Below are 72,089 nucleotides of genomic sequence, written 5' to 3'. Positions count from 1 at the left end.
CGTCGTTGCTACAGTTGCTATAGCAACGGCGCCTGCTTGCCTATCTGTTTTGTCGTCTGCTCCACTCATGCCCTGACGCCTAGCTGGCATAGCTGGCATAGCACCGCCATGGAAGGCGCGTCTGCTCCTGATCCACAAACGGCGCTGCAACAGTTCCAGGCGGCCACAAACTACTTTAACAGACACTTTAACAGGGAATGGTGTCAAGCTTCCGCCGTTTCACACTTTAGTCTCGACAAAGTGTCTTCCGATTTTTAAGTAATTAATTGGGGAAACTACATTAAGGTTCGTAGTGAGAATCAGGTCTAGTATGTTAGATGAAGAGGCACACACGCGCGTAGGTTTCAGTACAAGGTGGGTGAAGTGGAAGTCCAAACAAGTGTTTATAAACTACGTACTCTGAGAAGACTAGGACTTTGCCGTGTCGTTATGCCAAATGATATAAAGGAAAGTTGAAGTCACCAAAAAAAGAAAAGGGGGAGCGTTAGGGTATGTGACAACTAATTTGTTTAATGCGTCATGAAGGTCATCGCAAAATGACGTTGAAGCAGTTGGAGGGCGATAGCATGTGCAAAAAATGACATCTCTCTTGTCGAGTACAACGCGCACGCAAACAAGTTCTGGTGGTGTTTCTATGGAAATGGAGTTAGAATTGAGCGTTTCAGTAATTGTAAACAAGACCCCTCCACCGGTTCGCGCACCACGACCGCAGCGATAACATAAATACAGTTTCTCACAATCAAAAATTTCGCTAGTCTTTATCTTAAAAAAGAGCCATGTTTCGGTGAGACATACGATGTCAGCAGCACATGAATGAATCAGTGAGGACATTGCAGCACGTTTATTTAGTAGACTTCGAACATGATAAACTGATATGCTGTTATTCCATTGTGCATGTGCTAGTTAAGTCGATCTATTTCCTTCGGTAGCTTGACGCGACCGAACTGAAGAGCGTGCTGCACGTTGAATGTCGACTTCGCATACATTGTCAGTGGTAGAACAGTAAACTTAGCACTCCTTGTTCAAAAACAGCTTGTTTAGCCGTAATGAGTATGGTTGGCCCGATGCCTTTGCAAAACCTAGCGGCTTTTTCCTAGACTGGCGCATTGCTCGGCAAAAATCTTCGCCCACTGATACCCCGGTGGATTTCAGATTAGATTTTAGTGCCAGAATTTTATCCTTTAGTTTTGAACAAGAAACTTTATGATAATCAGGCGAATCTTATCAAGTGTACGAGCCAAGCCAGTCGGCTCTGCATACCATATTCTCGGGGACCTCAAACTTAAGATGACGACATAAAAGTTTACATACCAATCTTTCGGACTGCGCCCATGTTTCTGACGGTTTGTCGGAAATACCATAAAATGTTATCACGGCGGGGGCGATCTTCTAGATCACCGACACTCGTCAGGAGAGAGCCATTTTCATTTTTAACGGCATGAGCTACAATTGCATGTGTGTCAGCTGTCGACTGGTTAAGCTCAAGTGATTCAACAAGCGATTCAATTGTCGTTAATCTAGTGGTTAAATAGGACACTTGATTAGTTAATTGAGCTTGCTTTTCTTTTAATTCGGCGAGACCACTCATTACATCTGTGTGTCGTGAATCTGTTTTTTCTGAAAGGGCAGACATGGCTGCCAAACGTTCTTTGTACTACTTGTCAGTTTCGGGTCCCGGATTAAGTTCAACGTCATCACATAGAATGAGTAGCCTTGCAACAAACACACATTCACACAGTGAGGCAAAAAGTACACTTGGGCACGGGAAAAGCAGCAGACGGGCATTACTGGTACGTTTAGAGTAAAGAGACAGAGCTTCACAAACCTGCATGTAGAAGCAAAAATGGTTTAGGCGGCAACTGCATGGTTGCCGCTTTCCCGTGCCCACTGAAAGTCGCACGACGAAGGCAGCTGCTTAAGTAGAGCTCGACCCGCCGGGGTGGCTTAGTCAGCTAAGGCGTTGCGCTGCTGAGCACGAGATCGCGGGATCGAGTCCCGGCCACGGCAGCCGCATTTCGATGGAGGCGAAATCCAAAAACGCCCGTGTGCTTGCGTTGTAGTGCACGTTAAAGAACCCCAGGTGGTCAAAATTAATCCGGAGCCCTCCCCTACGGCGTGCCTCATAATCAGAACTGGTTTTGGCACGTAAAACCCCAGAAAGAAGAAGTAAAGCTCGAAGGGAGATGTCGCTCCTGGCGGTTGTGAATCCGTGTGCAAAGGTATGAAGATGGCGCCCTGGATTACTTGCTCGCAACATATATCTTCACTTGCGTCAGATAGCAGGACTGGCAGCGGTGTAGGTGAGTCAGGAAAGACCAGCAGTGGCGAAGCCGCACATGCGTAGGTCGACGGATACAGCCATGCTCCAAGAAGCGCGACGAACTGCGTGTAGAAGCAAAAACGGTTTAGGGGGGCGGCGACAGCATGGTTGCCGCTTTCCCATGCCCACAGGGCTTGAATATTGACTAGAAAACACAAGTAAAACGAGCCTATAAGCAGAAATTCCCCACGTGGATTATAACATGGAGTTCTGGGAGCGAGGAGTGCTCTTGAATGGAATTCTGGGTTATTACGTGCCAAAACCACGATTTTATTATAAGGCACGCCGTAGTGGGGGACTCCGGATTCAGTTTGACCACCAGCCAATCTTTAACCTGCTCCCAATGGAATAGGACACTGGCATTTTTGCATTTCGGCCCCATTAAAATGCGGCCGCCGCGGCCGGGATTTGATCCCGCGACATAAAGCTTAGCAGCGCAACACCATAGCCGCTAAGCTACCTCGGCGGGCAGGAGTCCTCTTAAAAAGACACCTGCCGTATCAACCGCTGATGAATCGATTTGCTTTAGCGTCTCAAATCTATATTACGGCCATCAAAGTAGCCTTAGCAGAAAGGACTTCGGATAACTTTCCGCCAAATGTGGTTTTGAACCTTCCCTAAATTCATAAACATCAGCACAAAAATTTTCTTTTTCGTTTTTTTTTTCGTTTAGCCCACATCATAGTGTATAGGTCCTCGTTATAGATCCTAGAAGTCGTGATCTCGCACGCGGAAGAGAAGGTGGCATGATGTGTCTTTCGGGAGAATTTGGAACGAAGTTACAAAATATCCAAGGTTGTCAGATAGTTCAGATGCCTAAATCTACGCGAGCTAAAACGTTCTTATAACTCGCATTCTTACTGTCTAATCTGCCGCCGCCTGAGCGAAACTATTATTACAACCATCTCTCGTCTTACCTCGCTTTAGATAAACCATATATTTATTAGGTCACACATGCACTTAAGAACGTACACCCACTGCATCCGTGACAGATGCTTTTTCGCTACCTTGCGCGCGCCACCTAAGCAGTAAAAATCACCGATGTGAACAAATCACGCTATTGAAAACACCGTGGGCAACGGTAGAACGACAAAGAAACAAGGGCCGAATTCGCGAAGCTTTTCGTGCCTAAGTGATGTATCCCAGTGACCGGCCGCTTTCGCAAACCGTATGTCCATCAGGATTGGCTGACAACGTGCTCTTACGAAGATCTCTTGCACATTAACGTAAATATGGGCCCAGAGTGCGTGTTCTGAAAACGTATCTTACTTTAGTGTTGTCCCCGAATGGTTGGAGACCCGGCATTCACCTTTTTACCGCGCCGATCGCTAACGCGACAGGCGGTAACCCCAACGCTGGCGAACGGCGTGACTCATGCGTCAATCACTTCGATGTGCTAGTGGGCGTTAGAAGGAGAAAACTATGCGTGTGGTGGTGGCTTAGCGGAAGATGTTTCAGAATTTTAACATGTACGGGGATTAGAAAGTCTGACACAATTATAATTCAACTCCTGCAGTTACTTTCTCGATTATGCGCTGTAGCAGTGGTACAATTAATCGCCGTTTAATTTTTCGTTGAAGCTCCGCCCCCTTCGGTCGCCGGGCTTAGCGGCGAAAGACCGGGCGCAACGATGACGTCTATACAGGAGTCACGTAAGCGCTCTATTTGAATCACGCACCTCGCCGATACCTAAGATGACGTCTCGATCGCCTTCGTCATCACGGCCCGTTAACCGACCCGTGGCGTCTCCCGCAGACGCTGCGGCTTGTTTTTCCTAAATTAAAGTTTCTAGCGGTGATTTTCGGCCTGTTAAACTATAATTTTCGTATTAAGGGGATTAAAAACTACAATAATTTGTTGAAATTTCTCGAAAAATGCTTCAGTTGCCCTTTATTCTAAGTTTGGGCATGGGCTGCTGTGCTTGGTGAGCGAGGTTCAATCCTCCCGTCGAACATGTAATTCCTTTATTTTCGATGTGTGAGTTATTCGGAGCAGAAGAAGAAAGCAGCAACCACAGACAACAAAGTACGGGAGGGTTCCCAACGAAAGCGCCACCTTAAAAAAAGATAGAGAGAAAGACAAGAAAAAAAAAAGAAATCGCGTTTTCCCATGGTGTTTTCAGCGACTCTACTGCAAGTGCACACGCCTCGTACCCCTGACACTGAAGTGAAGCCGGTGCGAATACGACACCCACCAGCATATCTGCATGCCTGAGAGAGATGATTTATTGCGGGAGAAGCAGGAAAAATATTGCCAGTACCTGGGCACAAATCTCTAGTTTTGCCTTTTTTTTCCCGCGCCGAGCAGCCGGCCTGTCCGCTTGAAGTTTTCTTTCATTTTTCCTGTTCGTATTGTCCGATCCCCGCGTACTCTGATCAAGTTCTTTTTTCTCCATAATATGTTCGTTCTTTTCGTCATCATCTTCCTCTTCCTAGCCAGCTTTCATTATCCGGCCCCCTCTCCCCACTGAGCACACACGTGCAGAAGTCTACTGCTTCGGATTTTCTTTCTTTCGTTGCTTTTTTTTTGTGTGTGTCTGTGTTTGTGTGTGTTTTGTTCCTACAACGAGCGTTTTTCCTCTGTCCACCCCTGTAGGTGTAATTCCTGCGCGGATACTACTCGCGAAACGATAATTAATTCACCTTGAATCTGTCAGTGTCGGCTCATTCGAAGAAGGAAAGAGCGCGCGTGAGGCGCTCCTGAGAGCATGCCGTGGAACAACACGGACGCGTAACCGACAGCACGGCCAGACTACGTACCTCCTTCACGAGTTCTTGGTTTCTAGTCTCAAGACCAGAAGGGGGAAAAAAGTGATCCTGCAAACTTTCGGCGTAATGTACTTAAAATACATGGAGCCTCGATAAAATTGCGCACAGGCAATACACCCGTCAGGAGTCGAAAGCTGCGCCAATTATAGCCGACAACGCGGGAAATTTCTGCCTAGTGCAGCCCAGTTGTGTTCTGTAAGCTGAATTATGTCGAACGGTTGTTAATTTCGGAGGCAGTGCTGCACTTTATGCTAGTGTGTGCGTCGAAAAACATGCCACAGTAATGAATAAGATAGTGCACTAAAACTCACAAACATGTAGAGTTCAAGTGAAAGGGCTGAAAAAGAGCTCGAGAACGCGCGCACAAGTTCACAGTCCCTGACCAGTGAACCAACGCAACTATACATAACTACGTGACATACCACGTAACTACATTTTGCTCCTACTCCTGAATGGCATCTTTTTCCATTGTTTACTATTTTCCTGTTGTTAAATTTCTTGGGTAGTTTATTGGGCTAAACAATTTCGGAAACGGAAAATGCTTGTAATGCTCAGTTTTCAGCATAGTGATTTATGATTCATTACTTTGCATGGTGCTTACGCGGAAGCTGGAAAAATCTGTTTTACATGTTGTCAATACGTAAAATCTTGACATGGCTGAAGGAAAATCGCCCTGGTATAGTAATTCTCTGACAAATCTATACGGCTAGCTATGCGAGTGAAATTTGAACCTATTCAATTTCAGAGAACCATTATTCGCACCTTCTTGTGCAACTTCTCTCGGAAAACTTTATAGATCACGCAATTTACTCCTTTTTTCAATATACACGCACTGAGAACTGCAAATGATGCGCCAAGCCATCTGTGACTCCTTGCAACACCACCATTTCAATCGCGATTGCGATGGGGCCCAATCGCTTAACAACGGCGCTTATTAGAATGACGCAGATAATGCTAAACATCATAACACTTTTTGTGTATTGCTATGTTTCAAATGTTCCAATGCCAGCGCGGCGTGACTTCTCTACATGCGTCGAGTTAAGGTGAGCAGTCGCTGTACGTGGTATGTGGACAAGTGCACAGCTATGCATGGTGCTGGTCATGCGTTTTCTTTTTGCGCACGTAGTGCTGTCCCGTGTTCTCATTTTTGTTGTAGATGTATTTATTTCTTCTACATTAATCTGTTTAATTTCTGTCGAACACAGACAAAGGGAGCAGCCGAGGAGCTTTCTACATCAATGTCTCTACAGCTACCGATTTAGAAAAGGGCCGGAATAAATTCTACAGGACAACTCATATAGAGAATGAAGTCACATTAAATAATTCAGAATTCTCGGAAGCTCCCCGCAGTTATTTTCCAAAACTTAGAGAGCTCAGTTATTAATTTATGATCAAAAAGACAGCTGCAAAATCTTTTGCTGCCCACGTAGGCTGTATTCCGCACGTGGAAACGTCGTTAGGTTTATGGGCTGCTTTATATTTAAGACGTTTACTTACGGGGATAGATACTTTGTCTTTCTCGAGAAACACTACTTTGGCGCTCTTTGTTGCGCCCAGTGCCTCGGGTGTTAATTACCAAAATCTTGGATAATTTGTTGGAGATTTGTTTAAGGCAGAACTGGCGATACCACCTATTTGTTTACTTTCTCATATATACTGTTGTTCATCCCTTTCTAATTCGCGTGGGTATTTTGCGACGAAAGCTCAGATATCTTTTCTGACATGTCCGATTGCCTTTGGCAAACCTGGGGGAGTCGAGATTGGGAGTGAGGAAGTGCTCAGCAGTTAGCAGCAGCGACAAAGACGACAAGCTGTAGCCGATCGAAGGCAAACCGGCCTCAGCCGATGACCGACGGGGAAGTTCGCCGATCGTCGTCAGACCGCAGCGTAGCGTCGAGGTTTCCGCCGCCAGGGTCCTCAGTGGCAGGCACGTTTTCGGCGTGATATCGAGGTCCGTGAGGCACCTTGAGGTGTGAAATCAACGTAAGCGCGAGGACACGAAAATCCTCCAACAGAAGTTTTATCACTCTTTCTCTCAGCTATTATTATCATCGCCCTGTATTTGTACTTGTAAAGCAAGAGGCAACAGAGACACCTGCTTCTTAGAGAATTCGAAATGAAGACGTGTCCCAGGCTCATCATCCTTGCCTTTTGCGCTTTGCTCATTCCTATGCGGGTGTCATCGACCTACGATGACGTCGTGCTCGTAGAGGGATCTAGCCCGAACGTCACCGTGCCCATGGTATCGACGCAGCAAAGCCCGCCTCAAAACCTGGCTGCGAAACTACGCCACCTCGCTGGAAACCTCGCGCTAAACGTGCCTCCATGGATCAAACAGCGGCTGCTCCAGGCCGAAGTCTCGACCGAGTGTTCCCTGGGTCTGCTCAAGATGCTTCGTGGTCTCTCCAACTTGGAACCTTGGGCCCTGCGCAGTAAGTCAGTGGCAGCGACGCTGATTTCAGCGCAGTGCTGTTGCAGCCTTGGTAAACTGTGCGTTCGCAACGCTCTTAACAGCCAAATGACGGAGCAGCACAAATGAATGTCTCAGTTCGCGATTATGTTCACGAGGTGTCTGCTGACGCTGCAATGTGTTTGACCACTGCGGCTTGATAGAGAATCGTAGTCCCATAATTTGGGTGTTATATTGTAGGATTGTAACGATGAAATCTTGTGATTGTCATCACATCTTGCAAATCCGTATGATGACGGAAACTCTAAACTCTTCTTTGTCGTTGCAGTTGCTAACCTTGGGCTTGGTGTATGAATGGCCTTTAATCGATCAAATTAATGCGGCAAGAATGAAGCCGCCAGAAGCAAAAATAAACGGGGCATCCGTAATGTTTAACATGTGTACCAGTCGCAAGCTTTACTTGTACATTGATACAGTACTAAGACTTGGTCATATGACTATGCTGACTGCAAGGCGTAGGGCAATTTGTTAGTGCTATGTTTCTCCCCCTCTCAAAAAAGACAAAAAAAAATGAATTCAACATCATACGAACCGATTACATGCGAAGCGTTTCATTCCATACACAATTCTATGCGTACATAATAGGCTTTCACTTGGTTTCAATTGCACTGATTCCTTTAATTTAGTCTGTGTGATTACCTGTATTTTGTCATGCTTTAAATGAGTAGCGTTGTGCGTTTTTACTTTATTTCCAATTTAGCTTTCTTCACCAAGTCTCACGCGTTGCGCCAGTAGCTCGTCGTCACCCCAGATGACGCCGCACTTGGTAGCGCTCCGTTTTTCTCTTTTGGTGGATGCGACTCACTCGCTCCACGCTCATCTTGGCGGCATTAGCGCAACCTCACTCGCGTGGCGCGTCGCTTTAGCTTTTGTAAGGGCTGACCCAACACCACCTAGATAGCACAGGCCTACGCACTCCGATCTATGACGTCATGCTACCTGGCCCGAAATTTCTATTGCCAAGGCTAGTGTGACGAAAGCGGTGACGTCAAAATCACTGTTGCTTACGGGGGAGCATCCCCATTAGATTCTATGGCAGTCGGGCGACGTAGCACGACGTCATGATAGGAGTGCGTAGCCCTTGTGCTATGTAGATGGTGTTGGCTGACCACGCACATGGCACGTCTTGCGCCAGTGAACACGCGACATGCGGCAAATTCGAGCCCCGTATATGCACAAGAACGCTCGCATCCGAAAGAAAACGCCGTGGGCGAGATGTCATGTGCGCGGAGGGTCAACACCACAGAACACTACAGATACGCTGAAGAAAGAAAACTCACATTTATCTGCATAGCTACTATGCATCTCAATCTACTGCTACCGCTCTTCTAGTCCCTGGTGTTCGATGTAAGCGGAACGCGTATGGGCACTATTTGTGATTTGGCATACACGATAGCTGCGGTCCTACTTCAATTACTTGCACAGCGAAGGTCATTGGGGGCGCGCTTCTTCATTGGAAAAGCTGGCGCCACCGTCGGCGTGACGTGGTATGAGGGATCACGTGGACACAGCGGCCGCGTCGTGTTGCTTCGGAAGCGCCGAAGCGTGCTGAAAACGAATGTTTAGCCCTACCTGCGTTACGATTCTGACTAAGTGGGGATGTTTCCCCGCTTCAGGTGTCTACTTGAGAACACTTGAAAGCACTATAATAAGTAGAGGCTGCCTTTGAAGGCATCCGGCATGGTAGGCTTATTGCTCGGTACTACATTGCCGGACGCGTACGCAACGGAGCCCGGTGTCAGCCTTCACACGTCCCCGCAGGCCAAGAGGCTGCGTGTAGCTCGGATTGCGAGAACCGGCAAGTAACCATCGGCTACAACTCGAATGTGTAGCAAGCACTTCTGCGAGGACGATTTCTGCTACAGCGTTGGGGTTGCGGTGTTCGGTGAGTAGCAGAAAGCGCGCACTGAGAAGCTCGACCGCGCGTGCTGCCCAGTTAATGTCATGAAGATTTGGTCTATGAACTTGTTGGTGCTGGATACTGGTAAGTTCACCAGAATGGAAAGGGAACGGTAAAAAGCACATCAATAAAGGCATGGCATATGCTCATGTTTGTGTTAACACCGAACAACGAATGTACTGGATTAACAAAAAGAAGAAGCGGGAAATTCCTCGGTGAGAAGACCAATAAACATACAGGGCGACGCAACTTGAGAAATAACGATATTGAAACGTCCAAAAATTTTGGGGAAAAAATGAGCCGTCGCGATGGCACATCACGAGTCACTGGATAGCGTCGAAGTCCCTAGTTATAACGAAATTATTTTTGAAAAGCTCCGATATCGTCCACGCAACAATGGTGGCTGGTGTACTGTCAAATGCTCATATGTTGCGGCCTAAATCTCACGGCACGGTGCGAAAACGCGCTCGCAGCGAAAGCGAAACATTGTGCGCGGATATGCATGCAGACGCGCAGTCGGTCGCTGCGAACCCGTGTGATTGCTGCATTGAGGCTTCATTCTTTTATGCTCCATTTGGTTATTATACAGACAGCACACTAAGAACATTTTTGACATAGGCTGCTCTCAGCGACAGCGAACCCGTGTGATTGCTGCATTGAGGCTTCAGTCTCTTATGCTCCATTTGGTTATTATACAGACAGACCACTAAGAACACTTTTGACATAGTCTGCTCTCAGCGACGGCGAACCTTTCACGCCAGAATCTGTTCGGGTGACTCCATCCCGACGACCACGCTATGGGCGTTCACGGTACGTACTCGGTAAAGAAATGGCATCTGTAAACTATTCTGCGCTTTCTGTTTGCCCAAGATTATTATTTTGACAGTAAGAAACTTCCCTCATTTGGAGAGTCCTTATATAAATGGCCAAAATGACTCCCACGTGTTTTTTTTTTTTATTGAGAGCCGATAGCCAAACTTATGAGGGAGCGCGCCGCGTTATCCGTCATGCTACGCAAGCGAGGCGTTTCCGACAGATGGCGACTCCGTATGTCCTCGCCCCCAATAGCGCATCAGGGCGTTCGCACAACGCTCCGCCTACTTGAACGTCAACGCGGCGCGCTGTTCAAATTCGATTTTGGATGTTCTAGTAGAAGCTACTATATACTTCAGATTTTGGCGCCTACGACGCGCCAAACGTGAGCCAAACGCTGTTGTCTCCAGCCAGGAGGTGCTGCTCCAGCGAGCCGCAATGCGCCCCGCGGTACCTGTGGTATCTACGCTACGTAGCAGACCACCGCTACATGCAAATGTAGTGCGTATGTGCCGCGTTTGCTTTGTGCACTGCAGTGCTTCAGTGCGCGCTCGCACTCATACGCTCCAGTCTGGCCGTGCTACTTGGTGCGGGCCAGCTTTGTCCTGCACCTGCCGGACCGACGGATAGTAGCCACATCCAACTTGCGAATTTAGAAGCGCTATCAATAGCTCAATACGAAGCCAAGTCTGCCATAGCGTCTAACCAGGAGCAGTCAGCAGTGAGCGCACGTTGGCAAGCGTGCATGTGGTTTGCCCTTAAGTTTCGCGTGGGTCCAGCCTAGTTGAGTGTTCAAAATTAGTCCAAATGAGCGAGACCCGACGGCTATGACACCGATAAGCAGGGAGGTCAATGTTTAATTGGGGCGGCTGCGGGTGGCCGCAGCTGAGCGTGAGAAGACGATAGGCTGCTTCTTCCGGAAGTACGTAATTAATATCAAAATTCGACAGCAGATTTTCGCTTACTTCAGCCTGTTTGTTAAACTGTGTCCGTAAATATACACAGTAAGAGTAGGAAGCAGTGCACTGATCCAAACACGTCATCATGCTGTCATCGTTATACCATCGTCAACATTTAGGGATTGGCCTCTCATTGCTGACATGCCGCCGTCGTCAATGACTACTACCGATGTTAAATAAACGTGACTTCAGAAATAAGGTGTTTGGTTACATTGCTTGAATGCTAATCGCGTTACCGTCCGCCGTTATCGTGAGATGAGTTCTGCCATAATTTTCTAGACAATACAAGTTTTTCATATAATGGTTTTCAGCGTATGACGAGCATGGCGCTTTTGCACAGGTGTTGCCAAGGGAGGCGGCCATACTTTGGCTCTAATAACATGAGTCCTATATAGACTCATCCTATAAACTCATCCTATAAAGATGAGTCTAAGAAGACAAACTACCAAATATCTGGTTATAAATATTTTTTTGCCTTTGGCAGCAGTTTAACTGGCAAATGTGGAGGCATTTGCATGTGAAATTCCATGAGGAGTATCTTAAATTAGCTGCTAAAAAGGGCATACAAAAGACTGTGACAGCCTCCAAACTTGTTATATAAGCAACTGCTTCCAAAACTAGTAAACGTTAGTAAACAAATTTTTGTCAGTTAATCTTCTGAAACTCACGATATCAGCGCCAGAGTGTGTCCTCATCGCCTAGGTACTTTTAAAAAATATATTTCTCGCTTTTTGTTAAAAATTTTCTAGTATAAAAACGTTATGGAGGCAGTTAAATCTTCTTACGTGCAATGAATGCGAAATCATACTGGGCGGGTCGACTACGTATGATCGACGTCAATGTCACATGACATTGTCATACGATGTCTTCACTTGATTGGGACCTTGCAACTTAAGGTTCTTGGTCTCGTGACTATGCGTGATCACTTGGTCATGTGCTCAAATTTGGCTAAGTCAGTTGTGGGGGTGAGCAACCCAAATATAGGGGCTGGGCCAAGTTAATTTTGTGAGTGGGCCAGGTCGGCCCTGAACGAGGTTCAACTCAATTTTCGAATTGAGTAAAATCATTTTTTTTGGGTGTGGGGCAACGGCGTCCGTCCGACGCCGTGGCTGTTTACCGTAGGATTTCGCAATGGGGGCCGCAGTAGGTAGAGCACCGGGAACGTGACGTCATCACTTGGCCACGTGGGTTTTCTTGCGATCGGATGTTAACATGGGATGCTCACCGGATTTTCTACTTCATGGGGCATATAAGGCTTTCACCCTAACACCCTTTACACACACACGATCGTCCGCAAAGCATCCCGATCATTGTATGCTGTGGAATCGTTTGTTCCCCTTCATCGTTAGTTCGTTTCTCTGCAAAGCAGTCACCCGCAGGAAGATGTTCCTGGCAAGCATGGCCTTGAAGCACCGTTATTTAATGGTGTTAAAGAAATGAATAAACCATGTAGCAATGCGGTCGTTTTCTTTTTTTATACTGTGACAGCAGTTATATGAGCGTTCCAAATCGGGTGTGGCTGCCTTGTGCGTCCATCCGTTTATTCCATTACCCTCACAACGACCTCAGTGGTAGTCAGGCCGCTTCACCCCTTCTACCTTCAGCGTCGTCCTAGTGCGAACAAAAATAGGAAAACAAAAACTTTTCCTACAGCCGTAACCACTGATTCGAACACATGTCATTGCAGCGAAGTCCAATTGGGAGTCAGGCGCGCTAACCACAGCGCTGTCACACAAAAGCGACGGCTTTATTAGCGCAAGGTTTTGTGCTGCACACAGACTCTGAGTACGTTGGCGTGTGTGCATGTATTTTGGGGCCCAGGACAAGCAGAAGAGGACCACATGCACAGACAATGAGGTGCACATATCACAAAGACGGTAATATAGCGCTATATTGGCGTGCAATGTTTCCTTGTGATGCTCGTGAAAGCAACGTCGGCGGCTTAATGGTGCACACGACAGTGATCGTGATCAGCCTCAAACACGGCACATATTCACAGTGGAGGATGCGCCCAGAACCATGAGGTTGGTGGAAAAAAGCGCCGAATGCGTAGAGGCGTCACTGCAAACAACGGGGTCACAACGATAACGCCGCATAGTTTGTTACGTAGTAGCTGACAGAATTCACAGCCGCCAAGTGCCCGATAGAGCGGTTGTGCAAATGTCCGCTGGTTTCTTGTTTATTTCTCCGTTTTGGGTGAGCGCGATTATTTGAAAAAAAAGTAGGCAAGCAAGAACAAGATGGCGGTGGCGGTGGCAGCAACGACAACAGCAACAACAACAACGACAACTACAATGGAACAATACAATAAGTACAATTACAATGGAACTACTAACTTCATTGTGAAAGAATGCTGCTGTCGCAGCAAATATGATCAGAGCCGAAGAAATTGCGGAAATTTTCTGTCTATTTCCTTTTATTTTTTTTATTTTGTCTTGGTAGATAATGTTTCTACCTGCGTCATTATTACATCAGGTTTTACAAAGATCTTAGTGAACGTTGTGACAAATCATTACAGTCTTTTTATCAGTAACTGAAGGGACCTTTTCTTTTATAAGAATGCGTTTTGCCTGTCGCTGCGATGAAAAGGAGTAGCGGGGCAGGGTGCGCAAGGAACCAACCACCTTCCTTGCGTACCCTGGCCCAGGTCCTTGGCCCAGGTCATGGCCCAGGTCCTTGCAATGTTCGCACTGCGGCCACTATACGGTGAATGAACTTGTAAAGTTCATTGGTAACGCGTGCTCTTATCTACTTAGTGATTTTATTTTTCTATTTTTATTGAAGCTCTCTACCCGCATACTGTTGCAAACAAGCTCTCATTCGATTCGTGCTCAAATAGCAGCCGTGTTCTCTTAAGCCCTGCATAATCACATCGCCGTATACGATGTTGCGCCCTAGCTATAGACTTCTCCTTTAAAACTTTGCTAGTCTGTCTATCTTATGCAACTAGATTGTCGAAAAACAGGATGTGCAGTGATGCAGCGTCATTGAGTTCCAACAAAATTAGGAAACCAGGCAATAACCTAAAAATGAAACGTAAGCCCGACAAGAAAAGGTATCCACTTACAAAACCCAGTAAAGGTTGATCTAGAAAAATGCATTCATGAAAAAAAACTAATATTTAGGTGCAAATAAAACCAGAAAAAATAAGCTGAATTTTAGAAAAATAACCGCCGATGACGCCGACCTACTAATACGTTTATAGCACTACGTTACAGAAACAGCCCCAGAGTAGTTTGTTTAACGTTTTTGCTATGGCGTAGCAGTTTTTCATCGCAGCTTGAATTCACTACGTAGATGCTCTCAGCATGTTGTTGAATTGCTATGCGCCATGAAGCCGTGAACTATGGCGATGCAAACATTGCAGGGGCGGTATTCTGTAAGAGTCTACTTAGTGAACTGTCCATTTCGGCTGTCGCTGATTAGCTGCTGCTTGACGTGCAGGAAGGTGCCAGCCAGTCTTCTTCCTGCACGTCAAGCAGCAGCCAATCAGCGACAACCGAAATGGACAGTACACTAAGTTGACTCTTACAGAATACCGCCCCTGGTCTCGGCTTGTTTAACGCAGTGATCGATTCATCGGGCAAGATGCCTGGAAATCTGTTCATTGGCTCGGTGTCGGAGCTGGGATCCTTCGACGAGTGCATCGACACTGTGGTGAGGGATGAGTCGGGAAACGAGCAAATCAGAGCCCAGTACTGCAGCCTCTACTTTCGTCCTGAAAGCGACATCTCAGTCATCCAGCTGTTCAAGCCGGCCTTGCTAATGACGCATCCAAAGGTATGGTGTGCGCGGTCATTCAGCATCGTCTTACTGGTCAGTGTCACAGAGTTGGGACAACAACAGAATAAAGCATACTCGCTTGCAGAACTGTGAATTTCTATGTGTTCTCGAACAATTGGAAGTACTTGTGTTTATATATGCAGCTGTATGCATGCTTATCTTCTCTGGGCTCATGGGGGCGTATTCTGTAACGCTTCGGTTTACGAAGAATTCGATTTGCGAGCAGCGACTGGTCGCCGCCTGGGTGACGCTGTCACCTCGGAGCGCGCACGGATATTATGATGACTTCACGCACATGTCAATAATGCGAAAACCGTATCCATCGTCTGCTACTATAGTGAACTAGAATACTGATTCTAGTTCACTATATCTGCTACGAAGCGAAGTGGCACGCGATACTTCGGTGTGATTCGAAGGCGCCGTGTGCCTCGTGCAGAGCCTGTACGTGCCGTGTGCACGGGCGATAGGGTGTTCAGAGCAAGAATCCTTTCTAGTTTCCTATATTTCTCTTGGTTTGTGATGTTCACATCCAGAAATAAACCTGCACACCGATTGGCCTTGGTCCTTCCTCTCGTTCGCATTACGCCCGCGGACGGCCCAAATGTGCCGCCATCACCAAAGTGAATTCTTCAGAAACCGAATCATTGCAGAATATAACTCGTGGACTCATGTACAGAACGTCGTGTTCGTTCTCACTGCACTTTAACTGCAAAGCTGTTTAAAGCCAGCCGCAATTCGTGCTGTGTATCAAGGAACTACCAAGAAAGAAAGTAAACTTTGTTGCCGAGGCGGGATTCGAAGCCGCGTACCCCTGGTCCCAAGGTGAGCGTCGTAACCACTATAGGCTATAGAGCCACGCTTGCGCAGAGCATGCATTTATGCGAACCATATGATTGCGTTCGAGCGTCGTCGTCTTCGTCCACAGCTGGCGCTTTCGTACGCTCGTTCTCTGCGAGGTGAAGAGGTCTTGCGCGCAATGAGAGCGAGAGAGAGAGAGAGAAGCATTCCCGGAGCGGGTCTCCTGGAACGCGGTGTCGGCATTGGAACGCGCTGTCGGTGTTGCAAGCTGCGCTATGCAACGCGCATTGACGGCCGTAGGTCCGAGACGCGCTAAAAGAAATTGTTATCATCATCATGAGTAATAAGATGAAAAGTTCGCGTGCACTTCCGGAAAATGCAGGGCTACGATCGCCCAGCTTCGCTGTTTCAAGCGTTGCGCGGCCGAGTGCAAGGTTAAGAGTTGTTGTATGTTCGTGACACATTGTATGAGAAATATTGTGCTAACATTTTTCTTTGCCAAGCCACGAGGAGTAGCAGGTGTCACCTAAAAGCACCAACCTTTCCTATTACATAACAAAACCTCTCCTTTACATAAAAAAATCAACCGCAGAATAAGATATTTTCTAGGGGCCGCCCCCTCCATTCATTTGGGAGCTCGGCGACTTCTAGCGAAGTGCCATATACAGACTGCCAGCTGCAAAACATCCTCCGCTCCGCAATGACTATGCAACAAGTTGCCAGAGCAAGCTTAGGCTTTTTGTAGCTTGCATTGGTTTTTTTTTCTATTTAACACTGATAGCGCAGAATACAACTTCGTGTTCCGCATATAAGAATATTAAGAGCGGAAAAGAACATTGGCACACCCGTGCAAATTCTTGTTGGTCTACATGAAGAAGAGTCTCAAGTAAAATAGAGCCGATAAAGGCTCTCAAAGATTTGCAGATGCAATGTCAGGTCAAATGAAAATTCCTAAGTACATGATTTACGATTTTACCGTGCATTTAATAAATGATTCACTATTTGTACATTGACTCTGCTCCCTATCTTGCAATTTCCCCTCCATATACCGTCACACCTGTAGTGATTCTCCGCCCGTACAGCCGTCCACGCTCTTGTCTAGAGCGCTCGAGTGCGTGGTTGCAGAATACAAAACAAAATCACCAGTGCTTCCATCGCCGAGAAAATGGGGGTAAGCGAAGCTTGTGGAGTCTGCAAATGACCTTCGTCAGGGTAACGCAAAGTTCACGACCTGTCACGTTAATAAAACATACACGTTTAATAAATGTATACATCGCGGGAAGGAAACGTACAAGGCAACGGAAGGAAAAGCTGCACGAAAGCGAAACAAAACTAGAAGGAAAGGGGAGGACAAGTAACACGAAAGAGAACGAAAAGTAGTAGGAAAGGGAAGGGAAAGTAGTAGGTTAGGTGCACACACGACAAGCTTCGCTTACCCCCCTTTTCTCGACACGGGAATGGCTGGTGATTTTTTGTCTCTATTAGATGCGAAACAGCTTATGGCGGGGGCTGTGTCCGTCCCTCCCGCGGCGTCCCACTCCCGCATGCGCGTCCCCTCCTCCTCTCTCTCCTCTCCTACGCTCCCCCTTTCTCTCCTCTAGGAATCCTCTACTGTACGGAGCGGCGCCCGTGTGCCACACCCCCACAGCACATGCGCGTCCCCTCCCCGACTCTCTCCTCTCCTACGCTCCCCCCTTTCTCTCATCTAGGAATCCGGAGCGGTGCGCACGACAGGTGGTGCGACAGCTGCATACTCCGCTGGGGGCGCCACGGTAGTTCCGCGGTATGAAAATGACGGAGCACGCGCACCTCATTCTCGTGTGCAGCGTCGCGATGAACGCTCGGGCCGCTGCCGCGAAACCATCTCCCGCTCAAGCTAACCATCTCCCCGCGGCTTCTCATCCACACATGGTTCCCTTTAGCGGGAGATGGAGTAATTTTTTCTTTCTGTCTTTCTTTCTTGTCCCTGGTATGTGCCATTGAGCTTGGACCCTTTCTGCACTATCGCCAGGATCGGCCCACTTTAAAGCGTGACGCCACCACCATCACCACCGCCGAAACTTGTGAGCCTATAAAGCTTCGCTTAAAGAGAGTAATAAGTCTGCAGGTGCTACGTTTATGGCAGCTGTGTGACCCAATCGCCCGTGAGGCTGCAGCCGGTCTCCAGCATTGTCTCTCAAACTGGCCAGCAACGCACAAATATTGATTTCTTTTCATCGCAGCTAAACGATTCATCGTTCCAGACAGAAGTGTGGGCGACTGTACGTTTATGAACGTAACGGTCGAAATTGGACGGCTTGAAACTTACCCACCCGCCAATATTTCCGAGGCTTTTTTGAACAATGGTATAATTACGGGCTTCATGATTTGATCAGACAGAATTTAACAGGATCACTAGTGTCTGCTCTGTTCCTGCCCAGTTTGTTCAAGGTATGTCGTTTTACGTGCCTTTACCAATTGACAAGTTGCAAAAATTTCATGCGCATGCGCGAAAAATGTATTTTCCAACCCAAAAGTGCTTAACGGGACGTTCCACCATGTCTGAAGAACCGAAATGAGTTGTCATGGGACGAACGCATTTTTTTTTACCTCGAGACAGCATATATTAAGCGACTTACGAGCGGTGAAGAGTAGAATGCCCCCCCCCCCCTCCCGATGCCTCGCAACGTTGGACGCCTCACGCGTGACAGAAGACGTCGCGCTTCCTACCCGCTTTCATCCCATTCGCTCGGGCGACATTGAGCCGCGATCGTCTGCTCCCCCCACACGCTTTCACCCGCACATACAGCGTAGGACGCACGGCGACGCGACGATGACTACAGAAATGCACCTGGAGTTTCCCTATGATTGCTCTCGCAATAAAAGCGATTCGTGCACTAGTGCAGTTCTTGAAGTACAGACAACTGATTCTTTAACAGCACCGCGCGAGCGTCCACTGGCCAACCGGCCAGCGCCTTCTAATGGCGCGAAGCGACGAGATGGGCAAGAGTGGCGCATGCGCACCAAGTTCCCTCCAAGTGCAAGTTCCGTCTGCTAGGCTCTTCCTACCAGCACGACATAGCCCTTCGCACGATTAATTGGGCGCAAGCTTCCCGGCTTATTGGAGGTAGCAGGAGCGTGTGCACCTGACTTGCGTCCCCTTTCTTTCTTTTCTTTTCCTTTTTTTCAGCGTACGGGTACTGCTGTAGTGAGCATGCACAGGGATATAATTAACAAAACGGGCAGAGCTGCAATGAAACTATAACACAGGGGCAAGAAATAGTAGCGCAAGAGGGTATTATCAACTATTTCGCCTTTTTCTGCGCGCTTTGTCTATGGTGTTGGGCTGCTGAGCACGAGGCCGCGGGATCGAATCCCGGCCACGGCGGCCGCATTTCGATGGGGGCGAAATGCGAAAACACCCGTGTACTTAGATTTAGGTGAACCCAAGGTGGTCTAAATTTCCGGAGTCCCCCACTACGGCGTGCCTCATAATCAGAACTGGTTTTGGCACGTAAAACCCCATAATTTTTTGCGCGCTTCGTTCTTTATCTTACTCAGCATGTTGACTACAGCGGCATACGTTATAAAATAGACGCGTCCGGATCATCCGGGTTCACGCGCACTTGCTGTCTCCGATAAGCAGGGAAGCCTCCACCGAGTTAATCGCGACATGGGTGGGGTCATGCCTGTGAGAAGAGCCTAGCAGACGAAACTTGAGCTTCGAGTGAACTTTGTGCGCATGCGTTACTCTTGCTGACCTCGTGGCTTCGCGCTATTGGAAGGCACTCACCGGTCAGCTAGTCGACTCTAGCGCGATACTGTTGAAGAATGGGTCGACTGTACACTGGTTTGAGAGACCGCTTATAGTGTCCCCGTGCATCCTTCCGCGTACACTCAGTGATCACTCTCTTCCTCGTTTACTGTTTCTTTTCCCCTTTCCCTTACCCAGAGTGCAGGGTAGCAAAGTGGACGGTCGTATGGTTGACCACTTTGCCTTCCCTTTCCTTGCTTTCGCTCTCTCTGACCGTTTTTCTTTGCACACCTTCAAGATATTTTTATTAACTACTGGGCAAGGAAACAAAATTATGTAACGTATTTTGAAATGCGTCGTATGTTCCAATCCAAAAGTGTAATGTAAGCTGCAGCGTGTCTGAAGCATATTTTATACAAGAACATATTGAGCATAGGGCAGACGTAACATTAGCCAGTCTGTTTCTTTCCGGAAAAAAGAATATCGCTACGGTAGATGTTGTTGTTCTGCCTCTTTAGGTCGAATACTGAAAAAGACGGGCATTAGTTTAAAAACAAAATAACTTTTTTATTACTAATTAGTCAAATAATAAAACTGAGTAATGAACATTTGAATATACAGTTCGGGGCACTGGTTGGAATTAGAGAAGCTGGGCAACAATAAAGTTATATTAAACGGCAGAAGTCCCCAAGTCTATAGTACCAGTTTCCATACATATCAGTCCAGTCTTCCACACATACACACACACAAAAAAGGGGGGAAATGCCGCGGCGTTCCATTTGGTTTTGTACCACAGTTTGTGACGCAAGCTTTAGATAAACTATTAACTGGAACATCAATGCATTTTGTCGCACATTTTGAGCACGGATATCTAGTCTCGTAATATCTACTAACCAGATACTATTTTACGAGCGCCCAGCTTCAATTCCGTAATTCCAACGTACATCTAGTGTGGATACACAACCGCTTGGTTAGCGTACGTTGTTGTTTAGTGTTTTCAGGATTGCTATTCGCCGTAACTGTGCGGCTCGTCATGTAAACCACCTTTACAGAGTTAACTGCGCTATGTATCGAAGGCGATTTTTATGAGGCCGTTCGAGAAAAAAAGACGTGCCCAAACATTATATATTTGTAGGGGCCTCGAGGAACTTCAAAAAGTAAAGTGGCTTCTTGATGTTTGTCTCTTTAGAGAATGAGTTGTCAACTGCGCAGTCGGAATTGGATAGTTTTCTTGTTTCTTTTCTCTCTTTTTTGTTTTTGTTTTATGAACGTTACAAAGGAGCTATGAAGTTCTATTAGAAAATCTATGGCACTATTTCTCTAGAGTTGACCAAAGGTTCTTTGCATGGTTGTAATTTAAAAAAAAAGCGTGGTAACGGACTTAGAAAAGGGCAGTAGAGATAAGACCAAGACAAGTGCTGTTTTCCTTGCGATAATCACTGGCACTCGTTTGTTGACATTTATCGACACCGGTCGACATTGAACACCAAATGAATGACGTGTTGAGATGTCTATTAAGCTCAGTGGGGATATTCTTGCAATTTATTTGTGTAAGACGCAGTACTCTTACAAGGGCTCAAGATCGTGATTCATCTCCATAAATTGTAATCAGTTATGATTTTGGACAACAGCACTCCAGGAGGCTGCTCCCTCAAGAACGCTTATTGTGACGAATACAGGATAGAAACTGTTTTAATGCGTTTTGTCACAAATTCTACTATTTGCAATGCTCCCCAGTTGTGTCTAGTTCTGAACCGCATACACTATGCGCTGCCATTCTTTTTTCACCTACTTTCAGCTTTATGGCCACATGTATCTAGATGATATTTATCAGTTAAAAAATGGCGCAGCTGCAGTTGGAAAGTTCCAACATGCCATGTGCTTGGACAGCGAAAAAATTAAATTTTACTTGTTTCTTCATTATCGTTAGAGATACGCGAAAAATATTGAATGTTATTCGACATGCGTTACTCTTCATTACTTGGTATTATTAGCAAGTCGTTCTTCCACCTTGCAATGCGCCGCTAAGCCCGTTAAGGGCAGGATGGCTGTGTATCCCACACTGGCAGTATGCAGGGCACTACTGCAAAAACCAGCAACACAGGATAGGAAGCAGCCCGATGCACCGTTCTCAGTGGTCATCGTTGTTGTTTGGGGAGACGACGGTACCAAGGTTAGCGCTGCGGTATAACTGAGGGGATGATTTATTGCAGGCTGAAAACTTGGTGAAGTTCCTGAAAGACCCACGTGTTCCGGGTTTTCGTATGGCTCTCTGTATCATCTCTGACTGCAGCCAAGAGGACCTGGAAGCCGTCGGTACTGCACGTAAGTGTATCAAAGCGGGTTTTCCTAAATTTCAGCTCAGAACTGTGCTGGCCGTATCTGTGCGCGGACCTCGCCAGTGCCAAGGAAAACTAGGAAGCGGCAAGCCGCAAGTGGCGATTCTTGGCGTTAAGCGCAAATACATTGCTCCCAGTAAGCTTCTCAAGCTTGCGCAAACTTACAAACCATAATTTTGGGTCCCATTCCTTCCTATCTCATTTTTCTCTCTCTCTAAAATAAACTGGCGAAATTCGACTGATTTCACAAATCTAGAGCCTTTGTTTCTTGTATTCTAACCTACAACTCGGAACTTCCGACCGACTTGCCAGCTGTGATGCAGATGTCAGGTCGTCTTTGACTTGGAGTAGCATTCACAAATGCGTACTCTTTTCTCATTGCAATAGCCGACAGACCAAAGTGTAACGCTTGTTGACGCAGAGAGACGATTGCATACCTACACTGACAATGTTTTCGCTACAGTGCTCAAAGAGCAGCATTCTCCACCCCGCTTGACGTACTCGGCGTACTACTCGAAATAGATTTATTTGTACGCTTCGCATTTAGTTTAATATTATTTAATTAAGCGCTTCACTAAAGCTTCACTTCCTATAGATTCGAACATGTGCTTTGCATCTGCACAATTAGGTTTGCTGCCTATCTATCCGTAATATTTTTTTCCTTTTTTTTCCTTTTGAAACATCACGTCTGCGCGATAGACCGAACGTTGCTACGCGCCTCCCCATACATGCGTAGCCTCCCTCTCTCCTACCTTTGTATATATTTTTCTGCGCCATCATTTCAACGCTTTTCTCTTCCTCCAGCACATGATGCCAACAGGACCTTTACTGTGATTCACCTCCCTGCATTTATATATGACGAGCGCTCGCATAACGAGTCGTCCGACATGAACAGCCGTGATTCTCAAATGATCGAACGATAGTCAAACGATAGTGAACTCAGCAAAAGACAAAGGGCATGGAACGCCGACCGAAGTTCACTAGCCAGCCCAGCATTCATTTCACATGTCTTTCTAATAGGGTTTCCGATTAGTTTAAGTCAGATGTTTTAACGAGGCAAAATGTATAGCTCATATCTCAAATGTGTTTTCTTTCGCAATGTACTGCCAGTCGTTTAAACCTTGACAGTGAAAAGAGCCGCTTTTCGACATTTTTCTAGCCGGAGAGTGAACCCTGTGGTTTACTTTTGTTGACGCTTATTGCTTTGCATTTGAACTGCAAAAATAAACTGAGCAACTTTTCGTGTTTTTTTGAGATGCAATGACGGTACACGTCAATAAATATAGAAGTTATCAACAAGATCCAATTCTTCGCTTGTCGTTGTACAGAGTCCCTCACATCAAGTACCTATGGCGTTGTCTTTAGCTGAGCACAAGTTCACGGATTCCATTCCCGACTGCACTTCGAAGGAGGCGCCTGAATGCAAGAACGCTCGTGTAGCGTGCATTGGGTCCACGTCAAAGAAACCCAGGTGGTCAAAATTGATCCAGATTCCTTCACTATGGCGTCCCTCATAACCCACTGGCAGTTGGGACGTTAAACCTAAATATATATTTATTATTTAGAGATTAGAAAATTACCAAGCCAATTATGAGATTTAGTATGCAAGCTTCCGACGTGACAAGTTTCCTGCCGAACGCATTTTCTTTCTTTTTTTTATCTGTCTGTTGGTTCACGCGATCTTCGCGACTATTGTCCTATGTCACTTCAAGTAAAAGGTTCTTCCTCCGGAAAATTGAAATCATAAAAATGAAGAAAAGAAAGATTATATTACGGCATTTATTGTCCGAAATTAACACACGGGCTATCCGAGACGCAGCAATTGGGGCTGATGATTATTTTCACAGTTTTTAGTATTATTCTGCTTCCATCGGCATGTGGCTGGTGCGTCCGATAATTGAAAATTGCTATGTATATCAAACCATGCAATACATGCGACATGGACATGCCACGTCAATTAGTGAGTTCCAAACGTAGGATATACTTCTTAGCGCACGCCCAGGCACACACACACACACAGACACACACACACACACACACACTCACTCACCGGGTCCCGGCCACGGCGGCCGCATTTTGATGCAGGCGCAATGCAAAAACGCCCGTGTGCGTGCGTTGTATTGCACGTTAAAGAACCCCAGGTGGACAAAATTAATCAGGAGCCCTCCACTATGGCGTGCCTCATAATCAGAACAGGTTTTGGCAAGTAAAACCCCAGAAAGAAGAAGACACTCACACACGCACGCACACACACACACAACACACACACACAACACACACTGCAAACACAGTTGTGTAAAAGGTGCGCGCCCCGTTTACACAGCTCAAACGAAAGAGCCCTTAAAAACTGCGAACTTTATGTCTTTGCATTGTGCCCCTTTTTGTGCAGTTGTAGGCGACGTGGCACCAGTATACGTGAGGTACTGCACGACAGGTGTTGCGCCGGAGATCACCACGACCAACATAGCAGTCATGTGAGTGCTGTCTTTGTTTTTCACTATGCCTCAACTGCTCCTATACGAGAACCCACACACGCGAACACTCAACCTGAACAGAGCTCCTTTGACGCAACGCTGTAACGACACTATATAATAAACTGTTCACTATTTTACTCAAACATGGATGTACCTGCAGCCTGTTTACTTTAGAGGACTTCCGAGTGAACTTCGGGTGAAAAATTGTTGCATTTCACGTTTTTTGTATAGGTGAAACACTTTAAATTTGGATCATTTCGAACTTCATCATTGGGCATTACTTTGGTATAAGTTGGTTATTTTAACTTTGGCGTTTGCGCCAGACTGTCTAAACGTATGGCACAACTCGTCTCAAGGTGACGAGACGGGGACAGAACGGACAGCGTGCCACAATAAAGGAGGGCCGAAATCTGTAGGATTCCTATGACATCGTACGTCTCCGTAATTTGTTGCAAATAATGCTGCAGTTGTGATCATTGAGTGATGTTTCTATTTCTGTATGCCGCCTTATCTATTTCGGTTCTTGTAAGTGCAGTCAAGCGCCTTTACAACAAAGCGCTTGGGACATGTGAAATCCTTATTTATACATGGCCACTTCGTTGGAAAGACCGAGCACCGTCCCACTCCCCAAAGCAGGCTGAGCACGTTTAGCAAGAAGAAACGGTTATGTATAATCAATTTAACCAGATAGGTCGGCCGTTCTTTTATGTATACTTCCTTGAATGCAATATGTTACTGCAGTCGACCTTCTGGCATGAAGGTTCGCGACATGCTCCACGGCGAAGCCCGGGAGCGACGCCCAGGGTCGAATGCGGTTCGTATGCAGGTTCTTCATCACAGCTGCCTTCGTCGGCCTTCACATAATTAGAGTCCCTGATAGTTTCAACGATGTCATCTGTTGTCATTTGCGATCAAGCCATCACGTCATCAACCGTGACGTATTCGCCAGCCTACACACCCACTATACTGTGTTGAAACAAGCCGCGTACGAGTTGAGCGATTCCTGGAGCTACGCAACAAGACTTGAACATTCGCTGTGGCGTGCATTCGCTCTCCACTTGCGAAGGCTAAACACGTGCGTTGATAAGCGAGAAATAAGCTTTTGGGAACACCCTAATTCCTTCATTGTACCGGAAAATTCGTTGTAGTAGGCTTCACGATATATAAGAAATATAGGAATTTGAAAGCCACATAAGGAACCCTTCGTTATACAGGCCATTTCGTTGTAGAGGCGTTCGACTGTATACAAAATTTAGGATGCGAATCCAATACTTTACCATCGGAGTGTTTGATTCATGAATTTGAAGCATTGACACTTCGAATGATCAGTTCCCTATCGAATTATTAATTCAAGCATTTGAATATTTTCTTGTTTGAATGATCAGTTATAGCGAAATTTATGGTGCCAGTACTATTGCATGGTGCTTGCCTGTAAAAAGGCCTCTGCACTGATGGCAGAAGACCTGATGGTCATTTCAAGTGCCCTCTGATAGATCAGCATTTACTGTTTCAGCAAACTGTGATCGATGTAAACAATTATCTGTTGCACGCGGTGTCATTCCTGTGCAATAACTTCTAGAAATCGCTTAGTTACTACACATTACTCTCAGGACACTTCATTTCTGGTTGAGCTACCGATGCATTGTCTTGAAATACATACGAGGTTCTGTCCCCTCGTTGCAGCTCGACCGATTCGCCACTAAGGTGATGGTAGTAGTTTAAGCCCCTTTCCAGAATAACATATGCTGGCACTTGCAATCTTAAAGGGTGACTACCTTGTCCTTTATATTTGAATATAGCCGAAGGATGCACCACCCTTCTATTATTGTTACTGTCATGACTACAGATTACCCAGTTGAGAGCAGTGGCACATGAAAATTGCACTTGGCGCACTCAGAGATAAAAATTGGCTTTCCATACCTTTTTTGTGCGCGTTTCTCAACTCTGAAATATAAAAGATAAAAATACTCATTATTTCATGAAATGTTTGACACCTGTGTTTTTCAGGCATTTTTTTGTGTTCAAAATTTTTACTAAATCAAAAAATTTCTAGCCTAATATTTTTATTTGAACGAAATATTGCCTTTTGCGTAAACACTACATCTCTCAAATTTTTCGGTATGATATCTTATTTTCTATGATACTGCATATCCTACAGTTACACTCACGTTAAGCGCGAAACATTTCGGTTTCCGAAACGTGTTTAAAACTTGTGTCATTCATCTTGCCGCATGCATGCGTATAATGTAAAGCTTCCGTTGTCTGCCGCTCTGCATGGCCTTAAGCTTCCATGGCCAGCGCTTTTTGACAAACTGTGTACGCGGCCTTTCGCAGTGCTATCCTGAGCGGCATTCTTGTGCTAATGGTGGTTGGTACATTGACGGATGTCTACGCATCGGAGCAGACCAAGAAGACAGGTGAGTGCAAATGAAGCGTCAGAAAGCGCCAAATTGTATTATACATCTTAGCGAGTGCGTTTCCAAATTATTATAAATTTAACGTAGCCTAAGAGCGGTCCAAAAGAAGGGAGATCTGTAATACGCTACCGCGTAGTAAAATATTTCTCCTCTGTTTTCCTTGTCCTGGCCATCTTTCTCGAGAATACATGGGAAAGAAGTATGTGAGAGTGAAGCAAAAGTGCAGCCAAGATTAATGTGTTGACTACCGCAGTGGTAAAGGCATAGTAGGGGCGACTAGCGCGAAACTAAAGCCTTTCATCGGACAAACTTCAAAACTCCGTTTTATAATGAAGTCACACGCCTTACTCATGGTGTTATTTTGAGTGTACAGTTTTTTTTTCTTTTCGTTGCACTAAACTTAATGAGTATAAATAACACATAAAGATTCATGGATTGTTTAAAAAAATCCGCATGCTCTAACTTTATGAATACGCATATGCAGGAATCAGGGATAAACGAAGCATTCTTGAGTGTTTAGTGAAATGTTTTCACTTCTCTTTCTTCACTTATATGTAGCTCAACGCCTCTCGATGAATGAATGCTCTGGCCCATTTTGTTCCCTTTGCTTCTTTCTCCGCACGCAGCTGCTATTGAAGTCGACTTCTTCGTTTCTCTGTATTCTGTTTCAGTTCTCTGCTAGTCTATTCGGGCACCTATCCAGTGGCCCATACCCATTTTAAATCATTGGTCAAGAATGCTCACATACCCAGTGCCACGTGCAGTGTCGTGGATACCCACTGGCCCAGGTATAACCTATTCGAGCGAATACCCAGCAGCAAATACCCACTGGCCCACTAGTTGTTTAACTGGTAAGACAGCCCCGCTGAATCGGGGCGAGAAACAAAAGATGCCTCGCTTTAAAACACGCACCTCGTATACGTTTTTTAGGCGTTAGCCCACCTACCCGCCCTGTGTAATGCGATCACACATGACGCATTTATTAATTAACTTATGGGGTTTTACGTGCCAAAACCGTGATCTGTATATGAGGCACGCCGTAGTGGGGGACTCCGGAATAATTTGGACCACCTGGGGTTCTTTAACGTGCACCCAAATCTATGTACACGGCTGGTTTCGCATTTCGCCCCCCTCGAAATGCGACCGCCGTGGCCGGGATTCAATCCCGCGACCTCGTGTTTAGCAGCCAAACACCATAACCACTAAGCAATCACGGCGGGTCACACGATGCATATTTTCTTGATTATACAGTAGGTTAGTGTTAAAAATTCTTCCCCATTGGGTGCGTTTATTTTTTTTCTTCATAAAGAGGCTATGGCTTAGAATTGCTATGGCATTATAATGCAGAGCAAGAGATTGCGGGCTCAAATTCATTAAAGTATTCGTTCTTACGTCCCAGAGCCACGATCTGATTATGAGGCACGTCATCGTAGGGTAGTCCGGATTTACTTTTACCATCAGGGGTGAACGCGCACCTAAACCAACTGCACGAGCATTTTTGGATTTCACCCTCTTCAAAATGCGGCCTCCATGGCCGGGATCGATCCCACGACCTCGCGCTCAGCACAGCGACGCCATAGGCAATGGACTATTACAACGGGTGACCGCGGGTTCAATTTGTTGGCGTGTTAACAGCACTCCTAAGTGACTGGTATGCAAAAATACTCATGTCCTTAGATTTCGGTTACGTTAAAGAATACCTACTGGTAGAATTATAATGAAGAAATGAAGAGAATGACATCCTGGCGATCATCATCACGAGGAGAAGACACGAGATCGGCGTTCGGACACCACCATCTTGTTCTTCCTGCCTACTGTTCCGAGCTACTGCCTGTTTGTTGGACTCGCCCAATAAACCTCTTTACATTTGGTGGAGGTGCTGGGTACGCACATCGCCGGCACCCTGGAACTCCGATCCCGCACGTTGCACTCGACCATGCCAGCTGACGCTACCCAACCGCCGCCACCTCTCCCGACCGCTGTTTGCCCGGCCCGGTTCGCCAGCGAGACCCCCCGGTATTTTCGGATACGGAAGACCAGGACGTTGAGGACTGGCTGTCGTCCTACGAAAAAGTTAGTGGACCCAACAAGTGGGATGACGCTGCTAAGTTGAGTACCGCGAACTTTTACTTGGCTGGCGTGGCGAAGCTGTGGTATACGAACCACGAATCTGAATTTGAGAACTGGTCCGCTTTCAGGGAGGCAATATCTGCCGTTTTCGGTCGCCCTGCCGTGCGGAAGTCACGCGCCCAACAACGGCTGCGCACACGGGCACAGGAACGCAATGACCTTTTACCGCCTATATTGAGGACATAATCGATCTCTGCAGGCGCGTCGATGCCTCAATGAGCGAAAGGGCCAAAATACAGCATATTATGAAAGGTGTCGACGACGATGTCTTTCAAATGCTTCTTGCGAAGTCTCCTGGCACTGTGTCTGAGGTGGTAACCCTGTGCCAGAGCTATGACGAACTGAGAAGGCAGCGAGCTCTCACCCGACGTTCACCTCAGACGTACAACCAACCACTCGCTGCACTGGACGTCGTGCCTGACCAGTCATACCTTCTCGCACAAATGAAAGACTTTGTGTGTGAGGAGGTGGCCCGTCAGTTGTCTCTCCTGCCGTTTGCTCAGCGTCAGCAGCTCCCACAGCAGCAGCAACTGCAGCTACCAATCCCGTTGGCTCCCGTGCTTCGACACGCCATTCAAGAACAGATTTCCGAGGCCACGCCGGTGCCCATTCAGCAGCATCCTGTCGCCGCGCCTCTTAGTTACGCTGAGGTAGTAAAGCGGCGGCAGCTACAACAGCGCTCACCGTTCCATGGTGTGTCGTATGCTGCAGCCCGATTCAGCCGTCCGTGACATGGGCTGCTCCCATCGCTGCAAATCCCTGGCAAACGCGCGACAACCGGCCGATCTATTTTGCATGCGGCGGCCCTGGTCATATCGCCCGACACTGCCGTCGTCGCACCCCAGGATACTCAGACGCCCGTTCACCGAACTACATGGATCGTCCCCGGTCTCGTTATGAAAGTCCGGATTCCCAAACAAGCACGTCTTCACGTGACTATCCGCAACCCACGTCTCGTCGCTCACCTTCACCCCGTCGCCGCTCCTTGTCGCCCATGCGTCGTCGACCAGCCCCTGAAAATGAGAGAAACTAGAGCCCGCAGTTCAAGAGGCAAGAACTGCGCTGTCGAAATGCTCAAGTCCTCGAACTTTGCCGTCGAATATTGTCGAAGTTTTTGTTGAAGGCACCCATGCGTATGCTCTTGTCGATACCGGTGCTGCCGTTTCTGTTATAGATGCCCAACTTTGCCGCAAGCTGCGAAAAGTGACTACGCCTCTTGAGATGATGCCCTTACATACAGTGAATGGAGACCCTGTTCGACCTATAGCCGCCTGCACTGCTCGACTTATTATTGCTAAAGACCACTATATTGTTGAGTTTATCGTCCTTTCATCCTGCTCGCACGACATCGTACTTGGCTGGGACTTTCTATCGTGTAATCACGCCGTTATTGATTGTGCCCGATCTGAACTTGAGCTCTTCCCCTTGTGTGACCCGCCCTACAATCATATTCATCAAGCCGCCCACAAACTAGTCGTAACAGAGGACACAGAAATTCCGCCGTCATCTCTTACGAAAGAAACTGCGAAGCCACTGGCAACGCTTGTGGGACGCAGAAACAAATAACAAGCTTCATGTGATTAAGCCACAAATAGGTTTCTGGCCCTCCATAACGAAAACGCGACGAATTGATGTCTTGTTCTGCCGACTGCGTATAGGGCACACATTTGGTACCCATAATTACCTACTCACTGGCAACGAACCTCCACTATGTGGAAGATGTGGTGAAATTCTCACTGTCCTCCACGTACTCGTCGAGTGTAAGAAAGCAGAAACCGAACGGAAAAAGCACTTTGCACAAGCCTTTCGTTACCATATCCCACTACATCCAACATTGTTTCTGGGCTCAGAACCATTCTTTAATGTGAAAACAGTTCTCAACTACCTAAATGATGTAGTGCTACATGTTATTAGCCCAGCAATTTCGTAGCGCACCCTCTCACGAGAGGGTGCTCCTGCGATAGTTGTTTTTGTAGAGCACACACCTCAGTACCCTTGCGTTTAAGGGCCTCGTGAGGCGGTAGTGCTAGTTCCGCACTCGTAAATTTGATTATGATGGCGCTAAACTTATCTTTTATAGTCACAGCACACCTCACTGTCATGTTCATTATTTTAATACCTATGTATTTTACGCACTTTTACAGCGACTGATTTTTAGGCCCTTTTACAGCCATGTAACATCTACCTATTGGAATCCATCTGCCCATTGCATTGACATAACATCGTCACATCACCACTTGCATGGCGCTCTTTGGCCATATCTGGCCCTTGCGCCACTAAACACAACACATCATCATCATCAATTCCGCCGTCATCAGCTGTTTTGCTCCCAGTGTTCTGCAACAGCATATGTGACGAAGCTGCATTCTTTGAACCATCACGCCTCCTTCTAAGTCGGAAGCCACTTCTTCTGCCTTATTCGACCCTGTCTATTTCGAATAGAACAAGCGCTCTCTGCCTCACAAATCCTCTTCCGTATCCCATCCAACTGCTTAAAGATGAATCCCTTGGATGCGTGCAACCCATTGATATCGGACAGATTTTTTTCCGTGCAGCAAGATTCCGCTCGACGCGACCTCCACGCCGTCAGTGCTCTTAACGCTTCTGATGCACCAGTGCCGACCTATTCAATTCGTCGATCGCAGACGGACTGTTGCCATTTGAACGCTCTGCTCTTCTCCAGCTGCTCTACCAGTTCCGCGAGTCTTTCGATGTTGCCCAACGTGCACTTGGCCGAACTTCTACCATTGTTCACTACATCGACACCGGCTCCAACTTGCCAGTGCGACAACGTCCGTACCGTGTCTCTACCGCGGAACGCCAAGTTATTACCGACCAGGTTGACGATATGCTTAAACGCGACGTTATTCGCCCTTCACAAAGTCCGTGGGCATCCCCTGTGGTTCTTGTTAAAAAAAGATGGCTCGATTCGCTTCTGCGTGGATTACCGGCGCCTAAACAAGGTCACTCGGAAAGACGTGTACCATTTACCCAGAATTGACAATGCCCTTGGTTGCTTACAAGGTGCCGAGTTTTTTTTCATCGTTAGGTTTGCGTTCCGGGTATTGGCAGGTGCCTTTAGCAGAGGCCGACCGTTGAAAGACAGCCTTCGTCACGCCTGACGGTCTATATGAATTTAATGTCATGCCCCTCGGCCTCTGCAATGCGCCTGCCACCTTCGAGCGCATGATGGACTCGGTTCTGCGGGGTTTGAAGTGGCACATATGTCTCTGCTACCTCGACGACATTGTTGTCTTTGCGCCAGATTTCGCAACCCATCTCGAACGCCTCAACCATGTCCTGACTTGTCTGAAGAACGCTCAGCTCCAACTCAATCTGAAGAAGTGGCGTTTTGCTGCGCGAAAACTTACAATTCTCAGTCACGTCGTATCAAAAGACGGTGTACTTCCGGACCCGGCTAAACTACGTGCCATCACCGACTTTCCCAAACCAACGACTATAAAGCAGTTAAGAAGCTTCGTAGGGTTATGCTCCTACTTTCGCCGGTTTGTGCGCAACTTTGCCTCTATAATTGCGCCTTTGACCCAACTTTTAAGCAACGCCACCAGTCTCTCGTCGTGGTCTTCTGAGTGTGACCAAGCCTTCTCCACCCTCCGCCGTCTCCTGACGTCACCACCTATACTGCACCACTACGATCCTAAGGCCGCAACTGAGGTTCACACAGACGCCAGCGGTGTCGACCTGGGTGCTGTTCTCGCACAACGAAAGCCTGGGTTCACAGAGTATGTTGTCGCATACGCCAGCAGAACGCTCACCAAGGCTGAGTCAAACTACAGCGTCACCGAGAAAGAATGCTTGGCAATAGTCTGGGCACTTGTGAAGTTCCGCCCATACTTATATGGCCGCACGTTTGATGTAGTTACGGACCATCATGTATTATGTTGGTTGTCTTCGCTGAAGGATCCGTCAGGTCGCCTTGCCCGCTGGGCTCTTCGACTTCAAGAGTTTGATATCCCTGTTATATATCGTTCCGGACGCAAGCATGCCGATGCTGATGCACTGTCGCGGTCACCACTATCCACCGAAACTGCGTCCATATCCACTATAGACCACCCACTGTCAGCTCTTGACGTCGCCACCGTGTCCTCTGCACAGCGCCACGATCCATGGATCGCTTCGCTTCTTGACGCTTTATCCGAGGCACCCACCCTTTCGCCCACTCGAACACTGCTACGCCAAGCTTCGCACTTCAGCATTCGTGATGGCCTCTTGTACCGGCGGAACTACTCGCCAGATGGTAGGAAGTGGCTCCTAGTGATCCCCCGAACGCAGCGCTCTACAATCTGCGCGTCCTTTCACTCCAACCCGCAGTGTGCTCACGGCGGTGTCTTCAAGACGTATGAACGTTTACGCAAAAGATACTACTGGCACGGAATGTTTGGCTTTGTCCGCAAGTTCATTCGCGGCTGCCACGAGTGTCAGCGACGAAAAAAACCACCGCATCCTGCCGCAGGTTCATTACAGCCCCTTCCGTGCCCAGACGGCCCATTCGACCGCGTTGGAATTGACCTATATGGACCTTTACCTTTGACCACAGCGGGAAACCGATGGCCTATCGTTGCTGTCGACCACCTTACACGATACGCCGAAACCGCTGCTCTTCCCACGGCGACAGCACAGGACGTCGCCTCCTTCATCCTCAATCGTTTTGTGCTGCGACACGGTCCTCCTCGTGAACTCCTCAGTGACCGTGGCCGCGTATTTCTCTCCGATGTGATTCAAGCACTTCTCCACCAGTGCAATATTGTACATCGGGCGTGTACTGCCTACCACCCTCAAACGAACGGTCTGACTGAGCTGTTTAATCGGACACTTGGCGACATGCTTGCGACACATGTCGCATCTGATCAAACAAACTGGGACCTGGTTCTTCCATTTGCGACATACGCGTATAACACCGCTACGCAAGTCACAACCGGATTTTCCCCTTTCTTCCTCCTGTACGGTCGCCAGCCGTCGCACACAATCGACACGTTGCTGCCATACGCACCAGATACCTCAGAGTGCACGCCCGTGTCGGAAGCCGCCCGTTACGCTGAAGATTGCGGACAACTAGCCAAGCGCTTTACTACGGCCGACCAACAACGCCAGAAAAACGCCCGCGATGACGACCGCCCTCCTGTCGCACCATTCGCTCCTGGAGCACTTGTCTGGCTTCATGTACTGCCCTGCGCTCCTGGCTTGTCATCCAAACTGCTTTCCAATTATCATGGTCCCTCCCGCGTCGTCGAGCGTACCTCCCCCCTAAACTACGTCATTGAACCTCTGACGCCGCCCGGCGACCGTCGTCGACGTGGACGTGATGTTGTTCACGTAGACCGCCTCAAGCCGTACTTCTACCCTCTTGTCCCCACCTGTTAGATCGCCAGGATGGCTCCACCTTTCTCGACGGGGGCAATTATAATGAAGAAATGAAGAGAATGACATCCCGGTGATCATCATCACGAGGAGAAGGCACGAGATCGGCGTTCGGACACCACCATCTTGTTCTCCCTGCCTACTGTTCCGAGCTACCGCCTGTCTGTTGGACTCGCCCAATAAACCTATTTACAGAATTAATACTGAGCTTTCGGCGTCTCTTGTGGCCACATCGTTGCTTTAGGTCGTTAAAAACAGTCATTCAATCAAAACAAGGTAGTCAGAACTTACCAAAGCATACAGGACGCCGCTTCTCAACCGACCTGTGTCGCATTCATAGTTAGAAAGGGAGCTCCCCTCCTCCTTTCTCCTCAAACACACACGCCCAACCTGTACCTAAACCTCAATAGAAAATAAGTAATACCCGTTCATTAAATGAAACCCGGTCTATGCAACTCAAAAAGAATGTTTTCCAGCAAAACTGGCACAGTCGCTACGCGTTATGGCCTGGAAGTTTCACAATAAATGTTTCGGTGATGGCACGATTTCCTCATGGCCACAACTGAACCGGCGTAGCGTCGTTACACCTTATTCCTTTGGGAGCGAAGGAAGCTACTTAGATATGGAGGATGCGCAGCCCACGCTGCATCTTAAATACGTGCGATTTCCCATTGTCTCCCCACGGAAAGGCAAGTTACTCACCTCGGCGCTTGAGCTCTATCCGTATCCAAAATTAGTTATGCACTTCATCTCACCGTTGTTGAATTGAGTAAACTGAGAGAGATGACAGTGTGGCATTCCTGGAAAGTGGGAGTGAGGTTCTTGTGGCATGAAGTTTATAGATGTTAAAGTGTGACTCACCAGAACAGGAATTGGCCTCCCTGGTGCACTACTCGGCCACTACCTCCCTTATGACTCCGAAAATTAACCCATGGCCCTCAGTCCCCTGTGGCTGTGGAGTACCTGACCAAAGCGGCAGTCAGACCTGCTACACGGCAGAGGGTGCTAAGAATCTCTGGGTCCGGACAGGCCGCCAATGGAAACTGAACCTGGCAACGTTCCACACGCGCACCCACTCCAGTGAGGCTAGCTTAGCAGGACTATTTCAAGAAATATCAGGCATTGCCTGGAATATTATTGGCCTTAGTGAGATTAGAAGAACTGGTGAGGCTTACACAGTGCTGACTAACGGCCACGTCCTCTGCTACAGAGGTCTTACAGATAACAGAGAATCCGGAGTAGGATTTCTAGTCCATAACGACATAGCGGGCAACATTGATGAATTCTGCAGCATTAATGAGAGGGTAGCAGTCGTCGTAATAAAGCTGAATAGGAGGTACAAAGTGAAGGTAGTACAAGCCTACGCCCCAACCTCTAGTCACGATGATGAGGAAATAGAACACTTTTATGAAGATGTTGAATTAGCAATGAGAATGGTGCAAACTCAGTATACTGTAGTCATGGGCGACTTCAATGCAAAGGTGGGGGAACAGCAGGTTGGTGAGCAAGCAAGTGGCCACTACGGCATCGATTCTAGGAATGCAAGAGGAGATATGTTAGTAGAATTTGCGGAAAGGAATAGGCTCCGAATAATGAATACTTTCTTCAGGAAGCGCAGCAACAGGAAGTGGACCTGGAAAAGCCCTAATGGAGAAACAAGGACTGGAATCGATTTCATACTCTCTGCCGATCCAAGCCTAGTGCAGGATGTAGAAGTGTTAGGTAAAGTAAAGTGCCGTGACCATAGGTTAGTGAAGTCTAGGATTTCTCTCAATTTGAAGAAAGAAAGATTGAAATTAGTCCAGAGGAAACCGGCCAACCTAGAGGAAGTAAGGGTAAAAGCAGACCAATTTAGGCTGGTGCTCGCAAACGAATATGCAGCTTTAGAAAACGAAGATAAAGACAACATAGAGGTCATGAATGAAACCGTAACTAGGTTGATCTTAGAAGCAGCAATTGAAGTAGGAGGTAACCAGTAGGTAACACCAAGGCAACCAGTAGGTAAGCTCTCCCAAGAAACAAAGGTCCTAATAAAGAAACGACTAAACATGAAAATGTCCAACTCAAGAGATCAGATAGAATTCGCTGAACTGTCAAAACTGATCAACAAGAAGAAAGTAAGAGATATTAGAAATTATAACGAGGGAAAGATTGAGGAAGCCGTAAAATATGGACGCAGCATTAAATCAGTAACAAGAAAGCTTGGCATAGGACAAGGCAAGATGTATGCACTGAAAGATAAGCATGGTAATATCATCAGCAATTTCGATGACATAGTAAAAGCAGCGTAAGAATTCTACACTGACCTGTACAGTGCCCAAAACAGCCAAGCTACTTTCATTCGAATTAGTGATGAACCGGATACAGAGGCTCCTTCTACAGGGTGTTTCATTTTAGCTGCACCAAACTTTTAAAAGTAGCCTGTGGCAGATAGCACAATTATAATCCTTGATCTAAACTACGCGATGAGGCGGCCATTACTTCCACGAGAAATCAAAACGCCTAATTGAGTAATTAGCATAATTACGCTAATTAACTTTTTAATTACTCATTTTACGGCACATCTTTCAATCTACGAATTATAGCCGCTGAGTTCGCAAGGCGTATCCACTTGGAACGAATTCTCAGGACTGAACCAGTTTCGAGATAATAATTTTCAAAGTGTCCGACGAAATGCATGGGCGTTCCAGTTAACATTGTGCTTCAATGCATAAAACAGCGTTTTCCTCAAAAGTTAACTGGAACGCCCATACATTTCGTCGCACACGTTAAAAATTAATATCTCGAAACTGGTTCAGTCCTGAGAATTCATTCCAAGTGGATACGTCTTGCGAACTCAGCGGCTATAATTCGTAGATTGAAAGATGTGCCGTAAAATCATTAATTAAAAAGTTAACTAGCGTAATTATACTAATTACTCAATTAGGCGTTTTGATTTCTCGTGGAAGTAATGGCCGCCTCATCGAGTAGTTTAGATCAAGGATTTTAATTGTGCTATCTGCCACAGGCAATTTTAAAAAATTTGGTGCAGCTAAAATGAAACACCCGGTATAACTAGCGATGAAGTTAGAAGGGCCTTAAAAGACATGACCAGGAGAAAAGCTGCTGGAGAAGATGGAATAACAGTAGATGTAATCAAAGATGGAGGAGATATCATGCTTGAAAAGCTTGCGGCCCTTTATACGCAATGCCTCACAACTTCAAGTGTACCAGAGAGCTGGAAGAACGCCAACATTATACTAATCCATAAGAAGAGAGAAGTTAAAGAATTGAAGAATTATAGACCCATTAGCTTGCTTTCAGTATTGTGTAAAATATTCACCAAGATCATTTCCAATAGAACCAGCGCAACACTTGACTTCACCCAACCAAGAGAACAGGCTGGCTTCAGGAAGGGATATTCTACGATGGATCATATCCATGTCATCAGTCAGGTAATCGAGAAATCTGCGGAGTACAATCAACGTCTGTATACGGCCTTCATAGATTATGAAAAGGCATTTGATTCAGTAGAGATACCAGCAGTCATAGAGGCATTACGTAATCAAGGAGTACAGGAGGCATACATGAATATCTTAGAAAATATCTACATGGATTCCACAGCTACCTTGGTTCTCCACAAGAAAAGTAGAAAGTTACCTATCAAGAAAGGGGTCAGGCAAGGAGACACAATCTCTCCAATGCTGTTCACTGCATGCTTAGAAGAAGTATTCAAGCTCTTAGACTGGGAAGGCTTAGGAGGGAGGATCAACTGCGAATATCTCAGCAACCTTCGGTTTGCAGATGACATTGTCCTATTCAGCAACAATGCAGACGAATTACAGCAAATTATTGAGGACCTTAATCAAGAAAGTGTAAGAATTGGGTTGAAGATGAATATGCAGAAGACAAAGATAATGTTCAATAGCCTTGCAAGAGAACAAGAATTCAGGATCGTTAGTCAGCCTCTAGACTCAGTAAAGGAATTCGTTTATCTAGGTCAATTACTCACAGGGGACCCTGATCACGAGAAAGAAATTGACAGAAGAATAAAATTGTGTTGGAGTGCATACGGCAGGCATTGCCAAATCCTGACTGGGAGATTACCACTGTCGTTGAAGAGAAAAGTGTACAATCATTGCATTCTGCCGGTGCTAACATATGGGGCAGAAACTTGGAGGTTAACAAAGAAGCTCGAGAACAAGTTAAGGAACGCACAAAGAGCGATGGAACGAAAATTCTTAGGACTAATGTTAAGAGACAGGAAGAGAGCGGTGTGGATTCCTATATAAAAAAAGTAGCGACACTCTCCTCCTCCACCTTCCCTCCTCCTCGTTTCTCCCCTCTTTCGCGCTCCTTTTTCGACCGTTGCGCCGCCTACACCGCTTGAAACACGTGCACTTGTTTATCTTTCGCCGCTGATCAGATTCGACGATCGCCGACTGTGTTCGCCGCTATCGTTATGCTCCTCGCCAGTCGGTACACGCTTCTCGGGCGAAAATAGCGATGAAGCGTGATCGTAAACAAACGCAGCCAGCGCCCGGGGGCTCGACGGTCCACGTGAAGCCATTAGGCCAATACCGACGCGGCGTCGGCCTCTGACAGGGTGTGCGAGGAGGCGGCGGCATTCTTCAAAGCGTGGCGCTACTTTTTATATATAGGGGCTTTAGTGTGCATCAGAGAACAAACGGGGATAGCCGATATTCTAGTTGACATTAAGCGGAAGAAATGGAGCGGGGAAGGCCATGTAATGCGTAGGATGGATAACCGGTGGACCATTAGGGTTACAGAATGGATACCAAGAGAAGGGAAGCGCAGTCGAGGTCGGCAGAAAACCAGATGGGGTGATGAAGTTAGGAAATGTGCAGGTGCAAATTGGAATACGCTAGCGCAAGACAGGGGTAATTGGAGATCACAGGGAGAGGCCTTCGTCCTGCAGTGGACAAAAAATGTAGGCTGATGATGATGATGAAAGTGTAACTGCCTGAGAGTGGTAGAGTGAGTGCAGCAAAACGATTGCTTATGTATCAGACAAGGCCATCAAGTCAAAACTGACCGTATAGAGAGTAAGACAATAAGCTAGCTTTAGCCTTCTACCTTTGAGTTGTCTGTGAGCGAAAATGACGAACGAACATTAGGGGCATAGTTCAGATCGAATCAGTTTGCTATTTTCTTTGTTATCCTTTTTTGTGTCTATTTTTCTCTTTCAAATTCTGGTGCGACTTTATACAGCGAAGCTGCATATGGCTACGTTCTGACCAAAAGTGCATGCGTAGAGAGGGTGTGTAGAAAAACGTCGCGTCAACAAAATTGAATCCACAGTAGCCTTTGTATTTAGGTTCCTTAACGTAAGTGTCAAAACCAGTGATGCATGACCATTACGTCATAGACTACCCACCAATCCACCAATTAAGATGCATCAAGAAGGATTAAGGTGGATTGGGGTGGATAAAGTCTGTTAAGGTCGATTAAGGTGAATTAAGGTGTATTGAAAAGGATTAGGATCATTAAGGTGGATTATAGTCAATTAAGGTGGATAAAGTCGACAAAGATGGATGAAGGAGGATTAAGGAGGACTAGGGTAGATTACGGTGGATCAAGGTCGATTAAGGTGTATTAAGAAGGTTTGGGGTTGATTAAGGTCGATTAAGGTGGATTAGGGTGGATGAAGGAGGATTACGGTGTCTTTGTCTGGATGCTTTAATGGCATATATATATATATATATATATATATATAGTCATACCCTTATATAATTTCGTCATGTTAGATGCACACATAACAGCTTCGCTGGTCGTCTTTCTTCACAGAGTCGAAGCGCACCACGCTTTTTATTTATTTTAAACCAGAGTAGAGTAGCCAAGGGGATAGTCGCCTCAGCTCAACACCCTCGCAGCAACCAATTTGCAACAGTATCAACAGGGCCCATTTATTGTAGCCATTCCTTTCGCTCGATTCTGTGCCACTCTTATCATGAACCGTCGCCGACCTGCTGATTGCGCTGGGAATAGCGCCACACTGACCACTAACCAAGCGCGGCAAGACATGAGATTGGCATAGAATCGTTACATTATCCCAGTCCAGAACAACGTGGTGGAATACAAACCAGGTGGATTACGACTCTGGCGGCATATTGCGCAAGTAAATGTCTTCGATTTCATGCTGATTCAGCCACACCAGCCAGCAATATAACGATGTACGGCGTTCATGCTATGCTTTGTGTTCCCGCACACAAGCTTCAGATAAAAAGTGTAACGTAATCTTTCCAGGGGTGATGACGTATGCGTCACACTGCCTCGCTAGTCGCGGGTGACTTGAATTCCGGCAGAGGAAGGCGGACCTTCTAGCTGCGATTCTCTCAGCGGCTCAGTCATTTCTTGACGCACAGTGAACACTGCGAGGTTTTTGAAAGGCTATTTTAACAGTCTACATCGATTAATTTTTTTTTCGTTTAGTGTCCCTTTATGAGCATAGCATGGAAGTGACATGACAGTGTTCTCTACAACGGCGTTCCTGACGCGTTTTTTTTTTCTTGCTTGCCACTCGTACGACAGTGGCTGCGCGCGTGCTGCGGAGCTTCTCGGTGCCTGCAAACCTGAGGATGCTGACGACGGCGACCAAGAAAACGTCGGACTCGTACAGTCACCGCTTCATGCACGGAATGCGTGCTGTGAGCATCTTCCACGTCGTTTTCGGCCACGCCACCTGTGAATACTCGTTTGCCAGCGGTAAGTAATCAGTATGTACCGCTTATCGCGCAACTTTCGACATGACTGCTTCCCCTGTGCAGAGTAGGAGAAGCCTACACTAGCTCCTGCTGAACCACTCTCTGGCTCATTTGTATGAAAAATTTCCTGTCTCGAAAAGTGATGCGATTGTTCTTTTGTTCGTGAAAGAGAAAGAAGAAACTTCGTAGGGGTAATCTGTCATACAAGGTAGCACGCTGAATGACTAAATTCTGGGGTTTGACGTGCGAATACCACGATTTCATTTTGAGGCACACCGTACTGGAGGACTCCGGAACAATTTTGGCCACCTGTGGATCTTTAACATGCCCCCAATGCACGGGACACGGGCGTTTTTGCATTTCGCCCCCATCGAAAACCATAGCCGCTAAGAGGGTAGCACGCTGGGACCATCTACATTTATGGAAGTAAACTGAGCAAAAGAGAATAAAATGAAGCGTGGAAGCTGCACTCTGGGCTAACATTTAGGGTTGAGTCATCGTCGGTGGTCTCAGATGAACAATAACACTTGGCCGAACGACGGTACTTCTCTTAATCTTTGCCTTTTCTTTGTTCTAGTTGTTAGGGGGATAAAAAGCAGCAGCAGAAATTACGGCTTTGCATGAAATGCCGGTACGGAACTAAGCACCAAAGCTGGAGGCAGTTTATGTGATGCGGTTAAACTTATTTTTGCATGCTACAGCAGAGCACATTTACAACTGCCTTTATTAATGAAACACATTTTCACTGTTGCGAGTGAACATCTCTGTTCATCAGGCCGCGAAGAGATGCGCGTGGTCGACGTTCGCTTGGGGCTGCGGTTTAAACTTTCTGGGCATGTCTCTTCTTTTTTATTCCTTTACTTGTGCAGTTTAACGTCCCGAATCTAAGGAAATAGGGCACCGTGGGATATGTAGGAAGACCCGTAGGGGAGAATTACGGAATCACTTAAACCATTTGAGGCGCTTTAACGGGCACCCAATGCACGTTAAAAAACCGGTGCACGTTAAAGAACCGCATTCCGCCTGTATCGGAATGCGGCCGCCAACACTGGCATCGAACCCACGACCTCATGCTCTGTAGCGCAACGTCATAGCCCTTGATCTATACCGGGGCGGGGTTGTGGGTATGCTCTGAAACCTTGAAGTAATATTCACCAGACAAGTTCATGTACGATACATAAGTATGGCGTAAGCTGATGCTTACTTTTCTGAGCTTAAAAAAAGAAGTGCTTTCTCTTTGACAGGTGGCATGGCGTACATGCTGTCCTACTTGGACCGGTACGACTCACCCTTGGTGGCAGCTGGCTTCGTGTCTGTGGACACTTTCTTCTTCATGAGGCACGTGACGTACCAGTGGTTACTCGTATTACGAGCAATGCCTCCGGCCTGTCATTTCATTTGCACGTCTGCTTTCAATTTTTTATTAGTCTCCTGAGTGTGCTCTCTGCAATGATGTATGCAGAGAGCACACTCAGGAGGCCATGATCTGAAAACTAAACGCGTATTATATCTCTTAAACAGCGGAATAAAACGCGTGAGCATTACGTAGCTCAGAATTGTCATGGGTGCCCAGACACATGAAAAGCGATATCACTTGGTGAACGCGGGAAGAAAACGCAGAATATGTCAAATCAAGAGCTTTAAACTGCGAATGAAAGGATATATGTGAGGCATTGCGAAAATGTGGCAAGGATGATGGGGACCACGGCTATTCGATAAATAATTATTTTACTTCAAACGGTTACTTCAGATGGGGTTCATACTTTTTCTGGTTAAACCGTATGATACAGGCACGTTGATGGCGCGCAAGCATCCTGTTTATTTGTAATATTGCGTTCTATATCTTACCAAAGGTTGAAACGATGGCAGTCACATCAGAGTGTCTGTGAGCTTTCAGAGGCAGAATTTTACAATCATTTATGATAGGGAGCTTATAGAGATGTTTATACAATCGTGTTAATATGATGGTCATGTTCATACAGTGATAGTGTATTAAATATATCTGCTAAGAAATCTTAGTGCACTACGCTGCGTTGTACACGCGTCCTTCCCGACATATATAAACTGTCTCAACATCGGAACACGTATTGACGTATTGTTTGCTTTTGAAAGCACGAAGTACACCATCTTGTTTGTGCAAACTAGAATGTTTCTGGAAGCCAACTTGCAGAGTTTGGCAAAAGGTAAAATAATTTTGGCACACATGTTGCAATTGCAGATTTGAAACCGATGAGTAGCGAGGTCGTTACTGCGGTAAGCAAAAATCGCGAGACAAGGAGTAGATGTGAGATATGCTTTTACAAAAGTAGCCTACAAAATACACAGGCGTGCCACTTAGCATTCTCAAAAGTTTTCTATAACACTGCAGGCCGAAATTAAGGGGAACTCCAGTTTATTTCTTAGCCGAATTTCGGGGTGCATATCTAAAAACTAGCGAAGTCTCGTGATTTCTGCTTAGCCGATATATGACTTTATAATTGCCCGGGTTCGTTTCTGCTGCTGGCACATGAGCCTAAAATTAATAAATAAAAAGTTAAATAGGTAAAACTCATTAAACTACCAATTCGAATACTGTGATTTCTTACCAACTAATGACTACCTCTTCAGCAAATAATATCAAGAGGAAAATCACGCTATCAGCGTATCGCGAATCGATGACTCGCACACGCGGAAGCGATTAAAGCCAATATATTTTCGAAATAAAATACGATGTTAAAGACCGCTGAGAACCAACATTCATTGAAGTGTGATTTCCTTAAGGAACCGTTACAAATCTGCGTTTATAAAATATGCACCACCTTACGAAAGGCGCCTATGGCTATCATGACAACTTCGGACCGACCCACGCCAGTTGAGAACCCATTTCCACTATTTTTGCCAAAAATTACCCCTCACATTATGGCACCGTAGATTTCAAGCACAATTTTCTAGAAGATTAGCTGGAGCCGCCAAACGCGGACATTGCGCAGTCCCATCTTTACTTCTCTTCGAATCTTTCATATACGTCACAGTGAGGTTAAACTGCATTGTTTCTCTCTCTCTCTTATTTTTCTGCAGCGGCTACTTGTTCTTCTACATCATTAGCGGCGTCAAAAATGCGCGAAGCGCGAAGGCAGTCTTCGTCATCATTTTTCGTCGGTGGTACAGGTATGTTGCTTCGGCTGCTTGCTGCCCGTTAACATGGTGCCTTGAATGTGCTAAGTCATGGTTGAGCAGAACATCGTAAATTTTCATTGACGCTTCCCTCTGTAAGACGTGGCAATTGAAAATGCCGCACGGTTGTTGTCATGTAAGTTGGCCACCATTAGCATAAATGATGACCAGCGCAGGACGAAGGCACTCCCCCAGTCACGTCCGATTACACCTGTCTGGCATCAGCCGCGTTCCTCCTGTGCCTGCAAATCTTCTAACGTTGCATCACACACATGCACGTACTTTTATGACTAACTCCGCCGAAATGCTTGCTGACACCTAGTGTTCCGGCATTGTCGCACCGGGCATATACGGGTAAGAAGACGGAGGCCAACTAAACGGAAATGTAGGGAAATATTTACATGATGTGAGCTAAGAAAGCTAACAGGAGAGAGATAAGAAAAGGCCCACATGGCAGGCATGACAGATAAACACACGAAAGCGCATACCTTCACACATGTACACAAGCACACACACACACGCGCGCGCGCGCGCTCATACACTCACACAGACCCAAACACACGCGCACACACATGCAAACATGCGCAACCAGATGCACAGATGCGTGCACACACACGCACGCACTCACACATACACACGCCCACAGAAAAACGCTTCCCTACACGCCCACTCCTACAAGCACACACACGCACAGACACACGCAGGGACGCAAGCACAAACACACACTCGCGTACACCGAAACAAACCGACACACACACGCACGCACACACAAATACGCACACATTAGCGCATGACGACACACGCACACTCACGCGCGTACGCACGCACTCACACATATCATCGCTTGGTGCGAATCTATTCCTTTGCGATGCACCTTGTACTGGCTTTCTTAATGACATGCCGCAAACAAGCTTTCCTGCAGTTATTCAAGCAAGAATTCATTACCGGTATTCATGTCAACGGCGTTTTCAGCATAGATGAGCTTGACCAGACCATTACCTGCATAGCTGAGCTTGACCAGGCGCAAATTACAAAAGCTCGCCGGCTGCATGTGGATGACTGACGCTACAGGCTTTTTCTTCGTCGCCGACACTCAACATTCAGCTGAAACTTCATTTCACCGCTTTCCCTTCCCTTACGTAGAGTAAGGGAAGGGGATTTTCCGGCCGACCTCTCTAGATCTTCAAATCAATAAACTACGTCTACTTCTTTTATTTCAGGGTTCCAAGGTCTCGAAAATTTAAATATTCGTAATACGGAAAAAAAGACCTTGCTATCTACACAAATGCTTCTTGCTAAGGTAACTTATGCCATTTGGATCCAAACCAGTTCTCTCGAAGAACTAGAGTCACCAAGTGTAAAACTTTAAAAATTCTCTCTATAAGATTTAGGATTTCACGATTATAAAATAGGTTTCATTACAAACTTGTTGACATGTGCACTCGCGGACAACTATACTTCATTTGACACTACTAAGATTTTGTGTTCCGAGATTGCACCTGGCGTCCCTGCCTCCTGTTTGTCCACTTGTTGCCGCGCGCTTAACTTCCCTTCAGTTAAGGTGTACCAACAAGCCCATGTCGCGATACTCTTGCCGAGATATTCGTCATCGTAGTTTAGCTTAAAGCGCTAATTTAGCATTCACAAGCGGCGGGAGTGCCAGAACGAATATGAACCGCCTCCCCCTTGACGTAGCTGATTCCATATAGTAATCCAGTCAAGACCGCGGGCGGAGCTCATAACAGCTGCGCTCCTGGGCCACGAACTTGCAGCGATGCCTTTTCCGATGCTATTCCTTTTTCTTATTTTCGCGCTTCGTCAGTGGTCAGAGCGACGCTCTGCCCGCATTATGAATGGTATAAGACGAACGTGAACGGTGGATGATAAGAGTCGCATAGAATCGAGTGGAAAAATCGCGGACCTGTTCTCGGCAAAACAAAAAATGGAGGTCGCTTAACCTTCGCCTTTAAGAATGGAAAGCGATAGCATTCAAAGATCCCTGACTGCTTCTCACGCTTCCCGGCAACTGCAGTTTCATGGAACCGTAATGTTTACCGGGAAACGCTGTCGGCGAAGGTTATGCACGAAGGGGAGCTCTCTGGTAGAAACTAGGCCTCTTGCGTGGGCCGATACCGGAGGTGGTGCACAGCCGCGCCAAAAAAGTTACATAATTTTAGGTTTCTCTTATTCTTTCCCACTTTTAATATTTCAGTCTGAGAAGGTTTAACATAAAAGGCATGTGCTGTCGGTGTTTTGTTTCATGACATTAGTTAGTGGGCTGTGATTCTGAAATTTCGGTTGAATAACAAGGGATGAGCAACTTTAGTGATAAAATGGTGTGCAATATAACCCGCATATCATCATCATCCTCGGCCGATATTTGCGCATATACCGCATGTCATACTAGGTGTTCCACTTAACTTGGGCAAATCTTTAAAAAAAAACATATGAAAATGCTACATAGCTCAGATAATTTTTTTTCTATTTCGTCTAATTACATATGCGTCCTAATTAATTAATCAACTTCTCAAATATTATAAGTAGATGAAAAGTGTCAACGATAAAATTATAGAGCAACATGAAAAAGTCCTGATACAACTTTCTGTTGCTTAATAATTACTGCATCAAAGTGTTTTTCTGAGCGTGAAAGAAGCCCGCGAATACGCAAAATTGCTGCGCATATGGCCGCTTCCAGGCACTTTGGCTGTATTCGCGGGCACCTTTCACGCTCAGAAAAACACTTTTATGCAGTAAGTATTGAGCAACAGAAAGTTGTATCGGGAGTTTTTCATGTTGCTCTACAATATTATCATTGACACTTTTCATCTAATTATAATATTTGAGAAGTTGAATAATTCAGGCTTATTTCTAACTAGGCTAAGTATCTCGAAGCGACGGCAAGCGACATTACCTTGGTTTTGTCCACCTACGTATACGTATATGCGCAAATTTTACCCGCCGGGGTGGCTCAGTCAGTTAAGGCGTTGCACTGCTGAGCACGAGGTCGCGGGATCGAATCCCGGCCCCGGCGGCCGCATTTCGATGGAGGCGAAATGCAAAAACGCCCGTGTGCTTGCGTTGTAGTGCACGTTAAAGAACCCCAGGTGGTCGAAATTGATCTGGAGCCCTCCACTACAGCGTGCCTCATAATCAGAACTGGTTTTGGCACGTAAAACCCCAGAAAGAAGAAGAAGAATGCGCAAATTTTCTCTCACAACGCCGCCGACGCCGACACCGGATTTTCTGCGACACGGAGCGCTTAACGCTCTCGCGTTAGAACTGGCTTACCCGTTTCCTCCGTAATCAGCTGTGTTACATGGGGGTTTCGTGCCGCCTCTAATTGCGAAGTTAGCGTACTGTGCGTTAAATTTTATCATGAATATTTTGGAATTTTAACGATTTAGAAGTCTGAAATACATAGAAGTTGTTCCCGAATCTTGTCTTGTAGTTTATGTTACAAACATATACCACAATCGCAAAATTTAAGAAGTTAAATAATTTTCTTAATGCACTTTCTCGCATTACTTCTCGCGAAAGTTGTGTCCACCAGCGCGAATAAACCACCCGTACCTGCAGCATTTGCCTAGATAAGATAGCAATTTTTTCTTAAAATTGCTTATAATTTAACATTGAGGACAGATCATGCACAATGAAGAGTCAGCGCACAACCTACAACAAGTACGAGCTGTTTATAGATAGGCATGCTTGCATATTTCAGCTCACTATTAAGGTGGCGGCCCCACTCCGGCGGCACGAGCCCCGCGTTTAAAGTACTTTTGGAGCAACTGTGGCGGCTCTTCTACTCAGGATATGAAGTTGTCGTATAAACCATAAAAAGCTTGATTCTTGTAGATTCCAACTATATATAATATAAAGAAATTGATTGATGTGATTTAGAAAAAAATTTTCAAGAACAAGCATGAGATACATGGGTTTTGCGAACTGTGTCTCACTTGTGACCATATTTAGAAGAAACTACCTCACTTACTGCATTGCGGCTTGCTCTGTAGCTTTAGGACATATTCTAGTTCCTAGACATAGCAAAATAATTTAGAATTTTTACTTTTTGGATAGTCTGCGTTTGAAAATTCCCAAATGTCGCAATCTTCTGTTGTAAACAGCCCGGCAACTACATGCTCAAGGAAGCTAAATTTTGGATAAAGTAGAGTTCCAAGAATTTCCATTTAGCACGCAAAATTTCATTCATGTAACTTTATTACTTCTCCTAATAATGCAGCCAAAATTATGCAATATTTAGAATTCTGGTTTTATTTTTTTCCATTTTTGAGGGAAGGTACTAAAGCTACGAAGCTGCGGTTTAAAACTAATAAAGGTACATGAATGAAATTTTACGTCCTAAGTGGAAATTCCCTGACCTCTATCCAAAATTTAGTTAAAATGAGATAAGAAATCATAACATCACACCTATTCACATATAACTGCATGGGACGAGAAAGTAATCATGATGTTACCACGGTGCTCCGTTTGTCACTTCGAATACTTCATATGGCATGAGAAGTTCTATGACGCAAGAGCCAATGCTGGCCAAAGAGCCCCAAGCTTCGAGTACTCAGCGACAAGTTGTGACAAATTGCTCTGTTGCATGACAGGCTCCTGCTGCCTGTTCTCCTCATGGGGTGCGGATTCTCGCTTCTGCCACTTTTCGTCATGGGGCCAACGACCGCCATGGTGTACGACAAGTTCGACTATGACGTGAGAAATCACTGGTGGACCGTCGCATTAAATATGCGCAACCTGTACCGCGAGGTTACATACGTAAGTACAACCGTGAATCATTACGCATGCACCAAAGGATCACGGATGTGAGAGAATGTGGAGAAGGGGATAGAAAGCTCCTACATTATTTCATTTGTGTATTTTTCCGCCTTTTTTTCGTGATTCGCGATAGGACTCCTTGTCACCCCCCATTCCAAAACAAAACACCTTTTTACGGATTCCCATATAATAATAGTTCCTCTGTGAGGGATCACCTGGGAGTGCACTTATGTATTCATTACCTAATAACGCTTTCTGCGACCCCTATACGTGATCTCACATGTAGCCAAAGGGCTGCTTTATTCAATTACTCTACCCTCTTCTTCCATCGGCCTGCATCATTTCTCGCAGTGGTATCCAAAGCAACCCGCTGCACCCTTTTTATCACTTTTCGAGTGCCAGCGGAACTTAACGTTGCATATCTTGAAAGCTACTGCAAAATTGGAGGTTTCAGGCCGCCACAGTAGGAGCGTAAAGGAACAAGAAAAAATGCACTTTGACTTCATATACGATAATGGCGGAGGCAAAGATAGCACGGCTAGATGACGAATGCGTCAGTGCACTCACAGTTCACCTCACTAAAGAGCTATATTTGTACTTAAGGATAGCGCATAGATATGGGTTTATCGGGGAGTGGTTTAGGCGACAGTGTTGCTGCGTGAAGTGTTCTCGGTATTATCCGATGCGTATACATACGTCCGAACGTTCATGGTTGACCCCAGTTTATCTCCCTCTCCCTCGCACTTTTTTTGTTTCTTTCTTGCCGTTATTTCAGTCGCGCTATTAGGCGCAGGTTGTATTGTAGTATGTAAGTGCGTTTGAATAAATAAGCTTTGGTTTGAATTTCAGCCTTGTCCTTCTCTTTTTCGACCATGTCCTCTTTCATGCGCTGATTGTTAACGGGAATTACCGACTCGCCCGAGCCTATACACCCTTTCAAGGAATTTTGAAAGATTGCAAATTGCATACCTTGCACCTTTTTAATGTTCCCTAAGCGTATAAACACACAAATTTATTTTTTTGTGTGTGCGTGACATTCAATGTGTTCAGCTGTCATGCCCCCATCCTTTGACTTGCAGGGTCTGAATGCTCACTTATGGTTCATCTCGGCGGATTTCCAGCTCTTCCTTGTGGCCCTGGTATTCTACCAGATTACGCAGCGGTAATGTGGTATTCTCGTGTTGTCGTTCATTGTGGGCTTTCAGGTGGGGCTCCGAATTCTAATTGAGCGGCACCACGTTATTGCGAGGCTGGCTTTTAGGCACGACGGGCTTTTTGTTGAACAATTCCTTCAGCGGTGCAGCGCGTTTGTGGCACCGCGGGAGGAACTGCCACAGCGCACACGGGATGCCAGCCGACAGCCAAGGCCAAGGCGTTCTATGGTTTACAAGTACTTCGCCGAATGGCCAGCACCAGCAAACTATGGCTTTTTCATGTTTACGTAGCTGATTTGTTTACTTATTTCTTTATTTCGTTATTTTAATAATTTTTGTGTATTAATTTATTATTGCACAATAAGTAAATAGTTTGCTTCCTCCTATTCCATCCTCTTTTCTTGTACCTTTTGTTCTCCTCCCCGTTCGTTGCGTTAGTGTCTTTTTTTTTACAATAAATGAATATATCATTTATTACGAGCACCCGATCTCGAAGGCCATGTTTTTGTGTACAGCAAACACTGGTAGTGATTGCAAGAGCTGCAATACGTCATGACCGCCATGCGGTTTTGTTTTTGCATGGGCTTCTTGGCAGTTTTCTGCTACATTTTATCGCGGCAGTGAATGAATTGCGGGCACAATTCAACGGCGACGCCCTAGCTGCACCGTTGGGGGCCAGAGTGCTCGGAGCAAGAAGTCCGATGTGGTCTCGAACTGTTGTAAAGCAGACGTCACACCGGTAGCATCTCATTTTCTGACGTCACATAGCACATGCCAAAACGGTGGTCGCTGTCGATAGGAGGGGTTATCACGTTGTAGCGACGGTGAAGAACACAGTGTCGAAAACTGTGAATCACGAAACGAACCCTTCATTGGGAGAACTTGTGCCCAGCAAGACAAGGTGGCCCTCAAAGCACAATGACAGCGGCGAGCGGAGTCAGCGATCGTCGAAATCTGATTTCCGGGTCAAGCGCGTCGGCTTTTGTACAGGACTCGTCGAAGGTTCCAGCGTAATCGCTGGTGTCCGCGTACCTTCCAAAAAGTACTACACAATTCCTGTCGCTCATACAATCTGATCACGCAAAGTTAGGCGAGAACACACTCAACGGATATAATAAACGATAAGATTCGTGTAAGTTCAAAATCATGCAGGCGCGTCTTGCATGGAGCGATAGCTTTCAGTTAGCGGGTGAAATGCAGTCCCCTGAAAAAAGGATACATAAGTACGCATTTCAAAATATTAAGAATAGTGAGACGACTGTGCCACATATTTAAGCTAATAGCTACAACTGCAGACAATTATGTAACCATTCCTATACCATAAATATTGAGTGTGCATTTTGGTTAATATAAGTTACACAATCTTCAATAAAATGCCAGTAATTGCAAATGGAGACCCAGCCAACTACAACACGTCCTGTCTATAGAAATTTCAGGCTTCGCTTCTTGTATGTCAAAACCCTGTATAGTATCTTGGTTTTTGTTGTTCAGGTTTAATTTCTATTACTTCCATCAATATCAAAGAAAACATTGACTGGTTTGCTTTCATCACCTAGCAAAGTAAGTTCGCAAGCGCATCATCGAAAATGAGATAAAATGGGCGAAGAGTATTCACGCTAAAAAAGCTAACGCATAGTCGTGGCTGCTTCGTGCACACTTCGTAGCAACTGCACATGCTACATTAAGCAATACATTTACTGTTGAGCTTCAACCACGAGAATACAGACAAAACGTCACAGAAAAAAGAACTAGATTTGACGAAAGTAGCTGAATTCGGTTTCGTAATTTGTCACGCAGGTGTACTTTGAATTTCTGTACGGGGCCGATGGCACCATCGACCCGAAATCGCATGCTGAATGGCCTTCCAAGGAATGACTATGCTTTTTTTATTGTACTCGCCTATACCTTGTTCACACAAACTAATCTTATTCCAAGTGCAATTGAAGCATTCACCACTGTGTAACGTGTGTAATGTGAGCGATGGCTTAAATCATGTTTTATTCATCTGCACTCACTTTTGCAGCTGGTAGGGCTCATCTAAAATCTGTTTTAAATTTACGTAGGAGCCCTCTGAGTGAAATCATGTACGCAGACCTTGGGCCAGCGCTGGTAGTGCATTGCACGCAACGAAGGGGCTCTCAGTGTTCTTCCGAGATAGTCTGTAGTTACCATTTACAGTGTGTGCATGTGAAGGTTGTGATCATGTATACTGAATAAAAATGATTAATTTCATTGTATGATTATTAGTTTCAGTGACCCAGAAGAACAACAGGAAGCGAGGGGATACATTTTTGATAGATTTTTGTGTCTTACCACCAACCTTATGAGGCGCACAGGCGAAGAAGCCAAGGAAACCATACGATATACTAACTTTTCTACTGGACTGTGGAAATATTAAGAAAGGAAGAAACCTAAAATGGCCAAAACGACAACTGGCCGCCAGTGGAAGCTAGGCCCACATCTTCCACATTATTCGTGTGATGTTGTACCCGTTGAACTACGGTGCCCGCTTTCTTCCATCCTCTTTCTTGAGTATTTTTGTAGGGGTACTCGATCTAGGACTTGGGACTAGGTAAATGCTCAGGCAAACATCAACACCATTGAATAAAATGGTGTCTTTAATTCTCTTTCAGAAGAAGTCCCCTTGAATCCTCAGGAGCGCACCGCATGATCAACATTGTTGTACTTCTATTTCCAGGAAACGTGTGATAATCGCTGCCTTCACTCTGATATCACTGGCATGCTGTTGCTTCACGGCATGGCAGGTGTACGGGACCAAGTACCAGCCAGTCATCGTAATGCTGACAGAGAACTTCGAGTAGGCATAATTTTTTTTCTAGCCTGAATTTTGCCGATTGGTCGGTCGCAGCATGATATAGTAACGTCATCTGTCGTCCGTCTTCTTTCTTTTAACCATATTGAACCAATACAAGATGAAACCAAGGAAATAGGGGAAGATAGTTTTATTTTTAATTGTATAGGCAAGAGAAATCAGGGTTAACTTTTAAAAAGCTTTATAATAAAAAAACTCGCAGGACGGTTACGATTTCCCAGTGTGTGATTTTCACTTAAAAACCGGTCTTAAAGTTCTACCCTTTCTGGAGGTACCTTCTTATTCTTATTTGCTCTCACGACCGCCTGTTTCCAATCACGCGGCAAAAGAAGACACAGATGTCACCAGATGAATATATTGATGCTGCCCTAACTTTCTTTTTTTTTTGATGAAACGATTGTATCAGTATTTTCTTCCGTGCACTAGAACGCGTGTATTTCGCAGTTATTAAATACCCTCTTCTGTCTGCCTGCACTTCAGGCGTGATTGGCTGTGCGGTCAGTAGGACCTAGTCACACACTTTAAGATAGTGATTTACCCAGTGTTACCTTTAGGCCTCCTATGATAAAGCAGAAAAGTGTAAGGATGTCGCCTACCTGCAGGGTGACCGATAAACAAGTTTTTTTCCCATTGTAATGTACAATCCGCTAGAAATAAGCCTGATGATGTAACAGAATTCCTTTGTACTGCTAAATTTAAATTTGAAGTTCTCATGCTTACAGACACTTTGTGCAGTTCCGAATACGACCTATTCTGCATACCTTGGTATTCCAATTGTTTCTTACATAAACCTCATAGGCATGGAGACAGTGTGTTGCGCCTTATAGAAAGAAGCCTTCACGCAAACATGTTTGCAAAATTAAGCATTTGAAACGTAGACTACGAAGCTTTAACGGTGCACAGTAGAATTTGTTTGTCCACTGTTATATATCGTCCCTCTAATGGTAATTTAGACAGATTCTCGTTCTTTGACAACCAGCCTACACTTGTTTTACGGGGAGACCTCAACGTCAATATACTGCTAAGGAGGGTGCAGCAAGTAAACTTTCTTTGTTGCTTTGTTTCTTTGAACCGTGCTGATATGGGCGTAATTGAGCCAACTATAGCCCTGACTGACAGGGAATTTGCCTTTTTGAGCGCCACCAGATTTTGCGAAGATACGTAGAAGCACTGTATATTTTTTTCTTAAATATTGTTATTATGTTTATTCCGCATGCTCTTGCCTATGCTCCCTTTAGCCAGCCTGGGTATATATATATATATATATATATATATATATATATATAATATGCGTGTGTGTGTGTTTGTATGTAACTTCCCTTCAAAATAAATTGAGTTGCCAGTCAGTGCCTGTGTGTTACCTTTGCCTTGTGTCCTCGTTTTTTTTTTCGTCTGCGCTGCAGTTGCCTATATATGCGTATGAGTGTCTATATATGCTATATATACACATATATATGCTATAAATATGTGTATGAGTGTCTATATATGCTATCAATTGCTTGAAAGTGCGTTTGAAGAAACACGAAAAGTCAATCGACAATGCCCTAATCCAAAGTTCCACACGGCTCCAATTCCAGCGACTACTTGGATAACCTTACTGACGTTTACATGCTTCCTACATACCACGCTGCGTGCTACTTTGGGGGCTGCATGGCCTTCTACGCTGTCGAGCGCTACAAGAACACGAAGATTTCAAAGGTAAAGCACGTTTGATACATTTGGTTCAAGAATCGCAGAGGGTGTGGGGAAATGCTGAACATATTCGTGGTAAAAAAAAAGAAAGAAGGAAGGATCAGTCCAATTTGTTTCGTATGATTTATTGTACTGCTAGCGCTAAGAACAGCGGATAATAATATCATATAAAACACTGTAACGACATGCTAACAAAAATAGCTGCTAGTAAGAACGATGCTAAATAAGTTTATATGTACTTAAATAATAAAAATAGACGATTGCCATAACACATCGATGGATAAAAAAAAAACGCCGTTTTCTCTCACATATGCGATAAAAGATTCGGCAACAGCCTTAGTTTAGACTGTTGTTTGTGCATAACCTTGTTTGTACGTTCTTTCTGGAAAGCTCCTGCCTGTTCAAACAGGACAAAGGTGTAACAAGAAGGAGACACAAATTTTTAACAGCCGACAAACAAAGAAAACCTGAGCCCGGAGATGGAGAACTTTCGGCCCGGAATTCACAAAAATGTTCATACGCTAAAATTGTTCGTAATATAAAATGTCAGCCAATAGCGATGTTGGAAATATTAATATTGAATATGGCCGGGCAATGGGTGGAACAGACTCACGAATGAAAAGCTTTGTGATTTGACCCCTTGTCTTCATAAGTAACAGCTGTCGTAGGACGCCTATGAACAACCTAGAGAAGCACGTGCTGAGTGCTCTTGTATCAGCTTTTTGTCCAACTCGACGAGCCTCTGTTACACCATTTGGCGTGCACATTTACTAGCGTTTCAAAAAACTTTCTATCACAGGAAATACTGGGCCGAATCAACAAGGCTTTTCGTTCGCAAGTGCTATTTGCCATCGGCCGGCCGCCTTCGATAATAGTATGCTCAGCGTCAGGATTCACTGGAATTTTCTCATAGGAACAAATCTAGAATAACAGCTGTTTGTCACTATTTGCTCTGGTGGTGATCGCGGTAGTTTATTGGAGAAACCCAGGAATAAATACTAAATCTTTCTGTCAAATGTTCGTTGGAGTTGCTCCTGCATTCACTCCCTGTTCAAGGCGCTGGATGTATTGAAGGACTTGAGGCGGCGTACCACTGTGGCCACTGTGGCACATAATTAGGTTGGACACCATGACCCATACTGAATAATAAATATCACATGCTAGGCGCTTTCATCTAGACAGTGACAAAAACTTAGTGAGGTCACGCACTTTGATGACCAAAGTCATCTTTTCTATGCATATAGTAAGCCATGGGTAAAAGTGGACCTTAATAGGGTAGTTCAACGGTGTAGCCAGTGGCAGATGTGTATTAATCTTGAATAGAGACTAAATATTTTAATAACATTTTTAACGTCACTACTACATCGCAATAGTAGTAAAAACATATGTTGTAAAAATATAAATGTCTCAGTCTCTAGGTAACTAATGATCGGTATTGATGAAAACATTTCAGCGCAGTAAAAGCAAACTGTCGGCGTAAGTTCTTTAAGATGCTCTTTAATGACATGTACACCTTCTGTAGCAGCCCTTGGCATATAAAACTCTGGTAGGTTCAGTTTGAGAATATGATATTGTTAAGTGGAACTCGTTCAGTAAAGCCGATATCAAGAAATTATAAAATATACAAAAAACACTTGTATTTATGTACAATATCTGTGGGCGTACCTCTGTCATTAACTCATTTTTCTATCTGTTTTACCTTCTGTAAATAATATAAATACCATATGTCGTAAAAATTTGGTGTTCAACTAATAAACGATTTCAGCTTGTACAGGATGTTTTAGCCAACACTTTTAAATTGTTTTAAAGGTTGCCTGGGGCAGATGGCACAATTATAGTTCATGAGCTGGTCTACTCGAAGAGGCGGACATCACTTGCACAAAAAATTCAAATGCATATTCGACTAATTAACAAAAATTCACAAATAAAGTTTGTAAGTAATTACCTTATATGGCCTGCATTGGAATTCACAAATTCTAGCCGCGGAGTTCGCAAGGCGGATCCACTTGGAAGGAAGTCTTTGGATGACACCAATTTCGAGGTATTATTATTAGAGGACTTAATGTTATTAGTTAATATCCATTTACTCTCTTAACAAAACGTCTTTTTATGCATTCAAGCACAAAAGTAATAGCAACGCAAATGCGTTTCTCGGCAAAGTTCTGAATGATTATCTCGAAACAGGTGTCATCCTGAGAATTTGTTCCAAATGAATCCGCCTTGCGAACTCCGCGCCTAGAATTTGTAAATTGAAATATGGGTCATAAAGTAATTCTTTGCAAACCTAATTCGTGAATTTCGTTAATTAGTCTTTTATGCATTTCAATTCTTGGTGCAAGCAATGCCCGCCTCTTCGAGTAGACCAGCTTATGAACTACAATTGTGCTATCTGCCACAGGCAACCTTTAAATTTTTTTGAAAGTGTTCGCTGAAACACCCTATATATACAAGTCCAAACTTTTTGCCTATTAAACATGTTATCCTACCATGCAGAGGCACTCACAACTATATAACTTGTTAACAGTTTCAAATATTCCTACTTTTGCAGAAGTTGAGGAAAAAAGGCTGCCTGAAAATAAGATTGCCACATTATTCGTTGTTGGATATCAAAAGATATCTTCAGTGATAAGATTTTGTTCCGGGCGAGATTTAGTGTTTTCCACATTTTTCATATTATATTTACTGCACAGAAATGTATTGGAATTACGGCCATGGCGCTTTTTGATAATTTTATACTTATTTTAGTGTGGAATATGCAAGAGTGGGTCCGATAAGTGCGTTATAGGCTAAAAAACATTGTAGCCGGTGTGCTAACTGCGTTTGAAATTCGCAGCTGAGCCCTTTTTAGTAGCATTGACTACCTTGTTTACTCGGTAATGGTATTACTCTACCATTACTAGCTGCAGTTATAGCAAGGTGATGAATTCTGTAACAAGCTACTAACTACAGCGACCTTTTTTAAAGAGTCTTCTCGATAATAAATTGGTAAAGTTAGCAAACTGCGTTCTGTATTGTATTTGTCTGTTACTTGTGGCCCTCTGTATTTGTCTGATAACGCTAAAATGTTCTCTAAACTCTCCAACTGTATTTTGGCTTCATCAAACTGCACTGGACTCACACTGACGCAGGGCGTGGAGGTGGCTCTGTGGGCGGTCGCTTTCGGTCTCGGCGCAGCATGCGTGTTCTACCGATTGGACTGGACGCGCGGCACCCAACACGGGAATCTGGCCAAGGTGTCGCTGGCCTTTTGGGACCGCATCCTCTGGGCCACTGCACTTTCAGCACTCACATTCCTCTGCGCAACAGGAAGGGGCGGTGAGCAGCGCTCTAGTATGTCTCTTAACCTTGGACACAGCTTGGTAGATGACGTAGTAGGTAAAAAACATTTTTTCTAGATCGTCCTCTATCAATCGGATATAAAATTAACAAAGCCATTGGAATGTGTCCCAATGAATGGAAACGTAGCAAAATAGACGGGACAGGTGAAAGATAGGACACCAGAATTGCTACAAACATGACGATTTCTTGTTTTTCATATTACCTCAAACATGTGTTTTAGGTAATATGTAAAACATATGTTTCATATTACCTAAAAGTAAACACCTTCTACCGAAATCTGCCTGGCTGGAATTTCCATCCCGCGTTTTTTTTCCCTCGATTCTTTTAATATCATGGGTCACCAACTACCCGCACTCACTAACATTTTAATAAAATTTTAGTCCAATAACGATTTGTGACATAGCCGAGGAGCCAGCTACCTTAGCAAAACAAAAACAAGACTGCAAGATATTTACCATCGAAACTATTTGCAAACCCAGAGTAAAATTTGGCATGTTTTTCGTGGTAAGTAGCGTCTTTCATTGGCTAGCCGCATTTCCTATTGTCATGTGCGATATCACAATTGACCGGTGTATCTTGTTGGAAAGCGCTGTGTTTTGCGAACCGCAGTGAAACTTCAGCGCCCAGTGGAAAACACCGCCTTTATTTTCACAGAAAAATATTCTGAGAGCAGTGTTCTAATAATGTCTCCATTTTAACAAAAAGCCGCAAATTTCCTTCACCTATTGTAGATGGTGGAGCTGAGAGTCACTAGTGTTTCTGTGTTAGGCACAGAATGACTGAAAGTTTCATCCCACAGCAGATTACACTAGAAGCCTTGTCATTCTTTGTGCAATTAGGCTTGTTTTTCAAAGGGGTGATTCCCTTTCTTCGACGTGTACTTTGTCATGCTTGCGTTTCCTCTCTTAAGGCATGCGCTTTTGCATGCGTGCACAGTTAAAATTTCTGCTGAACACCTCATTAGCAATCTAGCGCTGATAACGACTTCAGCTAGGCATTAAGTGCAGCACACGATAGTCTATTGAGAGAGTTGCGTACATATCAAACGCATCCTAACCTTAGTGTCCACCTTTTCACCATACCGTATACTTATTGACCCTTTTCGCGGAGCAGTTTGCTCTTCAGGAACGAGATGGCGCTTTCGGCCGCGCGCCATACCTTGCCTCAGCGAATGCGCACGAATACGAAACTATTACTGCTTCTACCCTGCTACTGTGCGATCAGCTCCCCGCAGGGGCGCCTGCGTAAGCAGGCGTTTGGTGGGTTGCGACACCACGGACCCGAGCACATGGGGGTCGGACCCTCCCACGCTTAACCGTGCGTGGCTTAGCCGTGTCCGGGGAAAAGGGGATCCTGGGGGTTGAGCCAATGCTGAGTGCTTGGACCTTTATGGCCCCTCGGCAGAGGCAACACACTCCTTTGGCCTCTGCTTCACGTAGACGGCACCCCCGGACTGACCCACCCGGGGGAAATCGGTGGTCGCCTTTTCCTGTCCCTCTCCTAAATCTTTTACTTTCCTATCAACTTACCTTTCTGTCCTGTCATCTCCTTTCTTCCTAATTTTTTCTGTTTCTCCCAGGCGGCTTGGGTTAACCTGGTGCGGTATATCCAACCTTGAGTATAACGCATTGGGTTATAGCAGCGATGCACGGCTGGCGTGTGCAAGTCATTGCTTTGTTAAACTTGTAGCGTCCCCTTGTTGGGCTCCGTGGTGGGTGGCTGCCATTGCTGCCGAAGGAACTACATCTAGTATGCATAGAGCATCATTCCCTCTGTTACCCGATCGTACCGCTGCAAAGCGCGTACGCACCGAAGTCACCTTGAACTTTTTCACTCCGCGCAAAGAATCCTTTCCACGATATCACGTTATCCACAGTGACAAACCTGATAAGCCAGTAAGAGTTATATCACCTTTCCTTGTATCTAAATCCCTGACGGACACCATTGGACCAGGCTTTAAAGCTAGCAAGATGGCAAGCGGCGACCTCCTCCTTGAGGTTCGTGACAAGCTGCAACATGAAAAACTCGCAAATCTCACAACCTTTGCAGACATCCCAATCACAGTGACCCCACATCGTTCCCTCAACACAGTCCGAGGCGTGATCTCAGATTCTGACCTGTTAGAACTTACTGAAGCAGAACTGTTAGAAGGTTGGCAAGACCAAAATGTCATTGAGGTAAAAAGAATACAAATCAGGCGAGACAACAAAGAATTCCCCACAAAACATCTGATCATTACATTTGGCTCTAGTGTGCTACCAGAAACCCTCGAGACAGGCTATACAAAAATCCGTGTAAGACCTTACATTCCTAACCCTCGTCGATGTTTTAAGTGTCAGAAGTACGGCCACGGCTCGCAAAGCTGCCGAGGTCATCTCACGTGTGCAAAATGTGGTGACAAAGACCACACTTCCGAAAACTGTTCCGGAACACCCCACTGTGTGAACTGCGAAGGTGAGCACCCTGCATACTCCCGATCCTGTGAAACATGGAAAAAAGAAAAAGAAGTAATTACATTGAAAATCAAAGAAAACATATCGTTTCAGGAAGCGCGAAAACGTGTTTCTGTTTTTCATACCGCAAGGTATGCCGGTGCGGTGCGCAAGGGGGCAGCGTCGCAGCAGATTCCGGCATCGGCCCGTTCCACAAACAGTGTGGCTGCGGCTGTGCCACCAGCCCCCGTGGCGAAAGCAGCTGGCTCTGCTTCGCCGTCCGCGAACGAGGGCCCGTCAACCTCCGGGTTGGTGGCCCCAAAGGTCTCGTCCGACGTGTCGAGGCCTTCACGTCCAACACAGCGCTCTCAAGGGCGCGTGTCCAGCGCCTCACAGGAGGCGATGGACATAACACCTACTCAGACGGCGCAGCCAGCGCCTAAGGAGCGGCGGGATTCTCTCGACCGCTCCAAAAAAGACAAAACTCGCGTCACGGCGCCTGGAAAGGGCCCCGTGAGCTAATCTTAGTCTCCTAAACACACATCTCAAACATTTTTGTCATCATGGAGACACAAATATTACAATGGAATGTTAGAGGACTTCTTCATAACCTCGACGACATTACAGAACTCCTACACAAACATAACCCAAAGTTGCTGTGTGTTCAGGAGACACATCTGAAACCCATAAACACAAACTTTCTCCGTCAGTATACGTTCTATCGTAAAGACCGAGACGACGCTGTCGCGTCGTCCGGTGGTGTAGCAATAGTTGCTGAGAAGTCAGTGGCTTGTCGACAGGTGGCCCTTCAGACGGCCCTTGAGGCGGTGTCAGTTCTGGCCATTCTATTTAACAGACTGGTAACTGTGTGTTCCATTTATATACCCCCCAATCATCATCTCGAAAAAACAGACTTTTATAACCTCATTGACCAGCTTCCCGAGCCTTACATTCTCGTGGGCGATTTTAACGCTCACAACACGATGTGGGGAAGCTCCCGTTGTGACACGAGGGGACGACTGATTGAAAATTTTCTTTTGACCTCTGATGCATGCCTGTTTAATAAGAAGGAGCCCACCTATTACAACTTCCAACACAACTCCTACTCATCCATAGATCTAGCAATTGGCTCTGCGTCTCTTCTGCCTGACTTGGAATGGAATGTCATTAAAAATCCTCTTGGAAGCGACCACTTCCCGGTAACCTTAAATTTAATAGCACAGCACGACATCCCTCCTCATATTCCGCGATGGAAATTAGCATCTGCTGACTGGGAGCATTTTAAAGAAGCAAGTCATTTATCACAAGATTTTATTACCGATTTTAGCATAGACGACGCAGTAGGATATTTTACCGCTTTTATACTCAACGCAGCAGAAAAATCCATCCCACAGACAAATGGTAACTCATGCAAAAGACGAGTCCCTTGGTGGAATGATGACTGTAGACAGGCACGCAAGAAACAAAATAAAGCATGGGGCATTCTCCGTCGGTATCCTAATGCAGAAAACCTTATTTCATTCAATCAAATTAAATCGCAGGGAAGGAGGACGCGAAGGCAAGCTAGGAGGGCAAGCTGGGAGAGGTTTCTCTCTGGCATTAATTCACACACACAAGAGGCTAAAGTTTGGGACGGACTGAGAAGGCTGAAGGGTCAGCAAATCCATCCATTGCCCTTGGTAAATGAACAAGGAAATAGTGTGAAGGACCAGGCCGACGCTCTTGGTGAGCACTTTGAGTGCGTTTCTAGCTCCGTGCACTATTCGCTGCCTTTTCTAAAATACAAACAAACGGAGGAACGGAAGCCACTCAATCGTAAATGTAGCTCAAGAGAACCTTTCAACCTGCCTTTCTGCATTGCTGAGCTGAAAGCTTCCCTAAATGCATGTCAGAACTCTGCTCCGGGTCCCGACAGAGTTATGTACGACATGATTAAACACCTTCACAGAGACACACAAATTACACTACTCGCACTCTTTAATACCATCTGGACAGCTGGGCATCTTCCATCTTCATGGAAAGAAGCCATTGTCATACCTGTGTTGAAACAAGGTAAAGATCCCACCTCAGTAACAAGCTATCGCCCGATAGCGCTAACAAGTTGCCTCTGCAAGTTGTTTGAAAAAATGATAAATCGTCGCCTTCTACATTACCTCGAATCAAACAAAATGCTTGATCCGTACCAATGCGGATTTAGAGAAGGCCGGTCAACAACCGACCACCTCGTGCGTGTTGAGGCCAATATTCGCGATGCTTTTGTCCATAAACAGTTCTTTTTATCCATTTTTCTTGATATGGAAAAGGCCTACGATACCACGTGGCGCTTTGGAATCCTCCGAGACTTGTCACAAATGGGTATCAGAGGGAACATGCTGAACGTTATTGAGAGTTACCTCTCGAAACGTACTTTCCGCGTAAAAATAGGCAACACTCTGTCGCGCTCATTTACGCAGGAAACTGGGGTCCCCCAGGGAGGCGTCCTCAGCTGTACGCTCTTTATCGTGAAGATGAACACACTCCGTTATTCACTACCCCCAGCCATTTTCTATTCTGTGTACGTAGATGACGTACAGATAGGCTTCAAATCCGGTAGCCTTGCAGTCTGCGAGAGGCAAGTCCAGCTTGGGCTAAAGAAGGTATCGAAATGGGCAGACGAAAATGGATTCAAGGTCAATCCACATAAAAGCTCCTGTGTCGTTTTTTCAAGAAAGAGAGGACTGCACCCTGATCCCACTATCGAACTGCAAGGACAGAAGATCCCCGTGAATAAAGAACATAAATTCCTAGGCGTCATACTTGATTCAAAATTAAGCTTTATCCGCCACATCCGACACCTAAAGGCCAAGTGCCTGAAAACAATGAACATACTGAAAATTCTCTCACACACCAATTGGGGCAGTGACAGAAGATGCTTATTGAATCTCTACAAAAGTCTTGTACGATCGCGTTTAGACTACGGGTGTGTGGTGTATCAATCTGCTGCACCGAGCGCCCTAAAAATTCTGGATCCTGTACATCATTTGGGCATACGCCTGGCCACGGGAGCTTTCAGAACTAGCCCGGTACCTAGTCTCTATGTTGAATCCAATGAGTGGTCACTCGAGCTGCAAAGGTCGTTGACCAGTTTCATGTATTTCCTGAAAGCACACTCTGACCTCGAACACCCGTGTAATGAAATCGTAAACAACATAACTTGTGCCACACTTTTCCGTAATCGTCCAACAATGAGAGAACCTTTCTCACTGCGCGTTAGGAACCTCAGCGAAGAAATGGCTGTCCCACTTCTCGAAAACCTTTTAATGGCTCCAGCCAAGCTAGTACCACCGTGGCTGTGGGAGCTGATAGATTGTGACACGTCTTTTGTAGAAGTAACAAAGAACGCCCCGGAAATACACATAAAGTCACACTTCCTAGAACTTCAGTCAAAACACTCATGTCCAGAATTTTACACTGACGCTTCAAAGTCGCATGCCGGCGTTTCTTATGCTACAATCGGTCCCTCCTTTTCGGAATCGGGCTGCCTGCACCCGGAAACTAGTATTTTTACGGCAGAGGCCTACGCACTTTTGTTGGCTGCACGTCACATCAAGGAAATAAAACTAAAGAAGGGTATAATATTTACACATTCATTAAGCGTCGTCAAAGCCCTAATTTCTCTTCAAAGAAACAGAAACCCAGTTTTCACTGAACTCTACTCAATCCTCTGCGCTTCGTACGCATCTCATCAACATGTCATAATATGCTGGGTACCTGGCCACAGAGGCATCGAGGGTAATACGCTCGCTGATCGCATGGCAACAACAGCACATACAAAACAAAGTAACTCTTCCATAGCTGTCCCTGTCATGGACCTAAAGCCTTTCTTGCGCAGGAAACTGAGGGGCCATTGGCAACGTACATGGGACACAGAAACACTAAATAAACTTCACGTCATTAAGCCAAACGTTGGCAACTGGCCACCAATAACGAAAATACGGCAAGTTGAAGTTATATTCTGCCGTCTCAGGATAGGCCACACCTATGGCACTCACTCCTACCTATTGGCCGGTGACGATCATCCTGTTTGTAGTCAATGTGGTGAGACGCTTACGGTCCTCCACGTCTTGTTAGAGTGTAGGGGAATAGAAGTTCAAAGAAAGAAGTACTTTGCCCTGGCATACAGACGACACATTCTCCTCCACCCTGCAATGTTTATCGGCATGGAACCACTTTTTGACAATAAGTTAGTTTTAGCGTTTTTACGAGATGTAAGCACATTGCAAGTTATCAGTCCAAGGTATCGTAGCACATCCTCTCACTAGAGGATGCTGCTGCGATAGCAAATTTTTAAAGCACGTGCCTCCCAACCCTTGCTTTCAAGGGCGCACTGGTGAGGTACGAGTGCTACTGTCACTCACGCTTTTAGTACATCACCCTCGGCTAACAGAACATTTATCGTCATAGCATACGATATTAGTTATTCTCACCATTTTTATTCCTTTACATTTTTCGCACTTTACAGCGACTACTTTTTAGGCCTCTCTACAGCCATGCCACATCTGTTTTTTCCACACCTTATAATTCACTATTCATACCACTGACAAGCCATTATCATCGCCTTGGCGCTCTTTGGCCACATCTGGCCCTTGCGCCAAAAAACTCCAACAATCATCACTGTGCGATCAGCTGTCGAAAATGCAACTGGGTGTGCGCTAATGCACTGTGCCCAATTCATACTGCAAAATGTGTAACTATAAAAGGAAGACGTGTGCGGTAGTTAGCTGCAAAAATAGTGATTCACATATTAAGGAACGGAATCAACCTGTGTCGCCGCTGCTACATAAGGACTGCATGTGTTGCCGCCCTTCGCGATGCACGGCTTTACTCAAGGATAAAAAAAATAGAATTCATCCACCTGCGCTATATAGCTAACCTCCTAAGAAAGGACTTCAACTCCGGAACGTCGGCACTTGGGAGTGAGTACCGCTCGCTACAAAATGAAGTAGTGCCACTTACTGGAATAGTAAGTTTACCGCACGCTATCTACGCACATCCACCCTTGCTCGCACGAAAACTTACGCCCACCCTATCGCGAACGTGTGAGTGAATAGGCGCACACTTGAATCAATGTGCCCGAGCATGAGTGACGGCGACTACACCGACAAGACACGAATGTTGGAAGCTGAATGTTTCGTGACGGTCCACAGAGTAAGCGAGGGACTAACGATAATACGTCTTTGCTACGAGCTACCGCAAAGTACAGAACATTTAAATTCCAAGATTTGTGCACAGCAAGAACAAATTCATCGCAGCAGAGCACACCCGCGAGTGATTACGCTGAAAATAAACAATCAGATAGTGGCCGCACCGAGGAACTTTACTGACTCAGAACTATGGCAAGCCGCTAGCTCAAAATGTTTGCCAAATAAAGAACGCAGAGCACACTGATCCCGATTTAATTCACAAGCGGAAAGTTTGGACAGCTTGGAATACATTTCTAGCCCCGATTTTAGTACAAACACCGTATACGCTGCTCACGCCGTTTGGACAAGGCGTAATGAGCTCTGAAAGCACTTACATGTTCTCTAAAGCTGTCGCCAAAGCTTCGTGTCGTGCACGCAGTAACCGTCTACTATACGCGTCGAAACAGCGGCTTGCTGCTCCGCGCCGGCGTCACGCGCTTGCATTGTAAACGCGGAGGCAACGGAGGCGGCTGAGGCAAGCAATGGACGCGTCACCACGTGATCAAACATGGCAGCGCCCACGGGAGCGCCGCGAAAAGGGTCAATAGTATACAAGAAACGTTCAAGTTACATCGCAATTAGGGTTGCACCTCTGCCAACAAAAATCAAACGTAGAACGTGGAGAGCGTGGGTGCGTAATTTTTTGGGATAAGTATGTATAGTATCTATGCAAAATTCAAGCGAAATAAAACGCCATTACGCCGAGTACAAACTTTGGATGATTAAAATTGGATGATGACTGATTTGGATGCAGACATTTTATGAAATGCTTTATATAAAATGTGCTGCATAGTTGAATTTTTTCGCTAAAGACCAAAGAGCAAAGCCAACAACCCTCTAGTGTCTTACCCGTAGCTCAGGGAATTGCGGGGGCAGCAAAGCGAACAATGCGCGCTCATGTGGACCAAATTGACTGTGTCATGCAGCTGACGCGATAAGCGCAACGGTGGGTGACCACCGAGGATATGCATCGAATGAAGCCTTAAGTTACGCTTGAGCTCATAGAGGAAAGCTGAGAAGAAGGAATAAAAGTGAAAGCATCGACCACTCGGTCTCCTAAATTCGGATAACACGACAGTTTCACGACAGTGAACAGTTTCGGAAATTAGTAAGTGATACGCTTGTGACCATGAAGTTGTCTGTTTTGTATGAAGGCCATGTGATTCAAGCTATGTAAAGATTGAGGGTTAATCGGAAAATCGGCAAACGACGCGCTTGTGTGAGGGTCGAACCGGCAGCCGGCACCGCGGGGCGAAAACCGCCTGTGTCGGCCGAAAACCGGCCAGGTGGCGACCATAATCGCACTGTATAGCTGACGGAGTATTTCCTCGAGTGTGCCTGATGCTGTACATCCGGTCGTCACCAAAACTTGACAAATGAAGCTCCACGCATGAAGCTAGATTACATTTAAATTGGCTTCCCGGTGGCTTTGTACCAAGAAGCCATGCAATCCTTTTCGCTTTACAAGAGATAGCCAGCTTAGTGGACGCATTTTTGTGTGCGTGTAATTCATAGCATTTTCAAAGGAAACGGTACGCGTCGTTATAGCTAAATAGCAAATAAATCAATTTCAGCTGCCATGAAACTTGTTCGTTTTTGGTTTTGAGACCGGCGCTCACCTGTCTGCACTATCAGGACATCGAGTTCCTGCAAAGGATCTCGATATCCTGGCACTGCGGCGTCGCCTGTGCCGCACGATGAACGAGGATGACCATTTCGACGCCTAATATAGTAGGGTGTACTGGTGTCACAAAGCGGGAGGGTGCGAAACAATGTAGGCAAAGTGAACATGCGCACGGCTGCGCGTCGACGAATTTAAATCTTATTGGAGAGAAAATTTTCTACGAAAGCCGAACCAAATCAATTCAATGTTGTGAAAGAAGCGAGCAGAGAGTAATCGAACATATGGAAACTATGCACCGGGGCCAGGCACGCAAATTTTGTGTTATGCGTAAGTTTGCTATGAAATCTGACCTAAAGACCTCATGTTTCATCTCTCCCATAGTCATTTCCCTATACCGAGTGCAGACATGACCTATTGGGTGTCAACAGCTTTGAAGAGTCCTTTTTTCGATAAATTGTTTTACACAAGTCTGTAGCGCGAATTGAGCGACCATGCTCACGGTCGTCGGACATCGCGCGGCCCGTACGTGAAGCACACTCTTGGAACTTGGAAAGAAATTTAGGACTATTACGTATATCGACGACCATTCACCATGAAAAAAATGCTTTGCCCGTAACCAACACCGTGGTTACAAAAATATTGACGCTTGAAAGTTTTCTTAGCAAACCTATATATCTAGGGTTTACATTAAATTTTAGTGTCCTCTGAAAAAAGTCACAGTTCCGCAAATTTTGTGGGTGTCATGCATATAAACTTGTTACATCTGGCTAAGTAGCTATGTAGCTCGCAATTTATGTGTTTCTTACATTCTGCCAATTGTCTGCAAAAGTGTGAACTTCTGCATTTGTTCTCGGACTCTGACAGAATTTTTTTTATGTAGCCGTAAATGTCTATCTTTTCAGGCTTCGTGGACTCGTGTTCGGGACTTTGTATTCATGCTCTCTTACTGTATTCACCGTTTTTTCACATATTTTTGTGATTTCGCTTTTTTTAGTATGTGAAGAGGAGTAGCCAGTGCCACGTACCCCAAGGCACCAACATCTTTAAAGTCACGGGATTAAAAAATCAATCTGAGTTCCTCTTGCACTGCAGGTTTAGTACAGAAGGTACTGTCGGCAGCTCCTCTGGCAGTGCTGAGCAGATTGTCCTTCGGCGTGTACATCACTCACTTTCCCTTCTACTTCCTGTCGAACAACGCCATGCGAACGAAGAGATATATGAGCGTCTTCTCATGGGTAGGTGTTCAAAGGTGTCATGCAGCTGCACGCAGAACATTCGCCCTCCGTACGCAGTGTGGTACCAGTCCCTTTTTATCATGGCCACATACGTGCGTGGTCGTTGGGAATATGTACTAAAGCGTTTTAGTCGTTGAGTTTGTGGCCAAATCTGCACCAATAAGGTTCTGAATCTGAGGAATTTGCGCGACGCTGCAAGGTTAGTCTCAAGGGGTCTCACACCTGACTCTACTGCGTAACTCGAGGTTCGGGCAATGCTCAAAATTGTGAGGCCTGCCTCATCTCCAGCTTTAAGTACTACCATAAAATACAGCTAAACGCGTTGGCACACCACACACTTTAGTGCATCCAAAAAAAGTATTTAAATGTGCTTATTCGCGGAATTTGCTTAACATACTTCCACATCGTGATTACTGGTGTCTTCACTACAATCAACTTTCACACGTTCTTCGTAAATTGAAATTCTTGCGAACTTGCACCAGCAATTAAAAACTTTGTATATATTTGTTTATTTATTTATTTAGTTTTTGTGCACACCTGTGTCGTACTAAGAACATCACTATATTGGTAAAAAAAGAATAATGGTAGACATATTGGACAACATAAACAGGTCATAAACAACATTAACATAGAATGCACTGATTAAGGGAGTTATATGTAAGCATAGCCTGTTGTTTTTCTTTTGATATATGAAGTTCTTGACTATATTGTTTAAGGGACCGTTCTAAGCTCCCAATGTGAGGGTTTTCAGGGACCCAGTCAAGCTATACCTAGTGCAGCTTCTAGCCCTGAAGACCATTGAGATTTTTCTGACAAAATAAAGCTTGGAATTGAAAACCTAAAATGTGATAACGTCTTGCACTTATATTATCTATTCAGTTGTAACTGTCATCATTACAGGCCACCTAGATGGAACTGAGGGGCATTTGCTCATTCTTGTTTTATTGAGGCTTGCTCAAACCTTTTTGGTGCTATTCTTCAACATCGTTCCAGGCGCCACGCTAGCAGATACCACAGTCTTCTATTCGTGCGAAGTAATTTTTTAACCGTCGGCGGCAGATTGCAAGCGATTCCGTCCACTGAAGTGCATTACTTGAGAAGGCAAACGTTAATCGGTAGTTTCACTTGTGCAAACAGAACGTTACAACTTCGATTTTACTAGTGAGTTTCACTAATTTTGGTAAATATTCACTCTAGCGCACTCTTTCATTTAATATTTGTGTAATTGATGCCAGGTGTTGATGAAGTGATGTCTATTTAGTGAAAATTATGAAATAGTAACGCTTGGGTGGCCTCGAAAAGAGTGTCATTGTTTCTTTCTATACTATCACTAATCTGTCGTACAATGTATCTGTTTCGCTGAATGCTCAATTTCGTCTTCACTGCCATCCTCCCCATAGTTTTCGGAGAGCTTGTCAGTGTACGCGTGGAGCTGCATATTTGCGGTGACCCTGTTTCTGGCATGCGAGGCGCCCCTCGGTCGCCTGGACAAGATCATCTGGGGGACCCCACAGTTGAAGAAGCAAGAGCCCCAGATGAACGGCGCCTGCGACCCGGAGGTCGCCCCACACCAAGACGAAGTATCCAAGTAGCCGACTGGCTATTAGGTTGTACATTTCAAAGTAAAAAAAAAATTCAAGCTCCACTTCTGAGTCATTCAAACGCCACGCACCTTGACATGACACTATGTTGCACACATGTTGCTGAATTCACAAAGCTTTTCGTTCGTGAAAGCTCTTTACTATTGTCCAGCCGCTGTTTAGTAATATGTCCAGCATCAGTATTGGCTCTTATTTTCTGTTACGAAGAATTATAGTGTAACAAATGCTTGCGAATACGGGCCACGGTCTTGTCAATTTATGTATTGCGTTTTCTGCTTAGGCGCTGGAAACGCAAAATGTTTCTACTTTTTATTGCGGCCTTCATGAGGACATCAGAATGAGAGCGCAGATAAGCAGTTCAGACTGCGGCGTCCAGAGGGAAAACAATTAAAACGGTTAGGAGTCAATGCGAGTTGGCAACCAGTGGCAAAATGTTTTAGACGCGCGAGCAATGTCATTAACAAGGACTATACAGACAATCCGTCAAAGGGTATTTGTGAATTTCGCGCAAGTGTTCGTTGCAACGCACCCATTACGATATACACAATGGCGCGGCTAGCAAAGATCGCTTGAGTGAAACCTGTAAACAAAGATATACCAATAACACTGGTTTGTGGCATTTGCAGTGAGTTGTCAGTTGAAAGGCCAATCGATAAATGGATAAATGTCAGACCTTGGAGGTGAGGCTGAGCCGGGTAACAGTTCCTCACAGAGACGATACAACGTTTCCATAAATGAAATAAGCATTTTGCTAGGCCTAAGAAGACAATCGGGTATATTGATTCTTGAACAAACTATTACTTAGTTATAATGAAGAGGTAAATCTGTTTATCTGCTTATCTATAAGAATGCAGAAAGCATTGACGATGATAATAGCCCAAACGAGCATACGAACGATGGAGAGCGAGTGGACGAACGAGAGAGAGAGTAAGCAGAAGAACGAGCATTTTCCTCGCCAAGTTCGACCACCAACCGTTGACTACCGACCAACCACGAAAACGGCCGGAAGAACCAAAGAACCTCTTGAATAGGAAAAAACTTCGTAGAAGAAAAGTCAACTTACTGCTGGTTCGAGACCTACTCACAGGCGCATTACTCCAGAACGCAAGCACGAACACAGGCGCACGCTCACATACATACATACATAGATACATACATTACATACATGCACATACATGCATACATACACACATACATTCATACACACATGCATACATGCATACATACATGCATACATACATACATACATACATACATACATACATACATACATACATACATACATACATACATACATACATACATACATACCTACATACATGCACACGCGCATACGATCCCCCACATACATTGCCATTTCGCTGGTGGCAGAAATGCTACGCGGATTTTCAAAACTCCACATGCGGTCGCATGCTGTTGGCACACACACAAGCATAACAAAGTTGACAGCGCCTTTCCATCATGCTGAAGTTCAAAAGCAAGGAGGTGTAACCAAAGAGGCTATGGGAAGGTAACCTCAGACCGGGAAGGAAGTACGAAGGTAGTCGTGGCGATATGTGAACAAGAGCCTACTGGGTTTAAGTGCCACAGTACCAGCGAATCAGTGATTACAAGGTATGACAAAATAATCAGCTCTGGACATGCGCCTAGTCTGAAGACATCAGTTCCTATGCAATAAAACGATCAGTGCACGTGTTTTCTAGTTCGTCGAAGCAGTAGCACTGGAAGCTTAAGGTAACTGCATTGCGGCTCTCTAGCATCGGCCCCAGCGTCCGTCCATTTCATTGCTGATAAGTTGAAATGATTGCGAAATGTAGTCGGCCTCTCTTTGACACGCTTGACATATGGGATACGGGACATACATTGTTGACCTGTGACCACCAGAAAGCCGTGCGATCTTCCTCGCGCACAATATCACATTAATTTATTCACAGCTCCTGGATTCGGTGCCTTGCCAATCAAGAGGACTGAGCAAAAAATTACTCCATCTCCCGCTAAAGGGAACCATGTGTGGATGCGAAGCAGCGGGGAAATGGTTAGC

General features: G+C 45.5%; 1 protein-coding gene across 1 annotated transcript; it reads left to right on the top strand.

Annotated features, from left to right (window-relative positions):
* The first annotated feature begins 14,802 nt into the window (after nucleotides 1-14,802).
* LOC119448948 (nose resistant to fluoxetine protein 6-like) lies at nucleotides 14,803-70,073 on the top strand. Its single transcript, XM_049660822.1, has 14 exons — nucleotides 14,803-15,010; nucleotides 21,758-21,869; nucleotides 24,273-24,357; nucleotides 26,692-26,774; nucleotides 40,815-40,988; nucleotides 42,232-42,325; nucleotides 44,045-44,134; nucleotides 48,751-48,916; nucleotides 49,996-50,078; nucleotides 52,769-52,888; nucleotides 54,481-54,601; nucleotides 57,724-57,910; nucleotides 68,305-68,447; nucleotides 69,848-70,073. The coding sequence occupies exons 1-14, from the start codon at nucleotides 14,819-14,821 to the stop codon at nucleotides 70,037-70,039; spliced, it is 1,842 nt and encodes a 613-aa protein (XP_049516779.1). The 5' UTR covers nucleotides 14,803-14,818; the 3' UTR covers nucleotides 70,040-70,073.
* Nucleotides 70,074-72,089: the final 2,016 nt, after the last annotated feature.

This window comes from Dermacentor silvarum, chromosome 1 (genome assembly GCF_013339745.2).
Source record: "Dermacentor silvarum isolate Dsil-2018 chromosome 1, BIME_Dsil_1.4, whole genome shotgun sequence".
Lineage (NCBI taxonomy): Eukaryota > Metazoa > Arthropoda > Arachnida > Ixodida > Ixodidae > Dermacentor > Dermacentor silvarum.
This window is presented reverse-complemented; position numbering and strand designations above follow the sequence as displayed.

Bases quoted from the DNA above. Each gene is read 5' to 3' on its own strand.
- LOC119448948 (XM_049660822.1), top strand. From the start codon at position 14,819: ATGCCTGGAAATCTGTTCATTGGCTCGGTGTCGGAGCTGGGATCCTTC. The intron at 44,135-48,750 runs GTATGTTGCTTC...GTTGCATGACAG, and splicing joins ATTTTTCGTCGGTGGTACAG to GCTCCTGCTGCCTGTTCTCC. The intron at 68,448-69,847 runs GTAGGTGTTCAA...TCCTCCCCATAG, and splicing joins ATATGAGCGTCTTCTCATGG to TTTTCGGAGAGCTTGTCAGT.